Source organism: Lissotriton vulgaris, chromosome 3_1 (genome assembly GCF_964263255.1).
Source record: "Lissotriton vulgaris chromosome 3_1, aLisVul1.2, whole genome shotgun sequence".
Lineage (NCBI taxonomy): Eukaryota > Metazoa > Chordata > Amphibia > Caudata > Salamandridae > Lissotriton > Lissotriton vulgaris.
In genome coordinates, this window is record NC_141689.1 from 1,888,163,380 (window position 1) to 1,888,235,468 (window position 72,089).

Genomic DNA, 72,089 nt, shown 5'->3' on the forward strand with positions numbered 1-72,089 from the left:
AAACCTTTACTTTACTATTGTACTTTCCCACACGTATGCCTGGGAACCCAGATGCTAGGGGGAGGGTAATGTCACGTGAAATACGTAATAGAAATATAGGTGGTGACAAATGTCTTAAACAACCTCCCTTGACCAATCAGAAGATGGGACTTTGTCATTTTGCAACATTTTATGGGTGGTCTTGGGGACTTAAAACTGTATAAATAGCCTAGCATAGCTTAGAGAAGTTGTCCGACTTGTCCGAGTAGCAGACCTGTCACTGACCCTACGAACTCTATAGGTGCCTGATACAGAGTGCTGCGGAGCATTCTGCCTGAAACTTTCCACAAACTCCAAGGGGTGGAAATTGGTCCTAAGTGCCAAAGCGAAGCACTTTGCTGGGCGATTCAAAAACCCAATCGGGGTTATTGGCGGATTCCGTGCAGAAGAGGGGGTAACGCTGGCGTTGCATCCGAAGCTGTGAGGGGTTGGTCGTGCCTTGGTGAACCCAGTCCTGACCCAGACCTGAGGGGTATCCTGTCCTGACTGTCCATGAGCTGTACTTGCTCACCTTCTGGTATTCCTGAATCCTTGAGGGTCCTTGTCCTGTTCTTTCCCAACTGACCCGTGGCCAGGGTTAGTCCTCATTCTCACTTAGGTAAATATTGGCATAGGTGTCTGTCTATACTATACCCTTAATTTTCCTCTTCTAATTAAAGCAATCTTGCCTGTGATATTCTCCATATCTCCTTTGAATGTAATTTCATGCAAATGATTATTAGTAAATGTTCCACTTTTACCCTTCCTATAGGACATTGTTAAACCCGACTGTTTATCTAGATTGTTCCACTTATTCCCTTTCCCTTAGTATGATTGCCGTGAAGTTAGTAAAGATAGCATAAGGTTTAGGAATTAGTACAAAATTATTAGGTCACACATTAGGTCCTCCTCACGTCCTTGCCCTAGTTTAAACCATATTAGTTAATATGTTTATGGTGATTCATGCCCTATAGTGTTCCCGTCTACTCTATGATACTCACACTTATTCATAGTTACATCCTGGTTCTGATTTTAATCATTGATGTATTGCTTTGCATTTGCCTCCTTGTAATGGCATTTTCATTTTAAACTTTTACTATATAAAACCCTTAAAACCATCAAAGTGTCTGTGGTCATTAGACATTAAAGTGACATTAAAGGTATTAAATGTGTAAGGTAGAATTTCTCCCTTTTAGGAAAACCCTTATCACCTGTCCACTGCTAGCTCCTGATCCGTCAGGAGTAATGTGCCTGTGGTAAGTCAGGTACATGAATAGTAAGTGGTGTAAGAGTCACCCAATCGATTACTCATAAGAGCGTGTATTGGAAATCACCTGGTTCACCCCAGTAAAACGTTATCATTGAAATTGAATAAACAGTTTACACGCCAGGGCCCAGTGCGTGGAAAAAAGAAATTCGGTGAGCCGGGTGACCTGCGCGCTCTATCAGTAATTTCTGGTAAGCAGAGGAATGGTTAGGACTAGTAAGATAGGTAGATAAGATAGTTAGAAAATAAACCGTGAAAAATAAATGTGCTGCTAAAATTTTAATATTGATTATGTTACTTAATATTTTATTGCGCAACTGTTTTTAAAATATTTTAATTATTTTGAGATAATTTTATATATATGTATTGCTGCTAAATATTATATGTTTTATTAACCAATTGTGTGTGACTGTTGAGTGTCGTCTGAAATCCCCGGGGAATTGTATAACGGATGGTGAGTAGAATCCATTCCGTTCTGAGGTCATTTGTAGGGAGGAAAGGTTAGTGCATGGTTCAAGTGGAACTGGAAGCGCTAATTAGGTCTTTTCAGAAAAACTGAGTGAATGACAGTAACGGGACTGCTGATAGAAACCTTGGTCTGATATCACCTAGTAAGGGTCACACTAAGGGAGTAATAGAGTCATCGGAGCTTGTGTGTTAGCAGAGGGAAACGCTGTCGAAACCTTAGGCTTAGTATATATCCCGGAAAGAAGTGGATGAGTCTGGGAAGTAGCAGGTTTTCTAATGCGTGCGTGATAGGGTAGGCAAGAGAAGTCTATCCAAAGTGTATGAAAAGTAGACAGAAGTGGTTTACTTGCAGTAAAAGAAGAACTTTCTATCTCTTTAGAACACTCCTACACAATGGCGAATGTTACACGTTGTTGACTAAAATTTACATTAGCACCTTAGAGAAAATACAAAGTTTCCGTTACCTTGTAAAGGAGGGAGTCAGTCGAAGGGCTGCTCTAACGTCACTCCGTGCCGCGCTGGGATTGGTTAAACCAGCAGGTGTGTAGTGAAGCCGAAATTGTAAGGGAGGGGTGAGTGCCTGAGCGTGAGAACGCGTCTCGCGAAAAGGCCGCGCACCCATTGGTCAAGAACGTCTGCAACCTCTGCACTGATTGGTTGTTGCGAAATTGGAGTCGCGCTAACATTGGAAGCTCAAACGAAGTAGTCAAAATTTTCCGCACCGAGCTTATAGATTGTTACGAGCGGTGTATGTGGTACCCTGATTTTCTGCCTGATCCACGAAATCTAGGGTGTCATAAAGAGTTGATGAGCAGAGGCAGACCTCACAACATGTACGGAGGAAAGAGAAAAATGTCATTTGCCAGCAAAATAAAGAATTTCTTCAAAACAGACAAACCCGTACGAACTAGGGAGGGTGTGATCATTCCTCCGCCAGATACTCCCGCCTCTTTCATGATGTTAGAAAAAGGGTATCATACCTGTGTATGGTTAGAGAACTGGGTAAAGTACACTGCGGAGGATGGAGTTTTAGCCTTTCCCATTGATGGTACTTTTAACGGGAGAGTCCTATTTAACCTGAGGACCCGAATGAATGAATTACATCCCAGACCTAGATTAACTCAGTATGAAGCTTTAGAGGAATGGGAAATTGAGGCTCTAGAGCGAGACAGACCCCGGATGGACAAGGGAGTGACCCGATGGTATCCAAAATTGGTAAAGGAAACCAAGGAGCAGAAATTGAAACAGTGGAGACAAAATATGATGGTAGAAGGGTTATTCCCCATGTTCGGAGCTAATGAAATGATGGGAGGGAAGAAATGTACTGAGAAAACCCGACACATGATGCCCATGGGTGAATCGGAAGATGAATTTTTAGAGGACTTATTTATGAAAGGTCCCCCGCCTTATAATGAAGAAACCAGATCTCAAAGCTTAACTACTCCATTGAGACCTTCAGGAAGAAGAAGTACTAGTGAAGCCGATTCCACAGGGATAGAACAGAGAAGAGCGGGAGGAGAGGGATTTGGTAGACCCGACCCCGTAGTCCCGAATTATAACCCCTTTGGTGAGGAAAGACCAGTTTTGTCAACTCCATCAGCTCCGAATATTTATCCTTCTCTAATACCCCAAATAATACAGGATCCCCCCATTAATAGGGTGTTACACGAGCAGGAAAGGGAGGCCCTGAGAGGACAGCGAAACGATCTCATACATGCCATAGCCCAGATTAATCCGAATCCTGAAGCCCTGACGATTCCAGTAACCATTGGTCCAGTTTTTCCTCTATATGGGGACAGAATGAATACTCCCAAAACTCCAGTCATAACCCCGATGATGCCCCCGCCTAGAAGGGAACCACTCATTATTGATGACCAAGCAAGTGAATGCGAGTCCATGGTTTCCTCGATGGATCTGCCTAATAAGGAACAGGGAAGTAGTATGTCTCGAACTGGAACTCAGACTAGGAACAAAGACGTACTAATAGAGTCTTCATCAGGGACTCGAAGTGCTAGGGTAGTAACTCCTGAGGAAATAGAGAGATGGACCCGAGAATTAGAAGGAGGAGACTCTCATCCGAAACCTTTGGATATCTGTAAATTAAGAATAGAATTAGAGGAATTGACAGCAGGAAATGTGGGATTAGACCGATTGAATGTCCGGGATGAAGAGGAGTTGTTGTTCATGTGCAAGAATCTCACCCGGAATGCAAAAATATTTTTCGAAAAATTAATGGACACGGCAGCATGCATGGGAATTGATGTTAGCAGATCCAAAGTACTACAAAAATCCTACAGAGTAGATTTTTCAGACAAAGATTTAGAAAACCTAAATACGGTAGGGAAGAAGATGCAGATTAAGGAACTGATAAACCTAGTACAGAAATGGGGAGATCTAGATAAGTGGAAAGCCAGGTGGGCAAAGAAAAAGGAGGATAGCAAGGAGAGACCACGGACTGCTGAGTATGTCCTACAAGAGGTGGACAAACCAGAAAAATTATGTCCCATGAGAGAAGTCCCAGGGGGAAAATATGTCCATGTCCCTTGGTCCAGACAAGATATAGTGTCATTTACCAATGACTTCCCTAAATTGAGGGAGAAACCGGTTGAGTGGTACCGACAGGTTGAACGCTTCATAAAGGTTCAGAAATGTCTCCTGAAAGACCTGGATGGGTTTTTCGACATTGTAGTACCTGTAGACCTATGGACCGAATGTAAAATTGAAATCGATTGGCCCAATGAGGAGTACGAGAGAGACTCTGTAACTGGAGCTCCCTCACCTGACGTAATGAGAAAATATAACCAAGTCATACAATACCTAAAGAAAAAGGTACCTGCAAAAGAAACTGATTGGACCCGTATAGACAGAACTACCCAAGAGCGTGATGAATCAGTCCACTCCTTTTATGAAAGGTTACTACAGGTGTTCAAAACTTACAGTGGAATCGATAATGTGGACATGAAGGATATGACCCATTTCAGTTATCGATTCGTGTTAGGTTTAAGACCTGAAATATCCCAGTGGATTAGAGATAACAAAATCAGTTGGCAAGGGAAACCCATTGATGATGTTCTCAAGTATGCCAAATACTGCGAAGATGAGATCGAGAACAAAAAGAAAGCCCTAAAGGAGAAGGTGATGTGGGCTCAGGTGAAGTTAGCTGAACAACAAGAAAAACAGTTAAGTAAAATGACTAATATTAATAATGCACCAAATCCGAATGCTGGGGGTGGAGGCAGGCCCCGGGTAAAAATGAGTAGAGAAGAGGCTATGGAAAAATTCCCCTGTCATGGATGTGGTCAGATGGGGCACTGGAGAGATAAATGTCCGCACTTGCAGGCTGATAATGCCCCCGTAAATGGTTTAAATCCACAGGTGCAGAAAGAGGGGATCCGAAAGACCCAACAGCAGGTAAATCAACCCCCGTTGCCACGCGCTCCTAGACAAAATTATAGGAATCAGGGTCAACAGAATGAAAGGGTCGAAGTGTGGGAAGGAGAGAATGAAAGAAATACACCCATTCCACAGTACCTGTTAAGTGATACTTTTCTTTGTGATGATCAATACTGACGGGGCCTGAGAGGGGAGGACAAGGAGTGCGTGCTTGGCGCCTCCTTACCGGTAGACCAGACTGGACCATACATTGAAGGAAAGTTTGAAGGGACAGATGTCACCTTTCTGTTGGACACTGGTGCTACCCGTTCCACTGTGAGAACAGCGGACGTTCCTAACCTACCCCTCTCGGGAGAAGCTATCCAAGTAGTGGGAGTTTCAAATCAGATAATCAGTACTCCGGTAACAGAACCTATGGAAATTTCCATAGGAAATTTCAAGGAAATGCACAGATTTGTGGTCTGTGATTCCAGTCCCGTAAACCTATTAGGACGAGATTTGTTGTGCAAAATGCGTTGCACCATCTTTTGCTCACCAAATGGTGTTGAAATTCAGACCCCAGATGAAGATGGCCTATATAAATTGATGTTACTGAGGCCCGACACAGAAATTAAGCCCATGTCCATTGAAAGTCTACCTGAAGAACTCCAATCGAGCGTAATACCTGAAGTTTGGGATTTTACTGGAAAAGATGTAGGCTTAATGGCAAATGTAGACCCAGTTAAAATAGCTATAAAAGCAAATGCTGTATACCCAAATACCAAACAGTATAAAATGAGTGCAGAAGTGAAAGAAGGAGTCGCAAAGGAATTAAACAGATTGCTCAAAGCAAACATCATTCAGGAAGTGATGAGCAGTCCCTGTAATTCACCTATACTTGGAATTAAGAAGCCTAGCGGAAAGTATAGGGTAGTGCAGGACCTGCGCAAGGTAAACCAAATTGTAGTACCTTGCTGTCCCATAGTACCAAACCCCGCAGTAATACTGTATCAGATTCCATGGAATGCGGAATGGTTCACTGTCATTGACCTATGCCATGCATTCTTTTCCATCCCATTGCACCCAGAAAGCAAATTCCTTTTCAGTTTTGAATTTAACAGCCAGGTCTATGTCTGGAATCGTGTCCCCCAGGGGTACACCGAAAGTCCATCGATTTTCAACCAGATTCTAAAGAAATGCCTTGAATCTTTAATACTGCCTAAAGAGTCTGTCCTGGTGCAGTACATAGATGACCTGCTGGTAGCGTCTAGAAGTCAAGACGACTGTGTCACTGATACCATTGCCTTGCTGAATCACCTAGGAAAGGGAGGACATAAGGTTTCACCAGACAAGCTACAGTTCTGCAAAACCTCAGTAAAATATCTGGGGCACCAGATAGAGAAAGGGATCCGGAAAGTCACTACAGAAAGAATTAAAATAATTCGAGAAATGGCACTACCAGTAACCCAGAAAGAAGTAAGAATGTTCCTAGGAGTTGTTGGGTACTGCAGACAGTGGATCGTGGGTTTCGCGGCTATAGCTAAACCCTTGATTAACATGACAAAGAAAGGAGCGGAAGACCCAGTTTGTTGGAATGATGAATGCATGACTGCTTGGGTAACATTGCGAAATTGTCTGTGCACAGCTCCTGCATTAGGAATGCCCGGCTATTCCAAGAACTTTGAACTGTTCTGTGACACAAGAGACAATTGTGCGCTCTCGGTCTTAACCCAGGAACATGGTCTGATTAGACGTCCCGTGGCCTACTTTTCGGCCGCCCTAGATCCAGTGGCTGCTGGATTACCTGGATGCCTGAAAGCAGTAGCTGCTACCTGTACTAGTCTAGAGCAAAGTGAGAACATTGTGATGGGACATCCTGTCACTGTATTTGTTCCACATTCAGTTGTGATCTTACTTACCCGAACAAAGACCCAGTATCTCACCCCTAGTCGGCTGACTAAGTATGAGAGGATTCTCATTGGTGCAGAAAATGTAATAATTTCCCGATGTAACATCCTAAACCCTGCAACTCTATTGCCCCTTCCCATTGATGTAGAGGCAGGAGATGAAATTGAACATAGCTGCATAGACTTAACTGAATTTAGCACAAAACCCCGTCCTGATATCAGAGAAGTGGCCTTGGTTGATGAAGACCTCAAAATGTTTGTGGATGGTTCATGTTTGAGACATGAGGATGGAGGTTTGAGTGCTGCCTATGCTGTAGTCACTTTGGAAAGAACCCTGGAAGCTTCCTATCTTTGCGAAGTTAAATCTGCTCAAGTAGCGGAGCTCATCGCCCTAACAAGAGCTTGTAAAATAGGGAAAAACAAAAGAGTAACTGTTTATACTGACAGTCAGTACTGTTATGGGGTTGTTCATGACTTCGGCCAGCTATGGTTGCAAAGAGAATTCATGACTTCCTCAGGTTCTCCCATCCGAAATGGAAAACCAGTACAAAACTTACTGGAAGCCATCCAATTGCCCAAAGAATTGGCTGTGGTCAAGTGTGCGGCTCACCGATCTGGAAATGACGAGGTGACAGCCGGAAACAGATATGCTGACCAAATTGCCCAGTACTGCGCCCGACACAAAATGTCCCTCCTAATTAAACTATGGGGAGGTGGAAGCAGCTGCCAACTGATGTTGTTTGAAAGGTTGGGAACAGGGGATGAATTGAGAGAACTACAACAGACGACAGACAGGGAAGAAAGGAACAGGTGGAGGCAGGATGAATGTCGACCAAGGGAAAAGGATGGTGTTGTGGTCCACGTAACTGGTATGCCTGTACTCCCCGAACGACTGGTTACCGCAATGGCCCGGATAATACATGAACCCACACATATTGGGAGGGATGCCATGTGCCGAATGTTTGAAAAGGTGTTCTACAGTCCAAAATTCAGGAGCACAGCAGACAAACTTTGCCAGAGGTGCTTAGTGTGTCAACAATTCAATGCAGGAAAGAAGACAGTAGTGGAGCAAAGTACCATTGGGAGAGCAGAAGGTCCCTTCATTAGGATGCAGGCAGACTTCATAACAATGCCCCTGTGCAAAGGATATAGATATGTCCTGGTCATAGTTTGCTTGTTTTCCCGGTGGGTGGAGGCTTACCCAGCAAAGAAGAATGATGCCCTGACTGTAGCTAAATTATTACTTAGGGAACTGATACCCCGCTTTGGAATTCCAGAGACAATTGAAACAGACCAAGGTGGACATTTTTCAAACGAGGTCCTAAAGGAACTCTGCAGAGCATTTAAAATGGAGCAAAGGCTGCACTGTGCCTATCATCCAGAGGCTTCTGGGATAGTCGAGCAAATAAACGGCACTCTCAAGTCCAGGCTGGCGAAATTGTGTGACTCCACAAAAATGAACTGGATAGAAGCTTTGCCCATGGTGCTGATGAGCTTAAGGAGTATTCCAAACAGAAAGACAGGCCTGAGCCCCCATGAAGTGCTGATGGGAAGAGTGATGCGACAGGCATGGGTACCTGGACACAAACTGCTAAGTATTACTGATGATATGGTGCTAGAATACTGCAGGCAGTTGGGTGACCAAGTGCGTTCTATCTCTCACCAGATTGGAGAGACTGCTGTCGAATGGCCTACAACTCCAGCACACAAACTGAGACCAGGTGATTGGGTGGTGTTAAAGAAACACACCCGGACGAGTTGCCTTGGACCGAAGTGGGGCAAGCCTCGACAAGTGATCCTTGTCACCACAACTGCTGTGAAGTGTGCTGGTGTACCAAAGTGGATCCATGCAAGCCACACGAAGCGGGTAACCGGAGAAAACGCGACTGAAGCTGAAGGTAGCCCAGCTGAGGAGACTCCAGAAGAGGGTCCGGATCTCGCTGATGGCGAACTACCGAGCACAAGTCAAGACGTTGAATGGTTTCCTGCCGACGAACAAGTTCTTGATCCAATAAGAACAAGAAAATACTCTTACCTAGGTAGTGAGTGGGACAGTGCAGGTGAGTCAGAACAAGAGGGAGAAGGTCAGATCATCAAAACCATCATACAATCTGATCAGGGAATAGGCCAAGTAGGGACAGATCAAGACTTCAACACTATTCCTAAGACACCAGAGACTGGAAAGGGACAGATAGTAGTCAAAGCAGAAGTTCATGCGGAAGAAAATCAAGAGATCGAAGAGCATGAACAGGGCCAGTTAGAAATAGATGAACGTGTTCAGGAAGAAGAGTCTAGTGAATCACTCACAAACGAAGATCATATACAATCTAAACCTGAACTAGGTCAGATTAAGGACCAGGCAGAAGAAATAGATAAAAGACCTGGAACTAGTCAGACAGGAAGGGAAAAAGACACTGCTGAAGCAATAGTGCGGCCAAGAAGAGAAAATAAAAGAGCTCACGAAGAAGGTCAAGTTTCCTCGACCACAAAAAGGATCGAAAAGAAGGGTGAACCACGGTACGTGAAGAAACTAAGGCTAAGAATAAAAACAGTCGAAGAAAAACTAAAGGACCGAAAAAGGGCTGAAAGTGAAGGAAAAGAAGCCCGAGGAAAGTTCATCCGAAAGGGCGGCAGAGTAAAGAAACAGAACAAACTGTATCGGAGCCCTGAATGGACTTATTTGGTGTTGGAAGAAATTGATGAGCCTGAAGCCAGTGGCAAAAGCGACGAAGAGTCCATTGCTGATCGGAGTTCTGACGAAGACCCTCCTTGAGGTGAAGCGAAGTAAAACCTCTGCTGAAAAGAAACAAAGAGGGGTTGAGAAAGCCACCTGTAAGATAAAATGTCTGATTCAACTGTCACTGGAAGGTCCAGATTTAGCTGTTGCAGAACTTGCTGTAAAATCTGCATCTGTAATATAGTACTAATGATAGTAATATGGATAGGATTAACAGTGTTTATACCTTTTATGATAAGCAAAGACCCTAACATATATCCTACGGACTCGATGACGCCAGACGCAGAAGTTGTACATACTGAAGAAACACCACGAAGAGTAGAAAGAAGTGACAATTCAGTGAGTCTGAGACATACACGACCTGACTTAGAAGCATCAGATGAGGGTGAACTACATTATCACCAAATGAAGAACAGGACACACTTAAATGTTTTCGCTAATCTTTTAGTGCACTATGTAGAAGCTATGGAAATAGAAGATTGCTATGTCTGCATGATGCTACCTACTTCAGTGGCTGAAGGCGTGACATACCACCATTTACCCCTGACCTATGGAATCTCCTGTAGTATTCTAGCTAGCTTGTTCTATAGAAGCACTTTACAGTACTATTACTCAAACACTGACGTTATCTTTTCAGAACTTCCTATTAGAGGGAATCTGAACCTTGTACATACACTTGGTGGAGTGACTCGCTACATGGGGGAATATTTCCTGACTATAGGTGACATAGACTTAAATGAAGCTAGAAAAGCTAACTTGACTTGTTCTTTACATGCACAAGAGAAAATGTTCTTGAATATGGCAGAGAAGAGAAGGGAAAAGTTTCAGAAAAAGGCAAATGACGAGAAGGACAGAACACCTAGATGGGCAGAAAACATGGATAACACCTCACAAAGCGAAGTTACTCCTGCTCTGTTGCTGGATTTTGAACGGAAAGGGAAACTCTGTCTTCATAGAGAAAAGACTAGTTATTATAACAATGTATTCATTGGTTCCAGCGAGTGTGAACATAATTACAAGGTAATTGGAGGTTGGGGTTTCAAAAATGGGTCAGAACCTGTGTTTCCAGGAATTTATTATATATGTGGAAACAAGGCGTATTTCAAATTGCCGGATCACTGGTATGGAAGCTGCTACTTTGGCATTGTCTTTCCGAAAATATACCATGTGAACAATGCAGCTGGAAGCAATGAGATTACTAATGGCTTAGTGCGTAGCAAACGTGAAAGTGTAGGAGAAATTGTAGGTGATATTTTTAGTGCACTGATACCTGGAATGGGGGTAGTTCTGAATACTCATAGAATCTGCAAATTATCTACAGTAGTGGATCGGTTATCTACTGACACTGCTGCTGGATTCCTGATGATCAATACCGAAATGGTTGCGATCAGATCAATGGTTTTACAGAATCGCCTTGCTCTTGATACCTTATTGGCAAAAGAGGGCGGAGTCTGCAGGATGCTGAGGGCACAACATTGTTGCACTTACATTCCTGATAAAAGCGTCGAAATTAAAAGGTATGTAAGAAATATTACTAATTTGGAAAAAGAACTCAAACCATTAGAGGTTGACAGTGCCTGGAAGAGACTGACTGATGGTCTCTCCTCTGTAGGTAGTTGGTTTTCTAACCTAGGTAGAAGTCTTCTATGGAAAATACTGATGCCAATAGTGGGAATAGGTGTGATTGTTCTGATCATATTCATCTGTTGCAAATGCCAGAAATGCAGAAAATATATAGTGAATAAAAGAGGAAAGCGAAAGGCTGAAGACTTAGAATTAGAAGAATTAAGAAACCAGATATATAAGAAAGCAAAGAACAATCATTCTCACAGAGAGGCGGAGAGAAAGCTCAACAATAAGTTCATCGAGATTGACATGGATGAAATGGAAGAATGAAGTTGGCATCTGTTTTCATGTGTAGTGATGATAGTAAATATCATCAAAGAGGGGATTGATGGAGCAAGGATTCGCACGTAACGCGACTTGCTCTCTTTCATGAACCTCGCCTAAATCATAACTGTACTAACTCTGATTGTTTGTCATTTTATTTGTATTTCCCCAACACACGGGTGTCCCTAGGAGGCTTGCCTATGTGTTTTTTCATCATAATCACGCTTGCACATTAATAAAATGGCCGCTTTGCAGAAATCCAGTCTGCGCATGCGTCGGTCATACCCATGTGATGTGACGCACTCGCAATCTGGAGGGAAAAGTTCGCTCATGCGCATTGTTGCTAAAATGGCCGCTTGTCTTTAATCATGCTTCATGCTATCTTAAGCCGCTTTTGTATAAGCATCTTTTCTGCACTAACTCTTAATGCTATAAGTATTATAAAATAAGGGATTAAGAGTAGTTGGTCATGGTGTACAGTGTATTCATTTTATTCTGTGTTATTAATTTGTTTTCGCTTACTTTTTATGTACCGCGTAAATGAGGGCCTGGAAGTAGGGATGGGAACCATATTGAAGCTGACGTTACCCCACTCACGTGACCTGAGAACTGGGACGTGCAGCAATGGAACCTGGCCAGTTGGCCATTGAAAATGGGACTGTCCTTTCCAAGCACACCTTCGCCCTTGAAGACATGCTATTTTTACTCTGAATATGCAACAATGTTTCAAACCTTTACTTTACTATTGTACTTTCCCACACGTATGCCTGGGAACCCAGATGCTAGGGGGAGGGTAATGTCACGTGAAATACGTAATAGAAATATAGGTGGTGACAAATGTCTTAAACCACCTCCCTTGACCAATCAGAAGATGGGACTTTGTCATTTTGCAACATTTTATGGGTGGTCTTGGGGACTTAAAACTGTATAAATAGCCTAGCATAGCTTAGAGAAGTTGTCCGACTTGTCCGAGTAGCAGACCTGTCACTGACCCTACGAACTCTATAGGTGCCTGATACAGAGTGCTGCGGAGCATTCTGCCTGAAACTTTCCACAAACTCCAAGGGGTGGAAATTGGTCCTAAGTGCCAAAGCGAAGCACTTTGCTGGGAGATTCAAAAACCCAATCGGGGTTATTGGCGGATTCCGTGCAGAAGAGGGGGTAACGCTGGCGTTGCATCCGAAGCTGTGAGGGGTTGGTCGTGCCTTGGTGAACCCAGTCCTGACCCAGACCTGAGGGGTATCCTGTCCTGACTGTCCATGAGCTGTACTTGCTCACCTTCTGGTATTCCTGAATCCTTGAGGGTCCTTGTCCTGTTCTTTCCCAACTGACCCGTGGCCAGGGTTAGTCCTCATTCTCACTTAGGTAAATATTGGCATAGGTGTCTGTCTATACTATACCCTTAATTTTCCTCTTCTAATTAAAGCAATCTTGCCTGTGATATTCTCCATATCTCCTTTGAATGTAATTTCATGCAAATGATTATTAGTAAATGTTCCACTTTTACCCTTCCTATAGGACATTGTTAAACCCGACTGTTTATCTAGATTGTTCCACTTATTCCCTTTCCCTTAGTATGATTGCCGTGAAGTTAGTAAAGATAGCATAAGGTTTAGGAATTAGTACAAAATTATTAGGTCACACATTAGGTCCTCCTCACGTCCTTGCCCTAGTTTAAACCATATTAGTTAATATGTTTATGGTGATTCATGCCCTATAGTGTTCCCGTCTACTCTATGATACTCACACTTATTCATAGTTACATCCTGGTTCTGATTTTAATCATTGATGTATTGCTTTGCATTTGCCTCCTTGTAATGGCATTTTCATTTTAAACTTTTACTATATAAAACCCTTAAAACCATCAAAGTGTCTGTGGTCATTAGACATTAAAGTGACATTAAAGGTATTAAATGTGTAAGGTAGAATTTCTCCCTTTTAGGAAAACCCTTATCACCTGTCCACTGCTAGCTCCTGATCCGTCAGGAGTAATGTGCCTGTGGTAAGTCAGGTACATGAATAGTAAGTGGTGTAAGAGTCACCCAATCGATTACTCATAGGAGCGCGTATTGGAAAATCACCTGGTTCACCCCAGTAAAACGTTATCATTGAAATTGAATAAACATTTTTACACGCCAGGGCCCAGTGCGTGGAAAGAAAATTCGGTGAGCCGGGTGACCTACGCGCTCTATCAGGAGGGGGGCGGATGAACAGGCTCACGGACAGCGGGAGGCGGGGGCGGACAGCGGGAGGGTTAACGGGCGTGAAGCTAACACTTCTTCCGGATTTCACTGCTACAAGGAGTTTAAATACCCTTGGGTCAGGAGGGCACTGCTCTACGTCACACATTGCTGAGTCAACACCTGCGGATCATCGAGGCTTTCTGTAATTTGCAATCATTTGATCACAGTGTCCTCATAAACTGAAATGATTCCATACTTGTGACTCATAAACTGAAATGATTCCATACTTGTGACTCTGGGAGGGGCTAATCCTGGTCACAAAACTGTCCTTTGGGATTTGTAGTGGTGAGTCAGCCGTTGGTACATTACTGTGACACTATGAGGGTCCGCACAGCTCTCTGCAGCAGGCATGCAGGCTGCTGAGCTATCTTTCCGTCCAGAGTGCACCACGCTGAGAAACAGAATGTCTTCTTGGTGCACGATCTTACGTGACAAGAGTGTCCGTCCAGGAGTCATCTGCACCCTGACTGTCTGCTTGCAGGAGGCCAGTTCACACGGACGCACATCCATTCGCAGTCCTCTTGGCAGTGTGGAGGAGACATGCTTCCCTAGTGGTGTTGTACAGTGTGACACGGACAGCGGGAGGGGGGGGCGGGCACACGGACAGCGGAAGGGGGGGGCGGATGAACGGGCTCACGGACAGCGGGAGGGGGGGCGGATGAACGGGCTCACGGACAGCGGGAGGGGGCGGATGAACGGGCTCACGGACAGCGGGAGGGGGGGCGGATGAACAGGCTCACGGACAGCGGGAGGGGGGCGGACAGCGGGAGGGTTAATGGGCGTGAAGCTAACACTTCTTCCGGCTTCCACTGCTACGAGTTTGAATACCCTGGGGTCAGGAGGGCACTGCTCTACATCACACATTGCTGAGTCAACACCTGCGGATCATCGAGGCTTTCTGTAATTTACAATCATTTGATCACAGTGTCCTCATAAACTGAAATTATTCCATACTTGTGACTCTGGGAGGGGCTAATCCTGGTCACAAAACTGTCCTTTGGGATTTGTAGTGGTGAGTCTGCCGCTGGTACTTTACCGTGACACTATGAGGGTCCGCACAGCTCTCTGCAGCAGGCACGCAGGCAGCTGAGCTATCTTTCCGTCCAGAGTGCACCACACTGTGAAACAGAATGTCTTCTTGGTGCACGATCTTATGTGACAAGAGTGTCCGTCCAGGAGTCATCTGCACCCTGACTGTCTGCCTGCAGGAGGCCAGTTGACACGGATGCACATCCATTCGCAGGCCTCTTGGCAGTGTGGAGGAGACATGCTTCCCTAGTGGTGTTGTACAGTGTGACACAGGCAGCGGGGGGGGGCGGGCACACAGACAGTGGGAGGGGGGCAGGACGAGGGGACCCAGATGGGGTTGGTGTCCCAGCGCGCATTTGCCCTTGTCCCCGTTTGGACCCCCACCCCGCAACTGTGGAATCGCTGCCATTGCTGAGTGGCAACACAGGAAACAAACCTCCAACTCCCTCCACACCCCAACACTCATTTCTTAAGACACAACGGACCGCCTCTCTCATGTCGTAAAGCTGGACTGACTGCATTCCAGGCCTGCACGGTACACCGGGAATCCCTCAGTACGCGGGGTGCTTTCGCAACGACTGTACTTCTTTCGGTAACTCCCGTGAGAGCCGGAGTTTCCCTGGTCGCATTGGTGGTGTTCTCCCCTTCTGGCTACATACAATATGCCCCGGGGTGAGGAAAGACACGGCCTTGCCTCTAGATTCATGATGGCAGCGCCAACCTGACGATCAAAACAGCAGATATTGTGTGCATACGGAGGCTGTTTGCTGTTCATTCCGATTGTAATCTGCGACTTCTCTTGCACCACGTCTGTCATCATGTGATCTCGTAGTGTCTTTCTGACACACATTCTACACCTCACATAAACATCACTAACAGTGCTCACGTGGATTAACAAGCACCTACGGGCACATCGGAGAGCGGGAGGGGTGTGGGGGGCAGGAACAGGCACACGGACAGCAGGAGGGAGGGGCGGGAACGGAGAGCGGGACATCGCGCAACCCACCCCTGAAAACGACACTTAGAAAAATGCCGAAAACAAAGCTTGAACAAAAAATAAATAAACAACCGCCCACCGCCGAGATGACACGCTCAGAGGGGAGGAGAGGGAAGAAATCGCGGGAACGCCCACGAATCTGGTCCGGCCATTACGGACAGATCTCTGTTCCAATGGCTAGCCTCCATTTATGGAGCTAGCCAATGGAACAGAGGGGCGGATTCCAAGCCACACTGTTTCTAACATTAGATTTTGCCTGCGCCGAAAAGCTGCGCAGTGCCCAGCTCTCGACGAGGCGAAACCTTAAAATGGAATGGAGAAACGAACAGAGAACACCCACAAAGGAAGTGATCCGCCGTCCAGCACAGGGCCACAACGACCCAAAAAACAACGTAAACGAGAGGTCCCTGCACACCACCAATGCAGCAGCAAAAAGGCAGTCCGGACTGCCAGAGCCGCCGCACCCGTTCCCACAGCCCAACACCGGGCCACCATGACCCCAAAATAACGCAAACGTGGAGCCTCTGCATACCACCACTGCAGTGGTAAACAAGGCAGTGGGGCATGCCAGATCCGCAGCAGCAGAGTGAGAGACAGACCCCGTCCCCCAGAGACTGATGCGTGAGGAACGCCCCAATGGTCGAGCCAGGACGAGACAGCACCACCCCATCCCGCGGAGGCCTTGGGAAAAACACCCGGGAAGACCTCAGAGTGCTGAGGACGGCACCCAAAGGCAAGGCGTTGAGACAGGGACAAGGGGGTGCGGCCATAAAACGGGCAGCAAATAAACACCCCAGGAGAAGCCTCGTACCCCAAAGTAACGAGGCAACAGGATTTCCCCACAGCAGCCCGAAGACCACAGAACCCACAGGGAACGAGATGCGGGAGTGAGCGTCTCGCCACAGGAGGCAGCAAAAAGCCGCCACAGGCCAAGACGGGTCGAGGGAAACCATAGAATCCGGGGAGAGAAACCCATGGGACTCAGACAGGTTAAAAGCAGTGGCAAGATCAGCAGAGACCTGACACTTAGGTAAAGAGCTCTAAACTCGTAACAGTATATTGTCTAACACTTCAGCAAGAGACTCAATACTGATGTACACATAACAAGCACACATCGTTTGTACGAGAGACACAGGGAGAAGAAGTGCAAGTATGCGCTCGTCCACAAACGCCCATCCGGAGAAGCAGCGAGAGCAGCCACCCGGGAGACAAAAGCACACACCGCCAGCCATCCCACTCGGAGACAGCAGGGCCTAAATCACAAGGCCCGCTAAAGCAGGGCATTAAGCCAAAAAAATGGGGCGTGGTGCGCAAGTAGCCCAAGAGCCCGCCCAGAGCTCGCAAGAGCTGAGCTGTGCCAAATGGACAGTGCGAGGGCCAGAAGGCAGGGGAACCAGAGTGTGAGCCCGCTGGAGCAGGGACTACCCCTTAGGGCACCGGGACCTGCTGGAGCAGGACCTCAGCCCAACTTACCTGACCAGACGCTCTGGAGAATCTGCTGCGCAGAACTAAAAAAACAGGCTGATGGGTTGGGCCGGCCCGCCGCTTATAGAGGTCAGGTGGTAATGGGTCGGCCATCTTGGGAAGGGATGGGAGGCATGGGAGGCTGACTTTTTGCTTTGGAGGGTTCTGGTGTGGAGCTGAAGCTCACTTTGTAAGTCATGTGGCGAGGAAGACTAACGAGGAGGTAATGAGTGATGTTGCAAGCAGAAGCCATATTAAAAGCAGGGCTCCAGTACCAACAGAACCTTGACCAGAGCCAGGCCTCAGGTTCGAGCTTTCACCGGCTCGCCCACCTCTAGGTGCAAATTAGGCAAGCATTAACTAAAAGGATGCGCAATAGGTGAACTTGTTTAATCCCACAAAAACAACAGAAGCCCCTGCTCTAGGATACAACAAGAGGAACAATAAAGTGTTTTCATTAAGAAGAATTCTACTCCATTACGAACTTTCTTTCTGGGCACATTGTACTAACTCTGTAACATGGTTAATGTGCTTTAGTCAATATTGACACACCAAACAGAAACCATTGAGTTCTAATTACTTTTATCCTAGAGCAGGGGCTTCTGTTGTTTTTGTGCATTGTGTGTGGATTTCTGATCCACCCTTGAGCGGTTACGAGGGATTACCGCCCGCCCCATTGCCTGGAAACTCATACCCTACTACAACACAATACCCTACGGTTACTCGGCAGTGCGCCTTCTTTAATCTGGAATACCTTAAACCCTCTCAGCAGATCTTGTTTAATCCCACGTTTGCCAACAGGAGTTTGCTTCTGAATCAGAATTTGCTCAGAAAGGTAAATGCGTCTCATAGATGTGGATGGGCCCTGCTGATTTGTGGGAAAGTGTGCATATCACAAGCCGCACAATATACCAACCAGATCAGCCAGGAACTCGAATACAGCCGACTGACCCGGCCCCTCCTGGCTCCATGACCCCAGCGTGACTCAGCGCTTACCGGCATCATCCGGAGTGCGGTACCAATTGGAACTGAAGCACTACGCTTGCTCCCGCCCCTTGGTCCCGAGGCCATAAGAAAATTAATTTCTCACCCGTTACCATTGACTAAGTCCCTGGCAATCCTCTCCAGACCTTGGCCCTACTGGCCCCGAATTGTTTCATGCTCCACTGTGAGCCTCTCACCTACACGTTCTGTGGCAAAAGAGGCTTATATTGAAAGGCAATTATTGTTTTGTCCTGATGATGGACCCCATTATTTAGTAGTGGGTCCGAAACGCCGTCGACCTAAGTACCATATACTTGTGTAATGAATTTCTATGCAATGCTATGTAATGGTACCTACTGAATTTTTCTGTATGATTGGATTTCTACAGAAACTGCTGCTCTTGCCTTGTAAGCCCTGTCCTGTTGTGTCTGTGTCTATGTATTGTTGTGGTTGGGTACAGGCTTGTGCCCCACACCAGTGAAATGTTGAAGGTTATTACGTTGTGCTAAAACTCCTAATTAAGTATAAACTTTGAAGACCTCTGTCCGGCTGGACATGTCATCACCAATATAGAACTGACTGGGTCTATATTTATTTCCTACTATTCTTTGTCTCCTTGCTTGGGACCGTTGGTGTCTCTGTATACAGAAAGGTAAATGCGTCTCATAGATGTGGATGGGCCCTGCTGATTTGTGGGAAAGTGTGCATATCACAAGCCGCACAATATACCAACCAGAGGATGCCAACGATTCGGGAAATTCAAATATCCATATCATAAAATGGAATTCAAGATTCTCTGAGAAGTCAGTGTATTTCTGAATAAATGTAAACAGCAAATATGCATCTGCCATATATTTTGACTTTGTCCACGCTGTCCTGTTTAAAAATAGTTAGTCATGGGCAAGTTAAACGCTTTAAACCCTGCTTCTCATTTAATGATCAGAAGACATTGCAGCTGCTCTGTTAACTCGCTCATTCCCTACGAGCCTCTTCCGCCCCTGCAGCACCTCCGGGAGAACCCACAGCGCCCCCCACCACTTCGTAGCAGAGGCTGTGGTCCGGATCGCTCCTCTGTTTTGTTGTGTCTGCTTTGTTCAAGCGCATAAGCGTAATTTATGGGGTAAGTGCATCTATATCTGGGTCATGTGACACACCCGAATGAATAATATTTTTTGTTCTGTAAAATGGGTCTTTATTTAATGACTGTGGAAAAAAGCCAAAATCACAAGGAAGGGTTGTGGGAATCGAGAGTATGCAATTTAAAAGAATGCTGGCGGCTGCGCCAAAGGAGCAACGATTTGTGGGGACAGGGAGGACATGATGGCAGAGGGGGAGTGAGGCCGGGAGCGGGTGGAACAAATGGAGGGTGGTTGCACGAAGGATGACAGCAACAACAGGGAAGGAGGGTGGTAAAATGTGCTAAAATATGATGACTCTGGTGTTGGGCCTCAGGCCCACATGGCGCTGAAATGAGGGACGCAGACACCGGATCAGCAGTATAGTAAACTGGCCACCAGCACGTGCACCCGGGCCTTTTTATTAGCGGGGCCACGTCACTCGTGACACCCGTGATGGATGGGTGTGGGGGTGCACTGTGTCTAGCCATCAAGGGAGTGGCTGGAAGTCTAGCTTCCTGCGGAACACTAGAATGTATCCCGCAGGACATTACATTCCTCCCCAACTTTATTGAGGAACAAAAAAAGTGCTAGTCCAACCTGTGAGGATAAAACAAACAGTTAACTAAATACCACAGGGTCCATCAGACTCTAGTGTCAGGCAGCAGGACGACAGCAGATCTGGGCTGGTGACTTTGCTTACGGCAGAACCTTCTCGGCGTGCACCCATAGATTAACCTGAGGGCTCAGGTCATGACCGCTGGCTTGGAGACATCCGTTGCATACCATTGGTTCGCTGAAGATGGCATGACTTGCATGGCTTCCACTTTGCTGACGTCGGTGATGGTCTGTGGTGAGTTCTAACAGTTCCTTTTAGTGGGTTGCATCGTGAACATCGATGGAGTCCCAAGTGAGAATTCACAGAGGTGTTGCTGGGCCGACTGTCCCTGTTAAACTGCTTGGCTGTGACCGGTAACCTGTTGGTGGGGCAATGTCTCTTCTCGCTCTCCCGCCTGGAGAGGTCCGTTATTGGGGTTGCTGCGGGACTGTAGGAGGGCTAGGCTGGGTCCGCTTGTGTGCCGTCTGGGGGAAGCTGCAGGACCGCTGAGGAGCTGTTACTTATTCGTAACCACAACTCTCACGTGTGGATGAGTCTTGGCCAAGACTTGCACTCGCTGCCGCGGTTCCATGGTAAGCCAGATTCCCAGGTTGCTTCTGATTTGTTTTGGCCGGCTGGTGTGGCGACGGTGTAGGACTCCAGTCCACATGTGCTCTGGTAGTGGTGTTTGACACATGTGCTTATGGCTGGTGTGATGGAGATTGCCAGCCAATTGGTGAGTCGGAATGACAGGTGGTTGTGACTTGCTGGGAGAGTTCGGATGGCAGGAGGGACTTAGCAGCCAGGTGTCTCCGCATTGCTGATGTTGATCTTTGGTGGCAACTTGACATGTAGAGTGTACGGTTCCTCTCTTGCCTGTTGTGGGGCCACAGCCGACTCCATCTTGAGGCGGTGTGAGGGCGGGCACTCAGTGCTGATCTTCACCTATGGCATCTGCGGACAGGAGCAGGAATGCCGATTGACTCAGACTGCTTACGTTCGGGGATGGACGGTTGCCTGGGGAAGCGTTGGGATGAGACGTGGTCTGTGCTTGTTGTGACTTATGTTTGGTTCATCCGTGAGGCTATATCCTGGGACGTCGGTCCCCCCCGGTGGCTGTCTGGAGTGTCTAGGTGTGCTCTTGGCCTGCTGTGGGTCTTTAGTCTTCTCCCTTTGTTGGTCTGTTCAGTCCACCTGTGTTCATCCGATTTCCGGGGTGACAGGGCTGTCACTCTCTTCTGTTCTTCGAGGGTGTTGCGCTTGGACCTCGATGCAGCGCTGTCATGGCACCGGCTTCTGCTATCGCTCCGGCGCGCACCTTGCTTGCTGGGCAACATGACGTCCTGTCGCGTGTCGCTGATTGTTGGAGCGCATGCAGATGTGGCGGCCTGCCACGTGGGGTGTGCAACTCCTCTCTTGCCAATCTTGGGTCGCGGCCAACTCTGTATTGAGGCAGTGTGAGCGAGGACACCATGAGTGGTCTTGTGCCTACTGCTGGGCTTCGGTGGGGCGGTGGAGATGTGGGTGCTCTCCTACCTGCATTCAGCAGTGCTTCTTTGTGGAGAGGTCTCCTGGGTGCTGTCTGTTCAGTCAGGTTCACTGGCGCTGCTTTCTGTGCGCTTCTGGCTTTGCGTGCTCTGTGTGTGCTTGGTCTCGTTCTAGGACACTTTCTTGTGACACTTGGGGTGCCTGTGGTGTGGTTGGTGGTTGTGCCTATTCACCAGTAGGAGCGGGTGATGAGACCTCTTCACCGCTGATGGGGTTGGGCAGCCATGTGTGGAGCGTGCTCCGCACCAGTCTTTCTTGTGCATGTAGTGGGGTAGTTACCTTGAGATGTTGCTGTCTGGCTGGTCTTCCACTCTTGCTAGTGGGGGTTGCCTTGGGTGTTGCAGCTTGAGTTTCTTGCAGTTCCTTGCAGGGGTTTGTCAGACTCTCCCCGTACTTTGCAGAGGTGGCAGGCGGTGCTCTAGCCTAAATGATGCTGGTTTGTGCTGGTGCAGCTTGGGGCACCTTGGGGCTCGAGTGTGGCAGCCACCTGGAGACTTCGATATCTCCACAGGCGCCAGGCTGTTCACACTTGCAGGGTGCAGGGGGGGCACTCAATGGGTCTTCTTCTCAGAGGGCACATCTTGTTGTGTCCGGTGCAGTCCGTCTCCGTTACTGTGCATGAGCAGGCAGTCTTCCTGGTGATGGCGGTGCGCACTCTGAGATCTGCTGACTGCTGTTGCTGGTTGGTTAGCTGGACGCTGTGCGGTGCCCTGGTGCAGCTGGTCCATGGGGTACAGTGCCGCTTCACTGTTTGCAGGCCTGCAGTCGTCGGTTACATTGAGAAAATATTGTGCTGGACCGCTACTTCTGGCAGGGTAGTTGGGCTTCCGGGTCTCTTTTCCGGTTTCTGGTGCTGTTTGGGTCGATGGTCGCAGGGTACAGCTGGTTAGTTGCTCTGGCTAGGCAGTCAGTCCGTCTGGAAAGCTACCACGTGGCGCTGTGGTCGTTGTGGTGGCTTGCCCTGAGTGCTGCAGGTTTTGGGGTGCTGTGGGAGCTGTGCCGGGCTCTGTGCAGAGACTGTCTTGATACCTGGGATGGAGTTACTGCAGATGCCTTTTCCCTCGCTTTGGCACTCACCCAGGCCACGCAGTGTTTCTGTGGGGTGGTGCAGGCAGGTGCGGGGGTGATGCTCCCCGGTGGCAGCAGCAGGGTGCCCTTGCAGTGTGGGACGTGAGAGTCTGATGCTGTAGTGTATGCGACTGCTCTCTCCTTAGAGAGGTGACCTGGGTTGGGGGGCTCTTGCCTTCGCTGGTCCTGAGCCTGCCTTAGTGCCTTGGCGCGTTGGGCTAGCTTCATGCAGCTGTAGGAGGGTGCAATGTCACAACTGACCACCTGGTGGCAGCGCTGTGTGTCCGTTTCCAGGACCCTCAGCAGTCTGTTGCTAGAAGCTGCGGGCCTTTCTCTGACTGCTTTTTGGGGGGCTCTACTTCATAAAGAAATTGGAATTCTGCATGCAGGGCAGGTGGGTCACGCAGGTTGTGTCGCCGTCGCGCCGTCATTCCGCCCAGCGCTCTGGATTGCCGCTGGCGGGCTGGGACAACGAATCACCTTAGCTTTTTTAGTTATTTAACAACATGAAGCTATGTATATTTGGTTTAATTACAATGTAGACACTTTGTTTCCCTCGAAAAGCATGTACAGATATTCGAGTGTATCTCTGGATATGGTTTGGGAATTCTCAACGTGTCAAATCCTGGTGATGGTCGTGGGGAAATGAAGTGGTGAAGTATTCCAGGGGCGTGACGTCGTTGGACAGTCCACACCATTGGTCTCTTGAAGTGCGTGCTCTGCTTGTTGTCGAACCAGACCTGGAGTAGGTGATGACGTGACCGAGCGAGATGTCAAATGCAGAGTTCACCTGAGTCCACCGTGATGCACACCCTTTGGCTCACAGCCCTACTTATGCCTCGTCGTGATGCACGGTGCACTTTCGGTTCTCTGCAGCTGTATGTGTACTGTGAATGCACCCTCTCCTAACCCCTAAACTCCAACATGCAGAACTCCCTATGCATTCCCAAGTCCAATGGCAAATCCAGAAGTTTCTTCTAAGTAGCTGCCCGCCCCTACCAATCCCCACACCTGTGCAACGCAAACAACCTGCTCACTTTCAAGAAACTGCTGGAAACACATCTCTTCAAGAACATGTTCCACACTTTCTTGCATCCTTCTCTTTTCTCTCTGCCCCTAGAAGCAATTCCGGCATCCGGTGCACACTATTTAAATATATGTAAATAAAATAAGTATTCAGTGACAGTGCAGCTTGCATTGTGGGCACCCCACCTGCAAAATCATATGCAGCAATGTGGCCAGGAGTATAGGGTGGTACTTGGGCACGCAGGATATCCTGGAAGGTCTGATTACCTATTGCACCACAGTAAGTGACATGCCATGACTTTTGACAGTATTTATGTGACAAGGCAATCTAATACCTACACTGGCACTGCTGCAAAAGACTCAAAAGAGGGATTAGCTATAGGGTTAGTAACCTGGGAGCTTTCTGGTGAGTAGGAAAGGTGCAGTGATTGCAACGAAGCCCCCTGATTACCCATACATGGCAGCAATCGAATTGGTGCATCATGAAATAACCCATACAAAGCAACTTAACATCACAATTAAAACAGAGATGGCATAACGCAAGAGTCCAAAAAGAACGCAACACAGCAATCCCAGTAAAACACAGCATCATAAATTTGCAATAACACAGCAAAAAACACAGCAGTACAAAGACCAACAAAACACATCCCCACCACAACAATCTGGTACACAACAAATATGCACAACCATTCTTACTGCAAATTACCACCTGCAGAAGCTTACTCTCATAAAACTGTTTGCACCAAGCACAGTCTTAACAAACCACCAAAGGCAACACAGTGCTAATCAAAAATGTTTGGGATCCAGCCCTGACCCCTTGATTTTGAAGGACAACCTCGCTCCACCTCCTCAGGAAAACAGTTTCCAGTCCTGAGTCTTGTTGTAGCAAACTAACGCATTTTGGGTGCTGTGATCTTGGGTTGTTTCCATAACCAGCTGAACTAAAAGACACATTCATACGGACTGTAGGTGACAAGCGCAGAGCTGGAAGAAGCCTCAGTAATGACGTGGTCACCATGCTTTTATTTTACTCTGTGCCTGCAATGAGCTGGGCAGGATGCTGTGGTGACCGGTACAACAATCAAGGCCCCGTTCAACCTAAATCGTTGTACTGCCGGCGTCAAAGATAACGCCTATACCATGTCTTGGGCAGCACGATGTTTGCTCCTTAGCACAGGCACCGTGCCACGGATACTACAAACAGCACCAGTATTCGAGCTATAGGGTATCTCGAAAAGGCGGTATTTAGAACATGTTTAAACATGAGGTACTGCATTTCCTGTGTAAATTAGGGAAGTTGAATTAGACATTTGTCAATAGTCAGACCCCCCAGGATATTAGATTAGCTTTTGTAAAAATACCGCGATTTTTACAAAAGTGCCGATTTCACGGCAAACCGCGAATTCGCAAAATCAGGAAATCGTGATATCCTGGAGGGTCTGCTTAATTCTTTCTCTGACAGGAAGCCAGTGTAGGTCTCTCAGCCCAGGCTCTATCGGGGTTCTGCATGGGATTCCAAGGAGTGTGCGTGCTGCACAGTTCTGGATTCGCTGCAATTTTTGCAGGCAGTATTCGGGCACCCCTAAATACAGGGCGTTATTGAAATCAATGCGGGACTGGATTATACCCTGAATAATTACCTGTTTGGCATCAAAAGGTAGGAGCGGGAGGATTTTTTTCATCATCCTGATGAGGCCAAAACATGTCGCCGACAGTTTAGTTACTTGAGTGTTAAAAGTCAGGGATTTGTCCAGCCACACCCCAAGGCTTTTTATGTTTTCTTTCGGTGTAGGGGGTACACCTAAGCTGGTTGGCCACAACAGTTCCAAGGTGGAGGGAGCTGAAGGGCCAAGGAGCATAAGCTCAGTTTTATCCCCGTTGAGTTTCAAGCAAGACTTTGTCATCCAACTCTTCACCTGCTCCAGGCAGGTGATCAGGTTGGTCTGAGGTTGGTGGCTGTTCTTATGCGTGAGAGAGACCACCAGCTCGGTGTTGTCAGCATTAGTAATGATGTTAATACCATGCAGACGAGCAATCCCAGCTAGCGGTCTCATATACGCGTTAAACAGTGTGGGGCTCAGGGAGGAGCCCTGAGGCACCCCGCAAACCAGAGACTTGGTTGTGGATACAGTGGCTCCTTCAAAGACCTGGAAGGTCCGATCACCCAGAAAGGACTTAAACAAGGCTAAGGCTTCTCCTGATATTCCTATACTGAGAAGGCGGCTCAGGAGGATGTTATGGTTCAACGTATCAAAGGCGGCGCTCAGGTCAAGGAGGATCACTGCCGCTGATCCCCCCTGGTCCAAGATCCGCCTTGCCTCCTCTGTTACTGCCATCAGAGCCGCCTCCGTCCCATATTTGGGACGAAAGCCCGTCTGGGTAGTGTCAAGCAGATGGTGATCCTCGAGAAACCTGGTTAAGCAGATGTTAATGTGCTTTTCAAGGACCTTGCTTACCCAGGGGAGCAATGAGATTGGGCAATAGTTATTAAGGTTGTCAGGATCCAGAGTGGGCTTCTTTAGAAGTGCTCGCACCATGGCATGTTTCCAGGTGGATGGTACCATGCTGGTCACTATAGAGGAATTAAGCAACTCTATTAGCATCAGAAGAATGACCTGGTGAGCCAGGACCAGCGTGCCAGGTGGAGCAGGGTCACACGGGGATCCAGATTTTATTTGGAGCATCAGGGACTCGAGTGTTTCTAGGTCCAGCTGTGGAAAATGGTCTAGGGTGTTTTGATGAGGCTCTTCCACTTCAACAGCTGGACGGAGTCCTTGGGTGGGAGGCTCCGAAACAGAGTCTGGAAAGGATGAGTAAATTGTATTGACTTTGTGAAAAAAGAATTCAGCCAAGTCATTACAGAGCGAGAGCAGCTTATGATATGCCAGTGACGGTGGTGGAAGCCTTGTCAGGCTTCTTACTGTTTGGCATATTTCCTTGGGTTTGGATTTCGCCGCCATGATTCTTTCAGTGTAGTAGGCCGATTGTGTTGTTTTTATCGAGGCTTTATAAAGTCTGATCGTCTCCCTGTAGACAGCTTTATCCGTGGCAGCATAGCTCAGACGCCACTTCCTTTCCATCCTCTTACATAAACGCTTTTTGCCTCTGAGCTCTTCTGAGTACCAGGGTGCTGTTTTACGGTGTCTCTTTGAGCTAGTGGTACGGAGGGGGAGTACGACATCCAGCGAATTTGTAATTCAGTTGTCGTATTCTTTATGGTCTAAGGAGGAATCACAGTTAAGTGTGGGTCTGGTAGTTGTGAGAACGCTAGTCCAATTGTCCGTACATATTTTAGGCCAGTTTCGCATGCTGCGAGGAATACGGGTGGGGGGGACAAATTTATGAGTGGTCCAGGTAAAGGGGATCAGAAAATGACCAGTCCAGGGGAGACGCCTAATAGTGCCTACTTTGAGGTACTCGCTATTGCTGAATACCGGATCTAGCAAGTGGCCTTTGACATGTGTAGAGGAGGGAACAAGTTGCTCTAATTGAACTGCAGCCAGACTTGTTATCATCTCTGCTGTAGTGCTATCCGAAAGGTTGTCGAAGTGTACATTAAGATCACCAAGTAGCGTAAAATTTGCCGGAGAGGTGACCAGACCGGCCACAACCGAGGGTAGAGCAGTCTGAAACTGTTTTAGTGCCCCTGGAGGATGATAGATAAGAATGCCAGTGAAGCTGTCATTGGGGGAGAATTCAATGACAAAATGCATACTTTCGCAGTCTGCGATAGGCTCGAGGGAACTACGACACATATATGTGTCCATATAGATGATGGCGAGTCCCCCGCCTTTTCCATGGACCCGGTCTGAGTGGACTATCTGGTAGCCAGGTATGAGGGCTTGCACCAGATCAGGCTCGGAATCTTGAGTTAGCCATGTTTCCATCAGAAGGACTATATCCGGCATATGCTCGTCCAGTAGCATTGATATTTCTAAACTATGCTTGGGCAGAGATCTGCAATTTAGGAGGAGCATATGATAATCCCACAGATCATTCTTGTGGGTAGAGGTCATAAGCTCTGTATTGCAGTGGGGACAGAGGAGAGGGATCTCCAAGGGATGAATCTGGTGGCTGCAGCTTGTTATTACTGGGGTCCTCAATTGGTAGAGAGACTCTCTACTATAATACATCCTCGGTCCTATTGCAGGGGCAGGGGGGGGTGGCCACTGGCTCCAGTCTGGCGCGGACGGGCGCGGACGGGTGCAGACGGGCTTGCCTTAGGCGCGCCCGCTGCGCCCGCCCGCTGCGCCGTCGGAATACGGCGTTCATTTTAACAGGCCGAGGAGGGTGTGAGGCAGCCAACCGCTGGTGCGCTAACCTCGTTACCCCTAAGATGGCGTCTGACCCTGTCTACACCCCCGTCAGAGCCTGATCGTCTGACCGGGGAGCGGGGTTCGGTTAGGGTGAGGGACAGAGGTCTCAGTAAGTTTTTAAAAATTGTTGTAATCACAATCCAAAACACAAACAATAATAAAGGTTTTAAAAACATGTAACAGCTTAGCCCCCGGCTTCCGCCTCAGGGGAGTACAATCCTAGTTCTGGGCCCGCACGTGTCAGCGCGTCTTAAGTACTTTAGGGAGGGCGTGGTGGTGGGCATGGTGGTGGTGGACGTGGTGGTGGTGGATGTGGTGGTGGAAGTGGTGGTGGTGGACGTGGTGGTGGTAGTGGATGTGGTGGTGGTGGAGGTAGATGTGGTGGTGGACGTGGTAGTGGCCTCGTGGTGGACATGGTGGTGGCCGTGGTGGTTGTGGTGGACATGGTGGTGGTGGACTTGTTAGTGGATGTGGTGGACATGGTGGTGGTGGAAGTCATGGTGGTGGTGGAGGTGGGTGTGGTGGTGGTGGTGGAAGTGATGGATGTGGTGGAGGTGGAGGTGGTGGTTGTGGACGTGGTGGTTGTGGATGTGGTGGTGGTGGATGTGGTGGTGGACATGGTGGTGGTGGATATGGTGGTGGTGGACGTGGTGGTGGTGGATGTGAAGGTGGACATGGTGGTGGTGGACGTGGTGGTGGACGTGGTGGTGGACGTGGTGGTGGTGGATGTGGTGGTGGTGGATGTGGTGGTGGTGGACGTGGTGGTGGTGGACGTGGTGGTGGATGTAGTGGTGGATGTGGTGGTGGACTTGGTGGTGGACGTGGTGGTGGTAGTGGATGTGGTAGTGGTGGAGGTAGACGTGATGGTGGACATGGTAGTGGCCTCATGGTGGATGTGGTGGTGGCCTTGGTGGTGGACTTGGTGGTGGATGGTGGAGGTGGGTGTGGTGGTGGTGGTGGATGTGATGGTGGTGGAGGTGGTTGTTGTGGACGTGGTGGTTGTGGACGTGGTGGTGGTGGATGTGGTGGTGTTGGTGGTGGACATGGTGGTGGTGGACATGTTGGGGGTGGACGTGGTGGTGGATGTGGTGGACGTGGTGGTGGTAGTAGTGGTGGTGGACGTGGTGGTGGTGGTAGTGGTGATGGAGGTGGTAGACGTGGTGGAGGTGGGTGTGGTGATGGTGGTGATGGACGTGGTGTTGGTGGACATGGTGGTGGTGGACATAGTGGTGGTGGATGTGGTGGATGTGGTGTTGGTGACGTGGTGGAGGTGGAGGTGGTGGCTGTGGACGTGGTGGTGGTGGACGTGGTGGGGGTACTTGCTGATTTCCTGAGTGAGAGGCCTTGCTTTGTAATCAGCTTCGTCTGCTGGTGAAATTGCCATGGGGAAGACAGAGAGAGAAAGAAAGAACAGGGGTCATCAAGGAGGAAAAGGCAGGCACAAACGTCGAAACAATGGACCCGGTTATTGCAAAGGGCCATATACGTGTTTGTAATCAACGAAAATGTAAAAAATTAAAGAAAAGAGCAGCGGTTTGATGCCGAGGAGAGCAATGATTAATTCAGAACATGTACGGCCTGTCATTCGCTCACGGGATGGAATTTCTCTTGTTCAGACAGTCTTCAACATGAGGGATTACTGCTATGGCGCTGCCAGCAGGCATGTTAAGGCGCCTGAATATTAACAGACTCTATACATGAATTGTAGTGGCAACTGCATAGCGCTTTCTGTCACTGAAGATCGGCGCTGAAGCGCTGTCAGGGCGGGCAGCAGTCTAGTCTGTGGTACTGCAATGGGTGGAATAAAGTATGTGTGTTGTATAGCTGATGTCGGTAGTTACGTGGCACGTGAAGACCTGATATTCCGTTGTGCGTTTTTTATCCCTTTGTCTATTCTTGAGCTTGAATTGACGGACAGACGGACACTTACGCGTAAGAAGTGTCATGCATAAGGACGGACAAATTTGTTATGCTATTTGGCACACATCGGTAAATCCAATTTTTTAGCAAACAAATATAATTTTTGGAGTGCTTTCCTACTCCTAATGAGAGCTCTAGACACTTTCTGGATGGTCTAGTAACAGGTATTCAGTTTGATGATCATGATTGGTGGAAAGTGTGGTTTATAGAGTGCTCTGTGTGGCAAATGGTGAGCACTTTCATGGCAGCTTTGATGTTCTCAGTGGCCGCACGGCTCAATGAGAACATCAAAGCTGCCGCGAAAGTCCTCCCAAAGGCTGCCGGTGGACAAATGGTGCGCGTGCCCGGCGCACATGCACTGTACCCGATCCGCCAGCAGACTTTGGGAGCATTTTTGAGAGCCCTTACTTAACTCTCGCAGAGCAACGCATGCGCGTTGGCTCAGCGAGACCTAAAAAAGACATGTTAGAGTTAAAGGGTCATGAAAAAATGAATATACATCTGTATATCGAGTATCCTTAACATACATTTATACATGAATCAATATCAGTGTAGCGATTGATAAAGTCATTAAATATAGCAACAATGTGGAAATCATCATGTTAAATGAGCAATTATTTTGTTATATACAACTCAAGACAACAAAAGACATGATAATTCATTCTGTAGGAGAACACAGTCATAGATCAGGTTATAGATGACTCGATGGTGTGATGACTGAAAATAAAATAACGTGTGCATTTCAGAACTTACTATAACATTATTGGGAGTGAGACACAGGTAGGGAGACACACCCACAATAGAGGTCCAAAAACTGGGTGATCCAAAGCAAAAGAAATCCTGGCATAGTAAATGGGCGGAACCCATTTGCAACATGTCTTATGTACTGGTACCTGACTTCTGTTGACACATTTTATGGAGCATTAGTTCTCTCTTGCTAATTTAGGTTACTGTTGTGTTGTACTTGGTGCCTCACAATTTCTTTCTTGCTGAGTGCACATGCCCAGGGTTTTCTGACGTCATCCTATTCTGGAATAGAATCTTAGGCATGGGCAATGGTTAGGAAGACAGTTGAGGCTGATTTCTTCACTGAGACTCCATGCCCTTCTGGTGTCAGGGCATTTGTTTATTAAAGACACACCTTCTACAACTTCCATGTCTCAATCAAGTCTTTACAATTTTGGCGATGACCAGCTTTGCCCTGACACCACAATGGACCCGCTGCCTCTTCTCTTCACTGCTGATGCCAGTCGTGCGACCCAGCCTGCCTCATTGTTCCTGCAGTAGACGGCACGTACCCTTTCGCCTTCTCCTGCCTTTATCCTCCTCAACTATTTTGTGGTGAGATCTGCGCTGTTTGCCCGCTTTCCTCCCATGCAGCTACTGCTCACTTTCTTCAGCATTGTTCCCACGTTGTGGGTTACCTTCTCTACATCCGCTGCACCTATGTCCCTTTCTTGCTCTGACCCTGCGCTATTGACTCCTGCTCCCACAGTCTTTGGGGCGTTATCCTGCAGTATTTTCTCTCCTCAGACCCGTTGTCTCCTCAGGCCATACTGCGCAGTACAGAAGCCCATGGACATCACTGAAACGCAGCGCACACCGCAGCCATTTTCCTTTGGGCTACACATTTACATTCAGCTGCCATTTTATGCAACACGCTGTGTTACAAATGTTTGTCTTTCTACATTAGTGATGCGCACACTTTCAAACGCATCCACTTATCATGATTTGTGCTACCTACTTTATATAATTTTTGTCTCTGCAAAGCACATTCATGGCTGACACTATCCTGCTGGAGTGTCATTACACCTCCTGAAGCCATTTTGTGGTTAACGGCCTGTAACCGGGTTTGTCTCCATGGCAACTGAAGTTTATTCACGCTGATTCACTTAGCTGTTCTAATAAGCACAGCTGTGTTCATCTTGACTTTTTTCTCCACGTTTGTGTACTCAGTTTTTACTTGTATTGTACACATGTGTTTTGCACGCTGATTCGCTGATGTACACAGCCTATCTCGTTCATGCACGTAGTTCTTTTCTGGCATCACTTTATTATTACATTGCATTGCAACTACTTTTTTTCGTACATCATTCCTGTCATTTCTTTTCTTCTCCTTTTCTTATCTGGTTCTGTCTCTATTTATAATAGCCTCAGGTAACATTTGGAATCTCTCTCTTCCACAAACATTTATTGCCACATCTGGCGATCCCTCACTCAAGTGGGAAGAATGGAGTAAAGATTTCGAAAACTACATTTCCACCTTCGACGATGACGAAGATATGACTCCAGAAAGGAAAGAAATAATTTTACTACATTGTTTAAGAGCTCAAGGAATGAAAATTTACAATTGCATCAACAAGAAACCCAGACCTGTGTACCAGGGTGATGTGAACACCAATGCTCTCGAGGATCTGTCCAACTATTTCAAACCCACCGTTTGTGTATCAGTAGATAGAGTTACAGTTTTTCATTGTAAACAGGGAGTAGAAGAATCTGACAAGGATTTTGTAACTGTGCTAAAAAAAATTGCATTATCTTGTTGTTTCGGCACGCTACATGATGAATGTATCCGTGATCAAATTGTGATGCGAGCTGCAAATCATAATATACAGGAGAAATTGTGGGCTAGAGGAGAATCATCCCTACAAGAGGTTATTTGCATTGTAAAAAGTGCAGAGTTGACTGGAAGATGGGCCAATGCTGTCTTGTCAGAAGAAAAAAACAATACTAGTGTTGAGGAGCATTCAACTGTCACTAGAGTCAGGATCTCTAAAAACATTGCTCATAAATTTTCATCTGAAACTAGTTCTCCAAAGAAGGATTTCAATCCCAAAACAAAATTAGAGGGGAAAGGAAATGTTTTAGGTGTGGTAGCTAGTTTCACCTAGCAAATGACAAGAAATGTCCCGCACTGAAACACAAGTGTTCTAAATGCGGTTTTATGGGGCATTTTATCAAAATGTGTCAGAGCTAATCAAAAAGTAAAAGTAAAATTTGTTGAACCAGAAAATCGAAATGTTTTGCATTCTCTTTGTCTTACATGTTGATGAGCAAATTCTCAATGTGAAAAGGAAAGGCAGAAAACCTATGTGTGATTTAAAAAACGGTGGTGTTGAAATCTCCATAGTAGCAGACTCTAGTTATCCTTATGCCAATATTAACAGGAAAGAATGGTTAGAATTTACCTGTTGTAAGAAATCAATTAGTGAACCCTGATATCTCTCTCAAGACTTTCACCGGCAAACCTATTGATGTATTGGGATACAGGGAACTGTGCTTTCAGTTCAAAGACAGAGAAATGTCAGGAAAATTGTATGTTTTTGCTGTTGGTCCTTCCGTACTTGGTTGGATGGATCAGGGAAAATTGGGCATAATATTAGATACTAATAGCCCGGATCCTGTGCTGTCCTTACAATCTGATGATGAGCATCAGAACATCATTGTTAAAATGTGGTGGCACCCTTAGTCATTGCTAAAAAAGCTAACGGCAAACTCGGCTAATGTGCGGACCTCTGCGACCTTAATAAAAATATTGTTATCGATCAGTTTCCTTACCTAAAATCAGCGAGATGCTTTCACACACCAATGGCATCAAATGGTTTTCCACTATTGATCTCACTGCAGCATACCATCAAGTTGCTCTCTTCCCTGACAGCAGGTGTCTCAGCACCTTTGTGACGGCCTCTGGGTGCTTTACGTTCAAGAGAGTACCCTTTGGGTTGGCCTCTGCAACGGCTATGTTCCAAAGATTAATGCATGTAATTTTCAAGGATGACACTAATCTTTTAATTTTCCATGATGACATTATGGTCATGGGCGCTAACAGAAAAGAACACAATGCCGGGCTAGTCAGAAATCCTTGAAGACAAAGGTCTCACTGCAGATATTAGAAAATGCAAATTTGCAGAGACCAGTGTCACTTATTTAGGGCACGAGATTTCGGGGGATGGCATTACACCCAAGAGAGAGCTACTGTCAGCCATAAAAGAAACTCCCTCCCCCAGGAATAAAGATGATGTTAGAGCCTTCTTAGGACTCTTAGAGATTTACGCCAAATTTGTGCAGGATTTCTCCACCAAAACTTTCATTTAAGAAAGATTATAAAATAAAAAAATAAATGTGAATGGACCGATGCTTGTGAGGAAGCGTTTACTAAGATTAAGAATGATATTTATGACACACCACCTGTACAAGGATTTGATCCCTCCTTACATTGCATTCACCTCTTTTTGGCAGCACTCGAATTTTGACAATGAAGCTTTGTGTCCTCTCTCTTGGAGGTGATTCAGCAGTGCTACAGTGTCTTTTTCACAGGCTTCAAGTGATGGAGATGCCACGAGTAGATCATCAGCGTACTGCAAGATCTCCTCCTCAGTCAATGCGCTACTAGTTATTTGCTCATGGTCTGTTCCTTCCCCCACTTGAGGCTTGGAGGCGATAAACAGTTTCTTTAACTTATTTATGTCAATATTTACTTGGCAGTGCATCCAAATACATAGCAGAGCAGCAGCCCTTCTAGAAGTAGTGGCTTTTGGTATTCCTTTAACCCGGTCTGCTTGAATTGTTGAAAACCCACACTTTTGCCATAGTGACAACAAATGCTGTTCTGTTTGCACATAGTTACTTAATTCCAATAAACACTGGCTATAAGATGCGGGCCAATCATTTGATAATTCTAGCTCTTTTTTAGTAGGCTTCTTGCACTCACTATTCAGCATTGCTATTGCAGAACAGTCTCTAAATTCAGTGGAGGCATTCCCCTGCCCTTTCTTTTTTGAAAGGAGAGGTTTATTTTTTGCAATTGAAAGCCACTGCTGTAAACAATCTTTTACATAGTATGAATCCCTTGATGGGTCACCCTTTAAGTGTATACTTTCTGTCAAGCGTTTAATATCATCTATCTCAAGAGAACCAAATCTAGGCCACAGCCCTTCATTCCCTTTCCAAGTCCACACTAGCGTGCAAAAAGGAGTTACATATTCTAAACAATTTGTATCTTTTACAACCTGAGCTGCAGGGCTATCTGCTGGTAATTTAAAATCCTTCTTTAATGACAGTTATTTAAACAATTGCTTTGTCTTTTTCACCATGCAAGGCCTTACCACCTCCATAGTTCCTTTAGAATTGCCGGTGCCCATTGTGCCCTTCACTCACAATTTTAAACCCTTAAAGATAAACAGATTTGTCTCCTGGAAGGAAACATTTGTTAAGATCTGGATAGAGAGACTTGAGAGAAAATAATCAACAGTTGTGGACCACCCAGAGACCACATAAAGCAATTTGACTTCTCTGATGCAATTTGTTTGATATCACTCAAAGAAGCATTTCAAAGAAACATAGCGGGACAATACTTTTAAAGATTAACACATAAACATAATTAAATACAATCATTGATCAATGAAAGAACAGTGCAAATTTGAAAATCATTTCCTTGTGTCCTGCCGCCAGCCAATAGTCAATGCTTCCCACGCTACACTCCGGAAGGGTTGTTTTTATTTCTTCGTCCCTCTACTTTTGGGTCATAAATTACTGTCTTGTCTAGGCTCTCCTGTTGTGTACGGGGTCCCGTAGACCCCTGATACATATCAACTCAAAGGTATTGATACAGAGAAAGATTTCAATGATGATGAAATTTTCAATCAATGATGAAAAATACATTCAATCAATGATGAAAAAAAATTGAATCAATGATAAAACAAAATCAACCAATGATGATAAAAAGTTCAATGAATGTTTCTCTACAGTCCCCTAGTTAGATTAAATGCCAGTTACTGCCCCCCTCTTTTAAAAACAAAATACTATGGGGTATATTACCAACAACTAGCGATAATTATCGCTATGTTGGTTTAGCGGCGATATTTTCATCGCCGAGCTGCGGCGATTTTTATCGCTTAGGAGCCTTGCTATTATCAAGGTTTATCTCCTAAGCGATAAAAATCGGCCGAAATGCATGAATATCGCTTTAAAGTCAGCGATATTCATGCATTACCGAGCTAATGCTTTTAGCCATGTTATCCACCTACCATTGGATAACATGGCTAAGAACTGCTATGGGGCAGGTGTTAGCTTTTGGAGATATTCGCGCTTAGAGCGAATATCTCCAAAAGTTGGTAATAGGAGATAGCGATGTTAGCGACTGTTTCCAGTCGCTAACATCTTGGCCCGCCCACTTTGCATGTCATTAGTGATAAATATCACTGACATGCAAAGCGGGTCCCAAGATGGTCGCTATCTCCTACTAGCTGTCGCTAACTGGTGTTAGCGACAGCTAGGTAATAGGGAGATAAGTTTATCTCCGCTTTCTTGGCTTTTAAAGCCAAAAAAGCGGAGATAAACCCCCTTGATAATATGCCCCCCTGTTCCAACTCAGCATTTGAAACACTGAAAGGTCACTCCAACAAGTTATTTTAGCTTTACATCCTATTTACTAACTGGTGACATTACAATCCTTCATTGCATCTTACTTCTGACGCCATTTTGTTGGTTAATATATCTTCCAACCCTCCTCAGAGCAACACAAACCAAACAGACCCCAGCAGCCCAAAACACAAGAAATGTTCTTGCACCTTTGTCCGTTTATTGGCATGCCAAGGCAGAATGCAGACGCAATGCCACGTCTTGGAACAGGCTTCTTCTGCCACACATAGATATTCAGGGGAGCATTTATAGGGAAGAAAGTACTGTCATCAGTAAAATCCTTAGATGTGGAAAAGGCCAAATACGGTTATATAGAAGTAGAAATAGAATTGTCATGCAAGCACAAGACATAGACCAATATAAGGACACAAGGGAACAGAAAGCAAGTTTAAGCAAAACCTGCAAGATTCATAGGCTTTTCACAGCTGTTAACCCAGGACTTGTCAAAGAGGGCAATAAAGGTCCTGGCGTCAGACTTGAATAGATTTGTAAAGGAGGGATGATTTATGAGCACACAGCAAGCAGTTTGGTCAGAGACAGACCTAGTTAGCTCAGTGAGTCTGAGATAGTGTGGAGGAGAATTTTGGATTGATTCACTTATTTGTCAGATGCAAACATATAGATATATATTTATCCTCACATTCTGGAGCTATATTGAGCCAAACTGATGTGAATGGCAACAACAGAACCATTGCTTTTGCCTCTCATTCTATTACACCCACCGAAGCGAGATACTCAGTTATAGAAAGAGAGGCTCTTGCATGCGCATGGGGCCTGGAGCATTTCAGGCAATACATTTGGGGATACCTTGTCACTCTTAAAAGTGATCACAACCCCCTTGTCAAGGTTCTTACCACCAAGGGACTGCAAAGCGCCTAACCCCATCTTGCACGCAGGTCTGTCAGAATTATGGATTTCAATTATGTGGTACAATACGTTCCTGGCATAAAAAATGTTGAGGCTGACTGTGTGAGTCATTTGCCTTTACCTGATGTGGGTGAATCTGCTTTGGATATTGAATCATTCTGTGTGGGTAACTTTCTGGGAAAATTCCCGGCCTTTATCAATCTAAATGGTCATTGGCCCAAGAAGCTGACGTAGTTTTATGCAAACTGAGAACGTGTGATGAAGATGGTTGGCCCACTAAAAAAGACGTCCCTACTCACTTGCGTACTTTCTTGGGGTTGAGACACAAATTGACGTGTGAAGGAGGTCTTATTTTGTGAAACAGAAAAGTAATACCCCACCTGTTTGCCTAAGGCAAAAAACTCTTGATATTTGCCATGAAGGACACTTAGGCATTGGGAAGACTAAAATTAGAGTAAAAAACTCCTACTGGTTAGACCTTGAAATTGAAATGAAGGTAAGGGATTGTTTAGCATGCGAAAATTCCAACAAGTCCCAACACACTTTTAGACCACCCTTGCAACCCATTTCCAGCCCCAAGGAACAGATTTATTTATTGACATTTTTGGCCTCATTTGGAAGAATAGCAAACAGTTGTACCTCATCGTTTTGGTTGACCAATTTTCCAAATGGCCAGAGGAGGAAGTAGTACATACAACTGATACCAAGACCATTAGTAATTCCTTGCAGAAGTTATTTTTGAGAGGATTACCCAGGTGTATAGTGTGCGATAATGGTCGCCAATTTGTCTCTGATGATTTCAAGAAATTTACTAGGGATAACAGTATCGCTCACAAGACCACCTCCCTGTACCACCCAATTGGCAACGGTACTGTAGATAGATTCAATTAAGTAATTAAAGGTATTGTCCAAATTGCCAACCACAATGATCTTTCTTGGATGAAGAATTAATAAACACTCTCTAGGCTTTCCGGGTTAAACCTAGCAAATCCACTGGTTTAAGCCCTTTCATATTATTGAGAGGTAGGACCCTCATCACCAAGGATAATGTGGGGTGGTTGTTAGCACCTAAGATTGCATCTTGGTCTCCAGAGGGGGTTAAGAAGAAACATCTATGCTCCCAAATGGTAAATGGTCAAAATATCGATTCCAAAATATAGACAAACCAAAATATCGAGTCCAAAATATAGAATGGACAAAATATCGAATGGACAGAATATAGACATCAAAAATATCGTTTTGAAGGTAAGTAATGTAATATCGATTTTAAAAATATAGACAGTCAAAATATCGAAGTACATAATATAGTTTATTAAAAATATCGACTTTTTAATAATATCGATTTTTTTTAAGTGTTTTTTATGTTAGTATATGTGTGAAAAGTGTATATATTTTTGTAATTTATTGTAAGTAATTAATTTTATGTTATTTAATTATTGTGTAATGTAATTCTGTAGTGGGTTGTGGGTTTATAGGGGAATAGGGTGGGAAGTAATTTAATTATAATTAATTAAATATGTTAATTAATTAATTGGTATTTATTTAGAATAAATTGTTAATTAATTTGTAATTGTTAATTAATTCATTCTTAATTGATAATTATTTTTTATTAATTGATTAATTGATAATTATGTGAATTAAATTAATTTATTTTCTGGAGCGGGTTGTGGGTTTATAGGGGAAATAGGGTGGGAAGTAATATAATAATAATTACTTAAATATGTTAAATAAATAATTGGTATTTATTTTGATTAAATTGTTAATTAATTTTTAATTGGTAATTAATTAATTCTTGAATGATTCTTTTTTATTAATTGAATAATTGATTATGTGAATAATATTAATTTATTTTCTGTTGTAGGTTTATAGGGGAATAGGGTGGGAAGTAATTTTATTATAATTAATTCAATATGTTAATTAATTAATTGGTATTCATTTTGATTAAATTGTTAATTAATTTTTAATTGGTAATTCTTAAATGATTATTTTGTATTAATTGATTAATTGATAATTATGTGAATTATATTAATTTATTTTCTGTAACGGGTTGTAGGTTTATAGGGGAATAGGGTGGGAAGGAATTTAATTATAATTAATTAAATATGTTAATTAATTTATTGGTATTTATTTTGAACAAATTGTTAATTACTTTTTAATTGATAATTAATTAATTCCTAATTGATAATTTATGTGTATTAATTGATTAATTGATAATTATGTGAATTATATTAATTTATTTTCACTAGAGTGGGAATAGTGAAATGTACCCCTATGATATCCAACGCTTTCCCTACTGTTGCCCTCTCTGGAGTAGGAATTGTAATTTTTACCCCTTCACTATCCAACGCTTTCCCTACTGTTGCACTCTCTGGAGTGGGAATAGTAATTTTTACCCCTACGCTATCCAACGCTTTCCCTACTGTTGCACTCTCTGGAGTGGGAATAGTAAATTTTACCCCTACGCTATCCAACGCTTTCCCTACTGTTGCACTCTCTAGAGTGGAAATAGTCATTTTTACACCTACGCTATCCAACGCTTTCCCTACTGTTGCACTCTCTGGAGTGGGAATAGTAATTTTTACCCCTACGCTATCCAATGCTTTCCCTACTGTTGCGCTCTCTGTTGTGGGAACAGTAGTTTTTACCTCTACGCTATCCAACGCTTTCCCTACTGTGTCACTCTCTGGAGTGGGAATAGTAAATTTTACCCCTACGCTATCCAACGCTTTCCCTACTGTTGCACTCTCTGGTGTGGGAATAGTAATTTTTACCCCTACGCTATCCAACGCTTTCCCTACTGTTGCACTCTCTGGAGAGGGAATAGTAATTTTTACCCCTTCGCTATCCAACGCTTTCCCTACTGTTGCACTCTGTGGAGTGGGAATAGTAATTTTTACCCCTACGCTATCCAACGCTTTCCCTACTGTTGCACTCTGTGGAGTGGGAATAGTAATTTTTACCCCTACGCTATCCAACGTTTTCCCTACTGTTGCACTCTCTGGAGTGGGAATAGTAATTCTTACCCCTGCGCTATCCAACGCTTTCCCTCCTGTTGCACTCTCTGGAGTGGGAATAGTAATTTTTACCCCTACACTATCCAACGCTTTCCCTACTGTTGCACTCTCTGGAGTGGGAATAGTAATTTTTACCCCTAGGCTATCCAAAGCTTTCCCTACTGTTGCACTCTCTGGAGTGGGAATAGTAATTTTTACCCCTACGCTATCCAACGCTTTCCCTACTGTTGCACTCTTTGGAGTGGGAATAGTAATTTTTACCCCTACGCTATCCAACACTTTCCCTACTGTTGCACTTCCAGGAGTGGGAATAGTAATTTCTACACCTCCGCTATCCTACGGTAATAATATTGTGTATTTTTTATTAATATTATGTTAATATATATATATGTTTTAACAGACATGATTGTTTTTTTTTTATAAGTTAAATTAGTTATTTATTAACTTTAAGGTAATTTAAGTATTTTTAAGTATATTTTAGCTATTTATTTGTAATACTTTTTAAATTTTACATTAATTTTAAGAAATACAATATTTTTATAATGTATATATATATATAAACGATATTTTGGGGTCGATATGTTGGTACTTACCTGTTTGTAGATAGGAATTCGATATTTTGTCTGTCGATATTTTGGAATCTATATTTTAGGTAGTCTATATTTTGTCCCTCAATATTTGGTCAGTGATCCCTCTCAAATCACTAGTAAGACATATTATGATTCTTTTTTTTAAAAAATATTTTTATTGAGATGTTTCAGGTATTTAAGGTAAAAAAAGAATTCATTACATATATCAGTTCATTACATAATCATTACACAATCAGGATAAATAATCAGAATAAATAGAGACATCATCAGCAATACAAAAGCAGTAGATCTGCTGGGCCCGAATTACACCTAGGGCATCTATCATTATCCCTTACTCCCCAGGCAAACAGTTTTGATGGGGTAAAATATAAATTAAATAGTGTTTTATAATGCTGAGCCCTTAAATTTGAGGACCGAAAAATCTTTTTATTTAATACTATGGCTCAATCTAGGTCCACGTCTGGGTCACCCAGTTTTTGACCTATGGTGGTTTCTGTCTTTTCAATATCATCATCTAGCTCCTGCAGAAGATTATTGTAGCATATTTCAATTTTGCTGCCTCCTTTTTTCAAATATTCCACTATTGGATAACTCATCGAGGGAGATAGCCTAGGCCTAAATGATCTGATTGTTTGAGTCAGTTGTGCATATAACAGCCATTGACTAGATGGGAGCCCAAATTTTTGTTGCAGTGTATTAAAGCCAAGAATCTCGTCACCTACTATAACATCACCCAAACACTTAACTCCCAGCTCCCTCCAGAGACGACTATTTATATTTTGGCCTAAATGGGCAAAGATGTTCGATTTCCATATGTCAATGTAAGCATGAATTTCTGGGATGTTTAAAAATTTCGTTAACAACTTCCAAGTTCACCATGCACCCATCAGAATCTTGTATCTGGCTCTTTTATAGTATCTTCTTTCAACCTCACACATCAGCAGTCCCACTGCCTTCCTTCCTACTAGAAGCTCAAAAATAGTGGGAAGAACTTGAGTGTCTAGCGGGGATTCTAATGTTCCTGAATCATATTGAAACAATAAATTCATTTGTACTAGCAAACATGACCAATGATATAATCTGATGTTGGGCATCGCTAGACCACCCCTCTCCAGTGGTAGAGACATATGTGCAATCGACCTTCTAACTTTCCCATACTGCCAAATAAATCGGATAAATGTTCTTTCGATCTTCCTAATTGTCCCCTCTTCCAAAAGCAAAGGTATGGCACGGAACAAGTAGAGCAACTTAGGGAACATAGTCATTTTCAGAACATTTACCCTACCGATCAATGAAAGATGTAGCACGTCTATCCTCTTAAGCTCCTTTTCGATTGACTCTATCAACAGGAGATAATTATCCGAGATGATCTTATTAACATTGACGTTCACCCTTATCCCCAGATACACTGCTGAGTCCACGTATCTTTGATCTGAATTGATAATATTGTTCGTACACATGATCTGAGTTTTTTCCTCATTCAGGAGATACCCTGACCTAGCTCCAAAATCCTTAGCCAACTGACAAATCTCAACCATTGCTTGTTGTGGGGCAGATGTGATAATTGCCAGATCGTCAGCATATGCCAGGAGTTTGGTAGTATGGCCATTAAGTGTCACCGGAATGATCTGATCCGACTTCAGGATTTTTTTAATTAGAGGATCTATATCTAGCGAAAATAATATCGGGGAGCAGGGGCAACCTTGACGGGTTCCCCTTCTGATTATTATCTTATCCGAACTTTGACCCATAACCATAACCCTTGCAATCGGATCACTGTACATTGCCTTAATTGCCTTCATGCTCTTCTTTCCAAACCCTCTTCCGGCCAAGATCCCCCATAAGCATTCCCAGGTCACACGGTCGAATGCTTTCTCAGCATCGAGAAGGATCATGGCCATATCTTCGCCCTTGGCAGCGTGGGCATCAAAGAGGTCTATAGCACGTCTTATATGGTCTGTGGTACCACGACCTGGTACGAACCCATGTTGCCAAGGGGAAACCAACCGACCAATGATCCCTCCCAGCTTCTTAGCCCAGACCTTGGAATATAGTTTTGTGTCTGAGTTGATAAGGGAAATCGGACGATATGATCCAGGGTTATTCTTGGGTTTGCCCTTTTTATGGAATATGACAATGTTAGTTTCCTTCCAAGTTTCCGGAATTGGCCCTGAACATACTATACCATTAAATAAATCTAGCAAAATTGGGGCAATTTCCTCCTCTAGACACTTATAAACTTCAAGGGAAATCCCATCAGGTCCCGCGGCTTTACCAGCAGCTAGTTCCTGTAGTGCTATCTTTACCTCCGTCAGAGTCAAATCGCGTTCCAATATTTCCCTACTTCTTTCATCTACTTTAGGGCCATCATCTTTAAGAGTTGGGCTCTGTATTGGCCCCCCACCTTCTTCATCATATAATTTTTGGTAAAAGGTCTGGAAAACTTTCAGAATCTCCTCCGGTTCAGTATATTCGGTCCCATTTTCCTGTATACTGGATATCAGATTATTAGATCTCTCCTGTCTAATTCGGAGTGCTAACACTCTTCCTGCCTGCTCCCCCGTCTCATATCGATTTGCCCTTGAGGACTGGTATTCCCTAGACTCCTTCTGTGTCGCTATCCCCTGGAGATCTGCTTTGATGGTAATCATTCTATTTAAACTTGCCTGACCATCAGCCCCCTGCCCAATCTCTGTAATATGTTGTCTTTCCACTATGCCCAACTCCCCAATCAGAGATTCAGCCTTCAACCTATCTTCCTTCCTCAGTCTGGCTGAGCAATTTATTGTTTCCCCCCTCAGAGATGCCTTAAACGTATCCCAGACTGTATTGCGAGAGGCACTGTACCGATTCATCTCATAGAATAGATGCTTCAAGGGCATGAGGGGCAAGATGGCGGCCGTGTAGAATGGCTGTGTGCGATGAGGTGTTGGGGATGAACGTTTAATCCTGGATGTAACCGCAAATTCCGAAAGCCGAATGCCGAAGAGAACCATAATACGGCATGAAAACACTTCGGGAGCTTGTCCTACAAGAGTTCATGAATAACGGCGAAATACGGTGGACGACAGCGAGATCAGCGTTCGACTAATGCTCCTGCCTCTTACCTGCCGCGGGTCCATTGGACGTCTGCTCCGGGAGGTAACGTTAGCGGCAAGAGCAGTGAGAGGAAAAATCTACACAGAGGGGAGGTGCCTGGAGTCACAAAGTTCGCAGAGTCAGCGAAGCAGACAAACGCTTCCTGCAACAGCGAAAAGCAGAGTTTCTCTGGAAGTCTCTCTGGAGGGGAATTGCACGGAGGCTCGTGACAGGCAGGAGGTCCCTGCTTCAAGAGGAGGCCACCGTAGCCGGGGTGTGAGCAAGATCAAAAGACAGAGAGGAGTAGTCATGGCGCCAAAATTGAATACCGCATCAAAAGCTGCCGCAAAAAGGAAAGCAGCGGCTGAAGCCACGGCTGAGATGCAGGAAGAAGATATGCATCAGAGGAAGCAGACGCCCCCGGTAAAGAGACATCAACATGGGAGAAAGTTAAGCTGGCAGCAACCCCTATTATCGATATGCTAGCTAAAATGGCTAAAGAGAAAGACTGTAAAGCTGGTGCTGCGGATGTGGAAAAGGAGCAGGAAAAGGCGGTTGTAGAGGCCATTACAGAAGCGAATGCGGAGGGGGGGGGGGGAGCGGTCATACCCCCCTATCTCTCCAGACATAAGTGTGGAACCTACCAATAGCGCAGCAGAAAATAGTGGCTCAGACTCTAAAAAAGAAGCAATAGAGGTTCAGGAAGAGGCTGGCGAAAATACGGAGACTGAAATTTTGAGCCCAAATGAGACAATGGCTATGAAATCAGCAGCTAACCAAGAGGAAATTGCTGATAATATAGATAATCTTATGAACTATCCCTGTCACGAAAGCCAACTGATAAGGATAAGGAAAAACCCCCTAGCGAATGCTTTTTTTCTGTCACAGAGGGTGGCGAGTGGTCAGAGGATGATAGCTCATTACAGGAAGGAAGTAATCTGGATTCAGAAAGTGAGCCGGAACATGGTCCTGATCCTTATGTATCCACAGCTAGACCGCCTGCGGGGATTAAAATCCAGGAGCTTAGTTGGGATCACTCGTCAGATTCTCCTTTACTTGGGAGCCCTCATGGGGAAGCCGCACAGATGTCCCTTTTAGAGGTGATACACAAGGAGATCCTTGCTCATAGAGAAGAGACTCGCCAGGACAGCCGTAAGGCACAGGCAGCTGTTAGAAAGATGCAAGGCGCTGTAAGGAAACTATCTAAAGTGTGTGTCAACCTAGGCGACCGAATATCAAACTTAGAAGAAAGAATGGTCTCAACGGAGGCTGAGTCGGCAGCAGCCAATACCAAGGTGGATGCCCAAAACGCCCAGATAACGGATATACAATGGAAGCTTGAGGACTTGGAGAATCGGCAAAGGCGGAATAACCTTCGAGTCCTGGGAATACAGGAGGGGGCTGAAGGGTCTGATATGAGAGCTTTTGTCATTAGGCTTTTTGAGCAAGCTTTTGTTGATCTACCAGGTTGGAACTGGGCAGAGGAAAAACAGCGAGCACATTGAACTCCGTTTAAAACAAAAAAACATGCAAAGGAAGCGGACAAGCCTAGAGCTATATTGATATTCTTGGGCAATTTTTTATTAAGACAATCAATATCGGAAAAAGCGAGACCAGACGCAAGAAAAACAGTTGGGGAGATATCGTTTTTTGTCAGACCAGACTTCTGCCACATAACAGTTGAGAGGCGCTGGGGGTTGAGACAGCTGATTTCACCTTTTCAAGCTAAAAAGATGCAGGCTTATTTGATCAATCCGGCACAATTAAAAATAATTAACGCTGGCAGAACATTGTATTTCACGCCGGAGGTGAACGCTAAAGAATATCTGGACTCGCAAGGGACCTAAGCATGATGAATAATAATGTGGTCTGATATATATCGATAAGCCTCGATAAGACGGCCTATAGGTTAATCTGCTATTCCCCCTATATGGTATTATTGGTATTAATGTTATTTGAAGTGTGGTGTGCGGCTATCTTAAGGTATTCAGTTATGAAGTTACTTAGCAATGGCAGTCTATTATCCAGGGCATGGAATTTTTTTTTTTTAATGATTATGAGAAATTTCATCTCCACCACTTCAATTGACTCTCCATCACGTGCACAGACTAGGTCTGAGCGCCTCATTTGAGTGGGTGTGTGGGTGGTGGGTGGTGCTGGGGGTGGATAGGGGGGTGGAGTGGGGGGTGGGTGGGAGATTGGTAGGAAGGGAGGGGGAGGGTGGGGTGGGAGCAAAAAGAAAAAAATGAGTTGTTTCGGTATGTAAAGGTTTTTGGCCTTAGTCAGAGAGTAAGTAGAATGTCAGTCGATAAATTAAGATTTTGTCTTCTATACCATTTGGAAAAGAAAATACTAGATTATGTCACACATTAAAATTTGTTCTATTAATGTCGCTGGGTTAAATGATTGGAGAAAGCGTCAGAGAGTGGGTCACTTCGCGAGATATAACAATTTTGACATTCTATGTGTGCAAGAGACGCACCTACCGTGGGCCAGTAAAAATCTATTAAATATAAGGGGTTACAAGATACTGGCTTGTTCATCACAAACCTCGATGGTTAGGGGGGTGGCTATTCTTTCCAAACAAAATTTAGGAGGGGCAAAGAGAGTGAAGGCAGATAGCTCAGGAAGATGGGCAATAGCAGAATTGACTCTTGGTTATACATTGTGTACTGTGTATGGCTCAAATTTTGACGACCCGGAAGTCTTTGATATCTTAAAGGAAGAGCTGGTAAACTGGCCAACACAGATCATAATGTGTGGGGATATGAATGTTTCGGTTGATTGGAACAGGATAGGTAGCTATGCAGGATCTAAGCCAAAAGTGTTCAGGGAGCTCACTTCACTTATGAGATCGCATGGACTTGAAGATGTGTGGAAAGCGAAAAATCCTACTGAACCAGGCTTTACCTACTTCTCTTTCCCACATCGGAAATACTCTAAACTGGACTATTTCCTTCTCTCCTCAGATAAACTTTGTAAAGTCAAAATAACAAAACTGCCTAAATATATCTCTGACCATAACTCATTGATTTTAACCTGTGTGATGGATAACGTAAAAAGGCGGCAAACAAAATGGTCATTTGAAAGAAAGCTTCTCGTTGATGATAGATTTGTGAGACATATAAGGCAATGGACATATTATGATTCCAAACATGGATGCAAATCTGTCAACATTCACTTTGGGGACAATGTCAGAGTAAAAAAAAGTGGTTTTGTAAAAAAAAGGACACAGTCATTTCTGCAATTCGGCTCTCTTAAGTGACGGAAAGATGTGGCATTTTTCATCCTTGTCATTGTGTAGGGGAGAAGAAAAGGTGATGCTACAGCAAACTGGTTCTGTGTGCCATAGGCCCTCTTCCAACCTCAGATATGATTGACTTTTGGATGGTAATACCAGTAGTGACAGTTACCCTGAAGGTGAGGTTGGTGCATGCGAGTAGAATGGTACAGCAGGATGGTGACGCTGCACAGACCTATGCTGTTGGTGTATCTTCGAGCAGAATGGTAGTACAGAGTAGTGACGCTGCACAGAACAATTACAATGATGACCGAGGATGATACACTGCATGACTGTAGGAAGCGTTTCTGTGAAATGATGAAGCTGAGACTTCAAGTATTGTAATAAAGAACATAAAGCTTTATTACCATTGCGGAGACCCATGACAGATCCAGTTGAAATAAGGCACAGAATGAAAAATGCATTACTAAAATTCTAAATTACAGAATCCAGGGAACTTTACATTCTTATCACCACATTTAAAGGTACACACCCTAAAACAATGAAATACCACTCTCTACACACCCCCTTCCTATAATAAAAACAAATATAAACAAACATAAAAGAAAGTGAAATAAAAAAAATAAAAACTTTAATAATACACAAAATCATCAGAACGAAAAGGAGGGACTCTGATGCGAGAACTGTACCTTAATTGTTTACTATCCTCAGATCCTCTAATATTATCTGGTAAAGCATTTTCATCCATGTTTCTGGGAATAGAAATAGCATCACCTTCCCATCTATTCTCTAAAGAATGAGAAGAAAGAGCTATTTCATCGAGATTATTGTGCTCATGAGTGAGATCCCCCAAATCAAACCAGTTAGTATCCAATTGAGTATTAACTCGCTTATAGATTATCTTTTGCTTGTTCATCAGTTAGTTTTATTACAGCATTTATTTCGATTCCACCATCTGCGATTCTGTAATATAACAGCCATGTTGGATATTTTAATTTTGACAAGTTCAGAAAACGTAGATTTTCCCTTGCAGACCTTAATAAGTTTTTTAATAAGAACCCAATCATCTGGACGTAAAGAAGTTACTTTAACATGCTTTCTTTTGTCATAATTCTCTTTGTGCGATTTTTCTTTTTCTTTAACATGTTCTCACACTTTATGCAAATCAACAGAGTGAGAATTTGTACCACCCACTTTATCTTTCAACCACGATGGACTAAGTAGAGAAATCGGTTTCCTACCCCTCAATAACACATAAGGGGAAACGTCAGTGGTAGAATGGGGTGTTGTATTGTAATTCCAAACCTTTTGACTCACATACTTGAACACATCCAAACTGTTCGCAATAGCTGTTTGCACACCTTCTTTCAACAACTTGTTTGCTCTCTCTACAAGATCATTTGAACCTGGACTATGCAAAGGAGCTAAAAATATGCTTAACAGAAACCCCATCCAGACTATTTTCAAATTCATTAGAAGTAAAATGAGTGCCATTATCAGTCACAATTTCTGCAGAAGACCTTCAATTAAAAATAGATGTTGTAAAAACAAAATGACTGTCTTTGAGTCTGAATTACTCACAAAAGAAAAGTACAGCCACTTTGAAAAGTAATCAATAATTACAATTAGAAACTTACTATCACCCCCAAGCAGGTTAAGGTGGCCAGAAAAATCCAATCCTAACCTCTGCCAATTCAACTGGACACAAAGGAGTGGTGGATGTGTGCCAATGTTTATCAGAACAAAAACACTCAGGACATTTATCCACAAAAGACTTAACTTGACCATCAATACCTGGCCACAAGTATAAATCCTTAATCTTGCGAACAGTGCTGGATATTCCTAAATGTCCCCCATGTGCAAGGGAAATGATTTTGCTTCTCAAATCCTCAGGCGGTACAAATTTGTCTTCACAAACTAAAATATCATTTACAATGGATAATTCCGAAGCAACTTGCGAAAAACATTTGTCTTGAATAGACATACTTTTATCACATGGCCAACTATGGACTGAAAATCTCTTCACCCTTTCAAGAAAAAGATCTTTTCTACCACATTTAACCCATTCACTTTCGGATAACTTGCTATTTTGTGTCAAATCATTTATTGTGAAAGCAACATCACAATCACTGTCCTTGACAAATCATCCATCTCTCTACACTCTAGAGGAATATGTGACAAACAGTCCGCCCTGACGTTTTTACCACCTGGAATGTACTTAATATCAAAGTTAAATTCTTGTAACCTAGCTAGAAGTCTGATCCATCTAGAAGAAGCTTTGTTAGAACAACTGTCACCAAGCATGTACATTAAAGGTTTGTGGTCAGTAAAAAGTTGGAATCTTGAGCCCTACAAATACATCTTGAATTTCTCAACGGCCCAAGAACACGCTAAGGCCTCTCGATAGTGCTATAGTTAACTTCAGCACTACTAAATGTTCTAGAGGCGAAAGCTACAGTATACAGATGACCATCAATTATTTGACTCAACACAGCACCTAATCCTTTAGAACTGGCATCCACAGTCACAATGCTGGTTTGACCTGAGTAAAAGCTCTAATGGCTGGTGCCTCCAAAATCAATTTTTTAACAGAATCAAATGACTGTTGAGTTTCCTCAGACCAAATGTATTAAGAATTTTTTTAAACAAATCTCTGAGTGGTTGCACAGTAATAGCATAGCTCTGTACAAAGCAAGTGTTAGATTTGGGGGTCTCTAGTTGGCACAGGTAGGTGCTTGTGACAAATAGGCACCCTCGCCTCTAGTTAGGATAAGGGGATTACACTCCTAAACTAACCCCTGCTTATCCCCTTGGTAGCGTGGCACGAGCAGACAGGCTTTATCTCAGAGGCGTTGTGTTAAGCATTTGTGACCACATACAGTAACCCAGTGACAACACTACAAATGGACACCACACAGGTTTTATATAAAAAATAAGTAGACTTTATATAGAGTTACCACAAGACGATATACGACAAAAATACACAATATGTGTTACTTTAAGATGGTAGATTAAGCTTAGTTCAGTTCAGTTCTTAGATGCGACACTTTGCGTCAATGTACCTTAGGTTGCGTTCCATGACAAGCAATGTTGCAGCGATGGGAATGTGGCAAAGTTCAGATACAAAGAAATAAAGACGTGAAGATCTTCCAGATGCGGCACGCTTCTCGGGGATGCGAGAAGTTCTCGGTTTGATGCGTGGACTGAAGCGGCGTCACCCTTGTTCCGCGATGCGACGGCAGCAGCTCCAGCGGTGACACTCTTCTCCCACAATGCGTGAAGCTTCCGTGCGATGTAACAACTACAGCGGCGACATCCACGATGCGATGGCAGCAGCTCCGATGGCGGCGCGCTTCTCAGGGATGTTAGGTGCTCTTCTTCGATGCGGTGCAGTGCGACAGTTCCAGCGGCGACACACTCGTTCGTAGTTGCGACGGCAGGCTCAGCAACAGCGACACGCTCCGATCTCATTGCGAGATTCTTCTCTTGATGTGGTGCAATGCGACAGCTAGAGCAGCGACACCCTCCTTTGGAGATGCAACCGCAATAGCAACAACGCTTCCTCTTCGTTGCGGCATGCTTCTCTCCAATGCAGTGCAGTGCGATAGTTCCAGCAGCAACACCCTCCTTCGGAGATGCGACGGCAGGCTCATCGTCGGCGACACGCTTCTTCTTGTTCAGTCGCGCTTTCAGCTCCTTGCGACATGCAGTTCCTCAGAAGGCCCAAAACAGCAGCAGACATTTCCAAAAGAACTCAGGGGAGCTGGGGGTTGAAGTCTGTTGTCCCTGAGACTTCAGCAGGAGCCAAGCTCTTTTCCAAGCCCTTGGAGATCCTTCACAGGTTGAAAGCAAAGTACACAAAGTTCCTTTCTCCTTCCTTTGGCAGTAAGGCAACCACTGCAGGCCAATCCCCCAAGCAGCACTTCAGCTTGGGAATAGTCTCTCTTCAGTTTCTTCAGGTTCCTCTCCTCAGTAAAGGTTTCTTCTTGTAGTCCAAAAGTGATTAAATTTCATGGGATCAGGGTCCCAATATTTATACCACAAAATCCTTTGTTCTCTGATGGGAGAGGGGCCTTTGCCCAGTCCAAACCAGTTCTGAAGCACTCTGTTTACCAGACTTCTCCTTTCCTTTTACAGTGCAGGGCAGGCACATCAGATACCCCACAAGAGGTGGAGCCAGCATTATGGAAGGCAAGAACAGTCCTGGAGCACTTTGTTTACAGGACTCCTTCTCCTCTTCCAGTGTGCAGGGCAGAGACATCAGCCGCTCCCCAGAGGGTGGAGCCAGCATTGTGGAAGGCAGGCACAACCCTATTCAAGGTTCAGATGCAACTCCTCCCTCCCATCTAGATGCAGATCTCTCTATTCACCACTGGGTGACTCAGCCTGTCTCTTGGAATCCCCCAGCCCTGTCACTCACAAAACCAGACAAAGGAATACACAACCTAGCAGAGGCAGATTTGAATGGTTAGACAAGCAAATACCTACTTTCTAAAAGTGGTACTTGCAAACACAGAATGTTAAAACCAACTTCACTAAAAGATGTAATTTATCATTCTGAGTTCAGGCATACTAAACTCGAAGTTCTACCATGTTCTCTAAGTCAGTTAGGATTATAAACATGTAATAATCTAACAGCCCATTCTGGCCTATGGAGAACAGGTAGCCTTGCAATAGTGAAAAACGAAAATGGCTGTAATTCACTATTAGGACATGCCACACGCATCAGGGCTTATCCTACCTTATACTTACAATGCACCCTGCCCATGGGCCTACCATAGGGGTGACTGATATAAAGAAAAGGGAAGGCTTAGGGACTGGTAAGTGGGTGCACTTGCCCAGTCAGCATGACAGTACCAGACTGCACACAGGCTCTGCAATGGCAGACCTTAGGCACACTTTACAAGGCTGCTTCTGTGGGTGGCACAACCAATGCTGCAGGCCCACCAGCAGCATTTGGATTTACACGCCCTGGGCACACTCAGTGCACTGTACTAGGGTCTGACAAGTAAACCAAATATCCAATCAAGGAACCACTAATCAATACATACATTAATTTAAAGTAGGGAGAGCATATGTACTTTAGCACTGATCAGCAGTGGTAAAGTGCCCAGAGTCATAAAATAGTCAACAACAGGTCAGAAAAAATATAGGAGGAAGGCAAAAAGTTCAGGGATGACCCTGCAAAAAGGGCCAAGTCCAACAATTTCAGAATCTAGTGAACTTTACATTCTTATCAATAAATTTAAAGGTAGACACCCTAGAACAATGAAATACCACTCTCTACAATGACCCAGTTGCATGCATGTAGAGATAAAAATATACTAAGCAAGGATGATGAGACTGTTAAAACTGACTGTCCCTTTCACAATGTCCCTCACAGGGGGGAAGAAAAACAAAACAAACCCCTCATGAGTAGGCGAGCAAGGGAGGTTAGACTACCTGCTAAATTACGAGATTTTGTGTGTGAATAACCTACAGCCTCTTCCCCCCCCAAAGCAGTTGTTACTTTCACTTATATGCATTCTTCAAACATTGTTATTTCAGTTTTCTCCTCCCTCTACCCCCTTTCCCTATCTCTCCTTCACTGCACCTCCCCCCCACCCCCAGCCACTATTTGCACTGTGCTTAATTCCTTGTAATTTAATTCTCTGCCTGTTTCCATGGGTACATTGTACTTTATTGCTTGATAAAAAGGAGAAGTGTTGTACTTTGTGCCTCCCGCTCTCTTCCTTGCTGCGTGCACATGCCCCGGGTTCTATGACGTCCTCCTATTCTGGAATAGAACATTGGACATGGGCAACGGTTGGGAAAACAATTGAGGCTAACTTCTTCACGAAGACTACACGCCCTTCTGGTGTCAGGGTATTTGTTTAATAAAGACATACCTTCTTTGACTTCCACGTCTCGCTCGAGTCTTTACAGTTACTTAAATAATCTGAAGAGATATTTTGTCATCAAATGAAGACACGTGGGCTGGGGTTATTAATAAGATTGAGGAAAAACATTGGCTGAAAAAGATTGATGTGTATTTTTTCCAAATATTAACATTGGATCGGACGGGGTTTTCAGACAGCAATGCATTATTTTTCTGTCTTTGCTAATGTCGACAGCAATCAGTCGCCAACAAACATACTGAATCCCATTCTTATTTGCAGACGCTAAGTGGTGTGCATATAACCGGGAAGCTGTGCAGCTAATGCGGCTCTGAGAACTTCTAAAAATCCAAGTCTAGCTACCAGATAACAGTGGTCATCGTAGCCACTAATAAAGTGCTGAGAACACATTATTATGATCAAGTGTGGTTTGTTCAGCTGCTTAGATGGAGGGGGAATTTGAGGAATGTTCCCAATTACTTTCAGTAAACATATCTAAAAATAAATGTTCGCTGCTTTCCGACCACTCAGCAAAAAGGCAATATTTCATTCAACTCTGGTGTTCTGGAATACGGCATAGTACAAAACTATAATTATGAAAATATATACATCGAGATTTATATAGTACGCGCACAAGGAAACACTCGCTCTCTCACCCTTCTTACACTTTCCTGGGGCCAAGAATATCCAGAATCGGTTGTGTTGTCAAGGCGTAGACTTTTATTCACATTAATCATATAAATCTACACAAGCATTATTTGGATAAATATCAATTTGCAGCAACATACTTTGCAATCTCCACATGTCAAATGCAGTAAGGAAATTAGACACATCATTGTAATTGATTTCAGCTTAGCCATGCACATGTACTTAAATTTGTTGGCCGACTCGGCCGATCCACTCAGCTGCGCACCTCGTGCCGGCAGGCCCCAACGTGCTACAGCCAACATTGCATTACTTGACTATAGGGCACCGCATAGCTCTCCGGCCCACCGAGGTACCTGACAACAGGCCTCCTCCCAAATAGTCCACATAGTCCATATGTTGTGGGATAAGGCAGTAGCAGGACAACCGGCAGGTCAGTCCTAACCCTGCGCCTATCCTTGGCAGTAGAGTCCAGGACCACCAGCAGGTCAGTCCCCTCCCCGCTTATCCAATGTACAGTTCCATTGTACCACTTCTTGGGGTCCCTCCAGTCGCTGAGCCTCCATTGCTGCGCATGTCCCCTTTGTGTTAACTGTCAGTGCTCCGCCACAGGGTGAGAAGGTCCCTGGCACACTCGCCCTCCCCCCTCAACCTGGCGCTGATTATGTTCGACAATAGCTCCCAGTACAGTGTGGATAAAGATATACAGTCTGCGACGCCTTCAACAGATACAAAACCAGGCGGCCCGCCTGGCCTTCAATCTCCCTAAATTTCACCACTCTACCCCACTTCTGAAATCTCTTCACTGGTTCCCCGTGCGAGCTAGAATTCAATTCAAGCTCGCATCCATCACTTTCCTGGCCCGATTGGGCTTGGCACCTGCCTTCATCTCCTCCGAGATCGTCTCCTATGTTCCCACCAGGGATCTTCGTTCGTCTTCCCAGTCCCTCCTCACCATTCCACGCTTCCGGAGAAAGAAGTGGGGAGGATCCAAATTTGCTATCCTTGCCCCTACCCTCTGGAACTCCCTTCCCCTTGAACTTCGCTCCATCACCCTCTACCCACAATTCCGCAAATGCCTTAAAACTCACTTATTCACGAAGTCCTTCGAATAAACGCTCCCTCTGCCCTCCCTCCTTCTAAACCTCAGATCCCGTTAGCTATAGTGCCAAGAAACCGCTGGTATACGTGCGCTCTAAAAGTATTTTTAAATTCAAATTCAAATTGCTATTCCTTGCACCCCATCCTCATGGAACAACTCTCTCATCCCAGGGTGTAGCTCAACCTGGCGCTGATTATGTTTGGCACTAGCTCCCAGTACAGTGTGGATAAAGATCGCTATTCCTTTAGCAGACAGATGCACCCCATCCTCATGGAACAACTCTCTCATCCCAGGGTGTAGCAGTTTATGCCTAATAGCGCCCATGGATGACCTTGCCAAAATGCTACTAATGGACTAGTTCAACTTCTTTGCCGATTCGTTCATGGCTTTCACCGAAACCCCACCTGCCCAGGTCGTTCGCGGAATAACTTCCGACCACAATATTGTTGCCTTTGTTATGCAGTGTCGAAATTTAGCCATGACCGAAAACAAGGCCTTGCGCACGCCGCGCCTTCCTATGGATGCCATATCCTCCCCACCCGCGTGTATGACTACTATGTCCGGTGGAGGAAATACTCCAGATCGCAATGCCTGATCAAAATGGCCAAACACCTCTTGCAATTTTTGCCCCCCCACCCCCAACCAATGGTGCGTGAACCCTGCAGCCTTTTGTGATTCCTCCAGACTGGACCCCCGGAATTGCTGCTCCACTCTGCAAATCAAGGAATTCCCACACCAACATATGTGCACCGGGCTACTGGCATCAACTGAAAGAAAGAGAGAATTGCTGTTACCCACCAATTGTTGTGCCCCGTGGGCGATCTCGCTTTCACTACACGAGGTCCGGCCTCACGTACCGCTGAAAACATGCTGACTGCCATCGACCCACCCTTTTAATTGCTTCTGACGGTAGGCCGAGTGCCGCCGCTGTGGTGGCCACCCCTATCCGAAAGGAATGGGAAGAAAACTGGGAGGCATCCTCCCCCAGGCAGGCTAATGCCCGCCTGCACACTTTAGTGAACTGATATCTCGTCATTGGTGTCCCATTCTGGTGTACCAGGAACAGGGCTGAGGCAACCATTGGCCGTCCTTTAAAGTAATCTTGTGCCAGTGCCACAGGACATACCGCCTTATTATGCGCTGCAAACAATTTAACCCAGATGCCTCTCCGCAACTGATCTGTTTTTGACCTCCGAATCCTGATATAGAGCGCCTCTTCTTCAAAGCGAACATCCATTACACTTAGCCCCCCTTCGCCCTTTGCTGACTGTGGCACTAACTCAGAAATACGAAGAGCCCCAAAGAAAGCCAGCACGTAAGCAACACTAAATAACTTAGTCTCATACTGACACTGACACACCCGGTGTAAAGCCCCTAAAATCCTTCCCAGCCTTTCCATGTTTATGGGGCGCCTACTGTCTGGAGCACTAGGTGCATACACTCCCAACCTCCGATAGCCTTCTTTACTCTAAAATCTTTAGTGGGATCTGTAGCTCCTCACAGCCCAGCAAAGAAAGCAATGGCGGACAATTGCCGGCGCACTAATGACAACGACTTCCCCTCTTCCTTCTGCCACAAGTGGAGAAGTGTGGCTCACTGGTTAGAGGAGGCAGACCCTGATGCAGAGGTCAGACCCGGGACCAGGGTTCAATTCCCGACACGGCAGGGTCTTGAGCTCAAAAATGTCCACGGACTCGATAATTCTCGCCTCGGTGCCTACTCAAATCATGGGTTCATACTCTGCAACTCTGGGCAATAGCTTGCTTAATCTCCACTATGGCCCACCGCGATGGGATGCCTGGTCTTCACCTTGTGGATGCCCAGTAGGGGTTATATCGCAGGGAAAGCCAGGACGGGTTCCCAAAGCAGGCGCTAAGAGACCTGTCGGTGATTTGGCACTATATAAATTGAAATTAACATACCAGAAAACCCAAAACAAGAGAGAGAAAATGCCAATACTGATGCTATAATTCATATAACAATTATCAACCAGATAAAGATTACCATTCAAGACTGGGAGATGCTATCTAATAGCTGCTTTATTTTGCAAAACAAATTGGAAGGTACAATGATTTAGACCTTAGTGTATACTATCAATAAAAAAAAAATGTGTGACAATAATGAAAAAGGGACACAGAACAAGGTAAAATATCAACCATACAGTAATAAATCAAACATGTCACAGTCATACCACAAACATTCATACATTCATGCTAGAATACTTCACACAGACTGGGGAATTGATACACCAGTGGGGGAAGTAATAGGTCTGCTATACACTTGAAAATAAATCAAATCAAAGCAATGCACTCCTTAGGGTCAAATTAGATCAGCTTTTCAAATTATTTACATAAATGAGTGTAAAATTGTCAGAACTAGTGTAACACAGTATAACACTAGGACAACCAAAAGCAGACTAAAGGGGAGGAGGCCTACGCGTTTCGAATCCCTAATAGTCGGGGGGATTTATTTATTTATTTATTTCTGAATTTGTATAGCGCCTGGTTACACTGTCAGTGTGTCCCCGCGCTGTCAGAAGAGTCAGTTGCTCCGACAGTCAGAGCAAGACGGGCTAATCTTTAGGAAAGAGGAATGTTTTAAGTTTCCTGCGGAAGATGAGCTCCGATGTTTCCACTCTTAAGCTCAGGGGGAGAGAGTTCCATTTGTGTGCCGCCAAAGTACGAAAGGATCTGCCTCCCATTCTGGCTTTCTTGTGTCTGGGGACAGCGAGAAGGCCTGCTCCTAATGAGCGGAGTTGACGGGTGGGCGTATAGGGGCATAGCAGGTTCCAAAGGAAGGCCGGGCCCTTGCCATGTACGATCCTGTGGCCAATACAAAGGACCTTGAAGTCGATCCTTTCATTGATCGGAAGCCAATGTAATGTTTGTAGGGATTTTTTTGAGGCGGCTCTTCTGGGCAGCCTAAGGACCAGGCGAGCGGCAGCATTCTGGATTGTCTGCAGTCGCCGCCGACTAGTGGCGTTGGCGCCTAGATACAGGGCATTGCCGTAGTCCAATCTTGACGTGACAAGGGCATGGACCAGGGTCTTCCTTGAGGATTCTGGGAGCAGGTCGATGGTTTTGCGGAGTTTCCGAAGAATCGAAAAGCACGTACCAGCTACCCGTCTGGTGTGGTAGTCGTAGTCAAGCTTTGAGTCCACCCATACTCCAAGATTCTTGACCTGATCACTGGGGGTAGGGAGGGGCCCCAAGGTCTGCGGCCACCAGGCAGATGACCAGACTGAGGGGGGTTTCCCTACAATCAGCACCTCAGTCTTGTCACCGTTAAGACGGAGGCAGTTCTTCGCCATCCATCCAGCCATCTCCTGGAGGCATGCTGAGAAGTTCGCGGCGGCTTGTTCAGCAGGTTGGGTCAGAGCGACCACCAGCTGGGTGTCGTCTGCGTATGTCACTACTTCCACCCCATAGCGTTCCGCAGTAGTGGCCACGGGGGTGACATATAAGTTAAAAAGTGTTGGACTGAGGCTTGATCCCTGCGGCACTCCTTGACCGAGGTCAAAGGTGTCGGATCGAGCTCCTCCTTGCTGCACCGAGAAGCTACGGTTGGCAAGAAAAGATTCCAGCCATAGCCAGGCCATGCCTGTCACTCCTCCTTTCTTCAGACACTGTAGCAACGATTCTCCTCAGAGGGAGCCCTGTTCCAACACCAGGGCATCTCATGGAAACATGAGACTTTCAGTAATTGTAAGTCGAAATTTGTAGTCTACGGAGTTCTATGCCCATGTGGACTCCTATATATTGGAAAGACTAACCAGGAAATCCATCATAGAATTTCACAACACAAATCAAGGATAAAGAACAAAGTCAAAACTGCACCACTGGTAAACCACTGGAATCGATGCAAACACCACATAAATGAACTCATGAACTTTTGTTCATGGGTCACCAGGAGGACCCATGAACAAGAAATCATCAAGGTAATGCACATCATCCGATGACACCAGGTCCCTCACAGCCCACTCTAAAAATCTGCTGAACGTCTCAAACACTGAGCACGCTATGGAACACCCCATGGGCATGCATCGATCCACAAAGTAGTTACCCTCAAAAGTGAAACCGAGCAAATGAGTGTCTTCTGGGTGAACGGGCAAGAGGCGGAAGGCAGACTGTATATCAGACTTCGCCATCAAGGCCCCCCTGCCTAATCTCTGTAGTTTTGCCACAGTGTCAACGAAGGTAGTGTATCGGACTGCGCACAGGACTGGGTCCAACCCATCATTGACAGACAAGCCAGCATGATAAGAAAGGTTGTGAATTAATCGGAACTTGCCAGGCTCTTTCTTGGGCACCAAACCCAATGGTGAACATACTAGGGAAGCCCATGGCGGGGAACTAAAAGGACCCGCCACCCTCCCGACATGCACTTCCTTCATGATTTTGTCTCGCACCAACTCCTGATGACGTAAAACTGACAACTGATTTTTTGGAGGTACTGATGTGGGGGGCGTGTGTGAAGGAATGCAGAATCCATCCCTGAAACCATAGTACAACATATGAGCATCCCTGCTGTTTGCATAACGGCTGAGGAGATGAGTGACAACATGCAGGCGAATTGGCGTAGGGAGCGTCGCACCCTTAGTTGGGCGGGAGTCGCCTTTTGGGGGTTGTTTGATCCCCGCGCTTGCCAATCTTATTGAAACATTTGAACTCTGGGTGTCCTTGCACTCCGCAGAAAGCGCAAAGGTGCTTAAACCTACATGCTGCCCCTTTGCTACACTCCTTCCTGTTGTAGTGCCAGCAGGCCAGTTTTTTGTCTCCCAAGGTTTTGTCGAATCGAAAGGACTGAATCTCCCTCCCTGGTGACTGTGACATCTGAAACTCTGCATGCCAAATATTGATCTCTCTCTGGTCCCACGCTATCTCTGGCCTAACCGCTTTCATCTGACGAAACTTAGTGTCGTACTCAACCTGTAAACTCAGAGGCCGCCCCATGTATGGGAGACATGTATCCAAATAATTGTGGGGCCAGCGAGGAAGTTTTCTCCGTAAGAATGGCTGCATAAATGGCAAACCCCGTCACCCAGTTTCGCAGGGACCAATCTACCCAAACAGTTTTCGGTTTTGAATCAATCCCCTTGCCTGTTCTAGGCCTTAGGATTTAAAATCTGTTCTATTTTATTTAGAAAAAAGTGGCTGCACATTTTAAAGTCCTGATGAAGACAAAAGATTTGTCGAAACGCGTTGACACAGCCCAAGTCTAACAAAATCTGAAGGAATAATCTTGAAATTAACTTTTATTGTATTTCTTTTTATGTTTTAGTTTTAACAATGTATCAGAATTGTCATTCATAATCAATGTAATCAATGTACTAATTTATTGACTATATTCATCATGTATACACAGTAACTTTTTCTAAACCATTTATTATGCTATTTTTTAAAAAACATATCGAGATTAAAAATATATTTTTGATATCATAATAGTCTGTTGTACTAATTGTTTTGTATCATTTGTGTGTTTATCATATGTTGTCCTTAAATTGTGTTATGAATTAGCCAGTTCCTTGTAGCCTAAGTCTGCCTGGGTATATACCATTTCAAAAACTAGGCCTATTCGGAACCACCCCTGCATTGATCAAAATCAAAGACATTCACAAATTCCCCTTTGTGGATTTTCTCCCGCGTCTCCGCTGGCACGAGCCATGAAATCGCTGAAGAAGGGGCCAACACCAGAGATGAAGATCCAAATATCAAAGGGGAAACTACAGGGGGCGATTGGACTACACCCAACCCTGAGGTAGCTAGGGTGGAGGGGGGCTGTGTCCCGCCCATGACTCCCGTCTCTGGAATCCCCTTAGGCTGTGCCCACACCTGCGCTGCCACCGTCCCGAGTGCTTCGGGGCGTAATACCTGCCCCGGTGGTGATGACAGTGGAGAACCCCCTGGCAATACATTAACCTGGAGTGTCTGCATACTTCCTGCCACTTGTAACCCCCCTTGCGACCCTGTGGATATGCCTGGCACCTGCAGGGACTGCACCAGCGACTCACTGGCTATCACTGGCGGCTGATGAACGGGGGTGCTCCCTGACGCTTGCGTTACCACTGGCGCCCCACCCTCCTGCGATGACGCCTTTGCCGCTGCTGTCGTTAAAATCGTCAGTATACTGTGCCCCGCCGCACCCACATTCATGTTCATTACAGGCCCCTGAGCTGCCTGGTCCAAACTGGGAGCGGCATTGCTTTGGGGAATTGTCTCACCCCTCACGGTGGCTGGTGCCGCAGGCCGCGTGCCAGTATTGACCTGTTGCCCCTCTCTAAAACGAACTGGGACCTTCCTCTGTCGCTTGGGTAATTGCCCTGTTGCGTGTTTATCTAGGTTCCTGATCGATACTGTGACCTTATGCCCCTATTCGGCTATAAATCCATTTATTCCCTATATTGGCATAACCGTTCAAGTGCGATATTCAGAAAGTCATCTCTGGCCTCACACGAACAGAGCCACATTCCAGCATAGTTCTCTGCCACTTCCTTTGCAACCAATTAGTGCAATGACAGAGCAGAAGTCACTATCTGATATTCCTAGATTAACAGTCCGAGTTCTTCAACAAGATAAAAACTCAGCAAACCTGGAAATCCCCGCTTGCTGTGTTTTGATTAGTAATGGAACTCTAATGAGCAACTGATAGCTATCACTTCCTAGTGACATCTTTAATTGACGTCTTATGTCCAGCAAACTTGCGTCAAACCCGGCACCTGTCAGGTATAAATAGTACCAACGTTGCCTTAAGCAATTGCTGTCGTGCACCCTGTTGTGCATCCTGTTGCTGTTGTATGCTGTATGCAGTACGCTGCTGCTGCTTTCCCCTTGGTGGTGAAGCTACTGATACCATTATCGCTGCTAAAGCGTGAATGATGGTGTGGTAAGCTTAGGAGCTGAACAGCCGTCCCTCTGCGAAGAGCCCAGCAGATTCCAGCTGCCGCGGACGCTGTCCCCCGCCTCCTCCTCCCGACGCGCTGAGAAGAGAGCCGCTGCCTTTCTCGTGCTGAGAAATCCAGCTCCAGCGTTTCCGGTCTGCCCTCGCGGGTGACTGGGATATTGAGTGCCCCCTGAAGGAAATACCAGACTTCCATCATTCTATTCAGAGGTATGGTGTTGACTAAACCCTTAGACGAGAATTCTTGAAGCAAACCTTGGCAAAACCAACTTAACTTAAAGCTACTTACTTACTCCCCTTCCACGTGTTAGGCTTAGGTCAGGCACACTGGGGTAGGCGTAGTTAGAAGCACCAGTTGAGTATTTTAGCCTAATGTATATATGACTGTATATATGTTTTATTACTTTTAAACCATTGTATGGCTAAGAAACCATATCAATGCTTTTACAGTATTATTTCGCAATACTTATCTTACTGTACATACTTTTTATAATAACAAGTCTTGCAATTGTGGCAATACATTTCTCTTGTACGAGAAGAAAGACTGTTCAATAAATGTTAACCCTTTATTGACAAACGCCCGTCTCTCTATTCTCTACATATCGTGAAAGTAAACTGCACTAATCTGACTGAGTGAAATACATGTCTATTGTTTCACACGACCCTAGAGATTGACTCTTGATCTGAGGAGCAAAGTTGTCATGTTGCACGGTTGTTGGAAAGCTGAATCCCTTCTTGTCTGTGCCAGGGAAGCTGATCACTTCCCATGCAGAGAAGAAAGTTTCCAGTGACCTCTGAGCTAGTTGGTAACAAACCCAATTAAGTTTAGCATAGTCAGTGGAGGCCTGGAATATCCGCAGTTCCACGTCGATACTACTGTTTATGTTATTCCAATGCGCAGGGCCTAGTGGGAAACTAGGAACTACACTGCATGGCGCCCAACGTTTGGTAAGGCGATAAACTAACGCAAGACGTTAGAGTAACTCAGTCGTGCATATTTCACACAGACCCCTTTCTCCCGTAAATACTCCAATAGACGTCTGGAGTGGGTGAAAGGTTAAAATCCGCCCGACCTTAGTAGGAAGAGATTCCTATGTAAAGCTCTGGTTTATTCAACGTTGAAGGATACAGTGTTCCAAAATATTGTGCACCTAATCTTTGTCTCCTTGGAGACCAACTCTGCAAAGCCTGCATTTATAAAAAATGACAGACAGTGAAGAAGAAAGGGAAGCAGTTAGACTGGCATCCCTACTAATAGAGGAAGACTCGAGTCTCCTACAGACAGACCCGGATGCAATTATCATCCCGGTCCACTTAAGAAAATCTATAACGTTAAAACTTATAGAAAACGGACTGACACCACAAGGTGGTACAGTAATTTTCGTGATAGAGGCTCACGAATATCGGCAGACAGAGGTATTCTATTCATGGATAAACTTTCCAGCGGCAAACGCTAGAACAAAAGAGTTTCACTATTACAAAATAGAGGAACCTCCGGAAGAGTACGCTCCTTTCGAGGAGATTGAAATTCCACTTAAATTTCAAGAGCACCTGCTCTGGTTTAATGGCGCCCTAAAACATAAAGATCACATAACTAGGCTCGGTCCACTAGGTAGACCAGGAGCAACGTGGCCGGTTCTAGCCAGCTACACACCACATCCGGACATTGTAAAAATGTCCAGAGAAGAGTACAGCTAAAAACACTAATTAAAATACATAGGCAATTAGTCCAATATGTAATGCGGACTGCACCAGTCCAGCCAGCTGTTAATGTACCACAGCTGACCCCTCATCAGGGGAACACTAATAAAATTACACCACAGAACATACAGTCATGTTTTGGTAAAACACCCGTAAAACGGGAACAAATTCCTTTCTGGTTAGCACAGAAAATCACTCAAATAGAGGCAGTATTTCCTGATACTACCCCTATAGAGAAACACAGAATCTTGACCATCTGCCTTCCTATGGGAATCGCACCACACGTGGAGGACTGTGACACTTGGGGTACAGTCTTTGCTTCCATTTACACAAAACACACGGTGTTCCGTCTATGGCGGTAATACCAGAAGTGCTAAAACAGATTCAAAATGAATACGGTCCAGAGCCCGCTTTAAATCTAGGTATGAAATTACTGAAAGACTTCAAGCAGGTCTCTGCTATATTATTAGCCAACATAAAAGGAGAAGCAGCATCTGTGGCGATCCGCCAGAAGTTGAAGGAAACAGTTATAGAAGATCCTGTTGAGCTTGCAAAAATCATAGAAAAATGCTATGAAGAATTAGGTAGAGACAGCTTGGGTGGAAAACCGGTAAAGCCCCAACTGCTCGAAAATCCTGAAAAATTATTTATTAAAAATAATTTAAACACTCCTAAAAAGAGCTGGGATGGAAATAAACAATCCACTCCCAAGGAAAAAGTTTTCCAGTCCAGAGGAAGGTCTCCTCGACGGAGGGAAAGAACGCCGACTCGAGAACGCCAGTCTCCCCAGAGGGAGCCCTCTGAGAAAAGATATAACCTTAGAAATAGGGATAATCTGAAAAAACCTGATAGATATCAAAGTATTGATACACGTCCCTCTCGATCTTTTCCACAGAATTCGGAAAGAAGAGGACGGTCAGACCCAGGAGAGCACACCAAGTCCAAAGACAAGGAACCTGCTCAGAGTAAAAAATCTCAATTTTCAAAAAAGAAGGTAGCCAGTATTAGAGTAATCAACCATGCCGAGAATACTGAGGACACAGTTGAAAAACGGGGAGTGGGCATTGACAATGTTGGACAGTGCAGCAGAAATCAGTATAGCGCGCAAGATCTTGATGAGTCATCTGGAGACAGTGGACACAAATGAATACATTCAGGTTGAAACTGCAGACACCAGACTTAGCGAGCCCCATAAAATATACGAAATAACATTGCGTATAGAGGGTGATAAGACTAGGAAAATTAGGGGTCTATTTTGGGATAAACTCTCAAAAGGCTATGATATTCTGTTAGCTGAAAAAGATTGGCCCCCGGAGTTTGTCAGGGAGTGCCCTCGTGGCGAAGAAGTGATTATGCCGGCCTTCTCGAATCACATTCCGATTCACAAAAAATATACATATGCAAGAAAATGGGCAGTGGCCCAGGCACCTGCATTATATAAAAATCATGTAGGATGGGATGAGGACTCTCCTCCCCACAAAATACAATTAAAAAGTGAACCGACTGGATTTTAGATCAACTTGAGTACCAGGGGGTGATTGAAACATGCACCTCTCAAATGAACAATCCTTTGTTTCCTGTCTCCAAGCCGGACAATTCATATCGTCTAGTTTTGGACTACAGACACCTTAATACATGTTGCAAAACTTTTGCAGTACAAAACTCGCATAGTGCAGCCCTAATGAATAACATAGTTAGGAAAAAATATAAAACAACATTAGACATATCTAATGGTTTCTTTTGTCAAAACATTGCACCGGAAAGCAGATATTTGACCGCTTTCTCAGCATTTGGGTCACAGAAAAAATTCTGTCGACTCCCACAGGGGTTCAAGAACAGCCCAGGACTATTCTCAGCTAGAGTAACAGAGTTACTACAAATATATGATGATGAAGCATTATCTTAAGTAGATGATATCTATCTCACAGACGACGACTTGGATACTCACTTGAAAAGAGTGAACACCATCATACTTGGGTTCGCAGCAGAGGGTTACAAATTCAACTTAAAAGTCCCGAATTGCCCATCTGACTGTACTATTTTTAGGGTATGAATTATCAAGTGAAGGGAAAAGCCTAGCGGACAACTTCTTAGAGAAGTGCGCTGTACTCCAAGCTCCAAAAACGCTGAAGAATTTACAATCCATACTAGGTTTTCTGAATTTCGGAAGAACTTACATTCTAAATTACGCAGAGAGGGTTAAACCTCTCTACGAACTAATTAAACCTGATTTTAAACAAATCAATTGGACTCAAAAACACACAGAAATTTTGAGATCACTGCAAACAGACATGTTAGCAAAAACTAAACTAGATACACGTGACAACACACGCGATCTTGTAATCCGAGTCATCCCAGGAAGATGCGGATTCACGTACCTGACCTCTAATGAGGGAGAAAAGGTACCAATAGCTTACAATTCCCATTTGTACACAAAGGCTGAAATAAAATTCAGTTCAACTGAGAAAATTCTAACTGCGGTTCAGACTGCTGTAGCAAAAGAAAGGCCCCTAGCACAAGGTAAACGAATAATAATCGTAACACCTATACCGGCTTTAGAAGCGGTAACTAAAGCAAGCATTCCTAATGCTAAAGCTTTGCATCCGAGATGGATTCAGTGGGTTAATTCTCTTGCTGCAACAGACGTAGTTTACGAATTTGATCCTAACTTAAAAACACATGAATTTTTACAATATGAATATGAATGTCCTCTGCCAATTGAAATCCTGCCTCTCGAAAAATACGGAAGTATTATATATACTGACGGATCAGCACAACCCGCAGTTGGGGGTAAGCAAGCTTACAGTGCTGCGTGCGCGATCATTAAAGGTCGTTGGCTGTGCGGTAAATTCAGACCGAAAGTAACAAAAACTGAATCTGTAAGAAACTGTTCGGTTCAGAGAACTGAAATCAGATCTTTAAAGATGGCGCTCGAAAATGCAGAACGTGAATTCCCGACACTTATCGTGTGCGATTCTCATTTTTGCGTCAATTCTTACAATAACAAATTGCAGAGCTGGATTAAAAACGATTACAAAGATGACACAGGTGCCACAATAAAGCATAAATTGCTCTGGAACCAGGTAGCTCTTTTACAGAAAGAACTACAAAAGACTCACGTGATACATGCACAGAGTCTTCGACGTGATGGCGTTCACGTTGCAGGGAATTCATTGGCTAATACAGCCACAGCGGAAGCAACTAACCCGGCTTCCATAGCCACAAAAAAGCGTACAGAAAAATACATAGACGGGGAAACCATGCTGGCAGTAAAAACGACCGTAAAAGGCGACAGTGCAGCATTACCCGTGAACTATCCACTCAATTATGCATACGTAATCGATGCAAACTCCGTTCCTTTTGCTCGAATCCCTGCAGTGGGGGACAGAGTAATTCCAAACAGGAGCAGGAGGGGCTTCCTCTTACTGGAAGCACACATGGGGTTGGGTCTGAGACACCAAACAATTAAGGTTTCTCTGAAAGAATTACAATCAGATTACTGGTGGCCAGGAATGAGTATAGATATTCAATGTTTTGCTCAAAATTGTGAAAACTGCAACAGAGATCGCAGTAATGAACAGGCCAGTGTAGTTTCAGGATCCCTGCTAGACAGCATAAGGCGGTCTATCTGCGCAATCAAAGAAGAGAAGCGCGTCCCATTGTACACAGTTAAGGCTAAACACACTTAAAAGATGAGGCCCCCAGCGCTCGGCTGACGCTAGAACGGTTATAAAAGATTTGCGAGTCTTTATCGGCACATACGCAATTACCACGTTCCATTCTGATCAGGGTCCTGCTTTCAGCTCTCGAGCTTATAAGGAGGCCATGGCCAGCATGGGAATTGGGTTGCAGTATTCTTGTCCGTCGCACCCCGAAGGGAACAGTGTGGTAGAAAGAAAAAACCGTGACATAAAGCAATCTATAACAGCGAAGGTATTAGGTTCAGGCGCTGGGTGGGTCAAACATTTAATAAGCGTCCAAACTAGTCTTAATAACATGCCAAGAAACTCTCTAAAAGGTTTCAGCCCATACGAACTATTGTTCGGAATTAGAATGCGTATTCAGGACCTCGATAGTCAGATGTCAGTGGTAGAAGAAGAAACAACGCACTTTGATGTAAAGGATCGTTTGGCTGTTTTACAGGAACTGAATGAAACAAGAAAATCCTTAAGCAACATAAAGTTAAAGCAACAGCCATCTACCACTGACGAGGCACCACAAGCAACAGCCCCAGCAAGGCCTGTCTGGATTCCAAAGATTGGGGATCTAGTCAGAGAAAAGATCGCGGTTAAGAAGGAATTTGGGCCTTCTTACAGAAAAGCAGTACCTGTCTTGGCAGTCACCGGAACAAGATCAGTAGTACTACCGCCCCTTGCTGGTAAAAAGGAGAACAGAGTTGTGTCCATCGACCTGGTAAAACCACAAGCATGTGGCCTATAATCAACAGTAGGCCCAGTGGACTCCCAAGAAAAAACAGAATACCCAAACTTGCAACAATCCAAGAGGTTCAAACTGAAAGACTAATCACATTCGATCAGCCTGCAGTGCACAGTGAAGGACTATGCAATAATGCCATGGAACTCGTGCCTCTTGAGACACAGATTGAAACAGTTCGTCAAGAAACAACACCAGTCTACAATGATGTGGCATCAGAAAGTGCTACCGAGAGACAGATTGAAAGAACAATCCCAACAATTGACAGAACTGCCTCTGGTTATTTCATCAACTTCGACAACTTCTCTGATGATCAAAACGACCCCGAAGTGATGCCAGAAACAAAAAAGACTTTTAAAGAAAAAGCAATAGAACTCTTTCATCAACTGAAGGAAATCTACCTTATTTCACCTTGGTTAGAGTTCTGGTTCGGTCTAGGTGTATTTTTCCTCCTGCTTTGGCTCATCATGGTACTGTGTTTGGGAAAATTCATTGAAGGAAAATATATTACAATGGACACAGCAAGTCAGAACATTAACCTAGTCCTGAAAACACACAGATCATCACACGTGAAGAAAAGAGAACTGTCAACAGTAAATGTCACAGCAATTCCAATACCTGGTGGGGTAGTATGGGAGAAAACTGACTATGAGATATATGGTCCGGTCGAAATCCTGAAGTATCCTCATCAACTGAAGGTTTCCTTAAGTGACTTTGTAACTACTAGTACATTCTCTGATGATTGGGACTTTAACAGTATTAATGACATGATGTCTGATTTAGTAATGTCAGCGAGATTCACAGATCATGATTATTTACAAGGTTCATCTAGTTATGAGCAGTTATTCTGTTACACACACTATGGTGATCATTACTTGCATAAATCTGCACAGCCTAGAAATGTTTTTATGTATAATCAATGGGAACATTGTGCTACACCACCTAAAAGCAGTTCTAAAGCATTTTTTGAGAAATTCAAATACTTCTCAGGGTTTAACACCAGTAATGCAGAAACGTTTTATTACAAACTGTTAGATAAAACAGGAATGAAAACAATGCTGACAAATTCTAAATTGATATATTCAGAAGCATTTTATGACAAAATGATGACATTTGGTTTTGATTATTGGAAAAATAATATTGAAACGAAAACTGTTTGGGGTACAAAAGATTGGCAGGTACAAGGCATTGAAGCACTATTTAGAACCTGCATGATACCAGAACAAATGTTATTTTTAAATGTCACAATACACCAAACATCCTGTCTTGGCCTAGCTAAGATCAAAGACCTTAACAAACCGTCTATTCCAAAGCCAATACCTGAAAATGCAACCACAGATATTGAGTTAGACGTGTCACAAATTTTACATTTTAACAGAACACATCCTGATTGGAAAAAGTGGTTAATCTGGCCTATTGACACAAACAACTGTCAAGATAGATTCCTGAATAAAACACAGGGTTTAAAAATGACCAGACTAGACCCGAGATATTCACAGAGACAACATCCAGGGATCATAACAACATACAGTGTAGGGAAACTCTGCCTTGAATGGCTAACATCATCCACACTGGCTGAAATTAAGCAACACTTGTCTTTACTAAAAGATGGTGCTGATTTGCGCTATTTCATTCTTGGACCACGCAAACAGCGTCAAAAGCGTTTCATAGCGACCAGTATCTATGCTGCGTACAACGAGGCTTGGAAAGTCAAACAAATTGAAACAGCTGAAAAAATACGAGAAATTGATCGTATTAATTTGGAAAAAACACTTTCTGTAGTAGACAATGGGTTAATGACTCTGTCTTCCAGAATATATTCGTTGGACAATATTGTATCCTCTGCCTTTGATGTGATAGACAGAGACTTGCTAATGTTACAACATGGCCAGTCGCAATTACGTTCTATTATAGAATTAGGCTGGACGCTGCAAAATCTTCGTTCAGGCTATGTGCCTTGGCGTTTAATCAACACAACGTCATTATTTTCCATCTTTAACCTTACTGATAAACAGATCAGTTTGGCACAGAAAGGAGCAGACTATACAATCCTGAGCATCGAAAAACTTGAGAGATTACCATTGACAATGTCAGAAAGTCCTGTCATTGAATGGATAATACACGGAATTATCACAATTCCGATAACAACTTTCCGATTTAAAAAGTGCCTTGAGTACATACCTGCTGGCCAGTATGAACAATTGGGTAAAGGATATATAAAATCTGAATGGAAATTACCATACACACATTCTTGCTATAGTGACAGCGACAAAAATGTATTTCTTAGTGGTGAAAATTGTAAACATTCACTAAGCGGTATACTTTTGTGTCAGGGTATTAATTTACACGGAGCAAGTGATGGAAATTCTAACAACCTTTCATGTCACCAGCTAGTCACACCTGCAACTCAGATAGAGCCCTTCTTTATGCAACTCGCAAACGGGAGTTACATTCTTAGAACGGATCACAGATGTTGTGGCCTTGTGCCAGGGAAAAGTTATCTTGTAAGAGTAACATCCATGGTCAAATGCTGTATGCAAGCATTGTTCCCGAGTGGGCCTGCAGACACAGTGACTCCCATCTGGCCTCGTCTGAATCTCTATTCTATACGAATTGATACTTTAAGCAAAATGAAATCTGTACTTTTACAGACAACAGTGCCTATAACGTCATGAAAAGAGACGTATGATCTTCTAGTTGCAAGGACAGCTACTGAAGTTCATGAACTTTTATCAACAAATTGCCCCGTGTATTTCGTAGAAATGCTTAGCCAACTCCTTAACATGTCTAGTGCCACAAGCATCCCAGGCATATTTAAGACAGTCTTTACGGGACTGCTAACACCTTTTCAGGCAATTTTGGGAATCGTTCCTAATTTTGTACACTCTGTTTTTGGTGGCATACCATTATTTTTGGGACTCGTCGCAGGGATTTTATTTTTGACCCTCCTGCTTCGTTATGGCAAGCCTCAGCTCAGACATAGCTCCCATGGGAATGGAAGAGACAATCCTAGCAATGCGCTATCGGGACAGGATAACTAACGTCCTTGGATTGGCCAGGCTGAGAGATCTAAACATGACCTGGTTCCTTTCATTCAGACCTATATGGCAAAATTGCATTTTACCTGTGCTACGATGTATGCTTTGCGGCGATGAATGCGTGTTGGACATCTGTCTTTCACTTCCATCAGCAGTACCAATGGACGTCGATACTTTGCTCAGTCCAATAACGGCTCACGCATTGTGTTGTCCCCAGCGGCTACCAATCCTGATGACGGCATTCGTGGAGACTCCTGTGCTACAACCAAGTGGTAACAGTGGAGCGAGTGACAAAAGCAACATCATCCAGGTACAACGTTCTGTGAGCATTGCTGGTCCTGCCCTTGATGACAGCAATCATTCTCACACCTGCCAAGTTACAGCGCTATCTAATTTGGTTGAACTGTCACCTGAATTTGTAGACCAATTCTTTTAGAGCCTGTCTGATATGATGTTCTCACCCGAACAGAAACAATAACTTTTTGAGAAGCTTTCCGACACACAGCGTTCCCATGAACTCTGAATTCGGCCTTCAGTTTTGAACAACAAAAACTGCTAAAAGCGTTGGAACTCTATTTTTTCCCGTTCAAGCTATAATTCTTTTGAATTGAAATTTTTTTAATATTGTCCTTTTTTGGCACGAACAAATTCTTTGCTTAAGGTAAAATCTATTCTTAAAGAACAGAAGTTCAAACTTTTATTTCTACTCACATCTAGAGACATAATAACTTACATCAGCCTCTAGCACATGTTATAGCAATGCATTTATATGTGATGATTTATCTCGCCCTTCTTCTGTTTCAGAGATACTTCATGTGTAATTCTTTTTGCATAATTGTTCATTGATTTCATATGCAATAATTTTTGAATGGTTCTATGCTTCAAAAACGTACAGTACCTAAATTTCACGTATTACAAATACGCCTATTTCGAATGCATATATGTATTTTGGGGTGGGCAATGTTACACATGCATCTTATTGCTCTAGTTTTAGTAATTTGATGGACATGAAAACGTGGAGTGGGTGTTGCGTGTTTATCTAGGTTCCTGATCGATACTGTGACCTTATGCCCCTATTCGGCTATAAATCCATTTATTCCCTATATTGGCATAACCGTTCAAGTGCGATATTCAGAAAGTCATCTCTGGCCTCACACGAACAGAGCCACATTCCAGCATAGTTCTCTGCCACTTCCTTTGCAACCAATTAGTGCAATGA